We start from the raw sequence: 72,089 nt of genomic DNA on the forward strand, positions 1-72,089 counted from the left end.
CAGAGGTACAGGAAGCCTAAGCACATTGCTTCTGATTACACAGTAGGATTTCTCCCCAGGGAGTGTCCTTCTTTACCAACTCATCTTGTGTGTAGGACCCCTGGCTATACGAAAGGTCTTCAGCGAATATGTGTAAAATTAATATGTAGATCCAGAACTTTTCTGAGTCTTGATAGTCTCATTTATAACATGGAGATAACCCCATCTGCTCTGGTCATTACAAGCATTAAATGAGTTCACGGACCTGAAGATAGCTAGCGGAGGGTCAGACATATAATAGATGGTGTGGTAAGTGTTCACTTCATAGACAAGGCACATTTTCTCTCACGAAAGATACTCATATGTTATGTGGCTCTGAATCTGTCTTTTTAGGTTGTGATTATTATCCCACCAAAGGGTGGCTAGGAGGGGGATTTAGTATTATGGGTTGTGTTTGTTAGTGAAATGCTCCCTAGGGAAATGGAGGAGGGTGTCCCAGAGCTATTGTGGGACCTACACTGGAATATGCAGAGTGCACAGCATAAAGGTTCTAATCTTGGAGCATTCAATTGTGTTGACTGACCCAGCTTGAACCTCTTCATGGAGCTGGGGATAAGGTGGCAGTAAAGAAGGCATCATTAAGGGAACAGATATTTATAGAGTCCCTGCTGTGTTCTGGAATCCCTCTTATGTTCATAACAAATCTGGAATGAGGATTAATAGCCCATTTTACAGATGAGGAAACTGGTTCATAGGAGGCCAGGGGCTCATCCAAGAGCACGTGGCTGTAGGTGGCAAAGGCAGAGTTCTACGGCAGGTTGTGCCTGTGGGTCCCATCTGCCATCTTTGCTCCAGGTGAAGGCAATGGGCTCCTCTGCTCTTTCCTTTGGAAGGGGGCAAGTCACAGTGAAGCTGAAGGAAAGGTCAACACCTTTAATTCATCTTCAAATTTTGTTCTGATTGTTTTCTAATATCTCACTGAAAAAAAAAAAAACAAGCAAAACAAAACAAAAGACAGCACCCCCCAAGTAAAGTCTCCAGATATAGTCTGGGGAGCATTCAGCATTCCTGAAAACAAAAGTGCCCCAATGCTTTGTGGAGAGGTGCCTGAGAAAGGGAGGGGCTTATCAGCTAACTTATTTAGTGGCTATGTATGGTTGCCCTCCTGTGCCAGCCACTGGGGAAGACTGCATAAGGCATTTTAGGAGCTGAGAAGAAAACTAACACCGCCTTGGATTTAGAAACACCTTGTTTTTTTTTAATCATGACTTGTGGCTTGTACTAACTTTGTCAGAATTCCTAACTTCTCTGAGCCTCAGTTTCTTCTCCTATAGATTGAGAATAATAAACTTACCTCATAGCAATATAATGAGGCCTCAATAAAACTGAGAGTAGCTGATAGAATTAATGCTTTTTTCCATCTGTTTTTTTAAACCAACATAAAGGAAGATAGAAAATATGATAATGTTGACTGAGCAAGGCTCATAAATGAACATATTTTCATTTTCAACTCGGTATCCTGAATTAAGTATTATTACTCTATTTGGCATGCATGGAAACTGAGGAATAGAGTCAAATAACAGCTAAAAATGCCCAGGTTGCACTTTGAATTCCGGCTGTAGTCCATGCATATAATTACATGATTTTACTCCTGCTCTTGGGTTGATCAATGAACTTGGGACTAATGAGAAAGTGAAGAGGGAGCAGGAAAAGGTGGTTGAGGCGCCAACACTTGAATTGCTAGTGTGTCTGAGAAATGGTAAAGGGTTCACGGTGTTGCCATTTGGTATTGCTTGTGGAGCAATGTTGTATGCACACTGTTGGCAGCAGGAGAAGGGAAGAGCTATGAGTTAAGCTGGAGCTTTTGGCAGATAATTAAAAAAATCAGAGCCAGTATAGACCTCTAGTGACTCAAACAGCTGATGCCGGGAACTCACACCTGAAGTCCCATGGGGGCCTTCAGGGCCTCCCGCTTGCTCTCACTCTGTCGGCAAATTCACAAGGAACTGAGAATCTGCTTCTTTTTTCTTGAAAGCACTAATATAATGAATATTGCAAACCTAAGTCTTCATGAGGAGAAAATATTTCTTAGTATATTGAACGTGAATCTTCTCAGTTTGTCATCTGTTTTTTTGGGGGGTAAAGTGGAAACATTTCTTTGGATTTTCAGCTATTTCCTCAATACATACATCTACCTTGTATCCAAGTCCAAATGGTTAAATGTTGAAGATTCAAGAAGACAAGTGAGGCAGGATAGTAAAAGTCGTGTTAGTGGGAATGCGAGGACTGGACCCGGAACTGGCTTAGAGGTTGTTAAGGGGGATACCTTCAATTTACATCTGGGAAAACACCATAAGGAGAAGCAAGAACATGCAACAGAATTCAGTTTACTTCCATTTACCGACATTTGTCGGCTGGCTTCTCTGTGGCAGGTGCTATAATAGGCCCTAGGGGCACAGGGAAAATTTGGATAATTTCTGGATTCCTAGGGCACTTTTTGATTTATTCATACAAAGTATTCATACATATAATAATGTAATTTTATAGTCTCTATCCTATGTGCATCAAGGCACAGTGAGAACTCAGAGTAGTTCCCTAAATCAAACTAGATACAGGCCTCTGGATAGTTTCTTGATATTATCTGAGATACATTTTGGAAGATTACAAGTACAGTACAGAATATGGAAGGGTATTATAGGAAGAGGGAACAGAATACATAAGAACCCTATATAATGAAATAGGCTTTTGTGTTCAGGGACCCATAGGTAGTCCAGTATGACTGGAGTGAATTGTACAAAGTCTAGAATTTCGATTCCCTAAATAAATAAAGGGCATTTTTCCAACTTCATCAGTGTGTGGAAGAAATGATAACATGAGAAGAGGAATTTTTCCTTAAGGAAAACTACTCAACATGGGAAGAAAAAAAACATATTTAAAGCAGGCTATGCAAGAGTATCAGTAGCGTATACAAGATAAATTTAGGGGGAATATTTAGAAGATAAATTGGATGAACAGATTTTCATATTACATATATATTTGAATGTATGTTAGAACAATATAAAGCAGGCAATTTTATGGAAATTATTGTTTAGAACAAGACTAAAGCCATGTAAGTACAGAGTTGCTTGAATAAAGTCACTGATGCTATTGGCTGGGTAATTCAAATTGTGTTGACCTTAAGTGTGATTTATTACATTGAAGAAGGCAAAGGAATCAATGTTGGTTTGACATTTATAAAAGGAATTTAGATATTAAGTTTATCGTTCAAAGAGAGCTCAGAAATAATAATAATTAGAAGAAGGGGGAAGAGGAGGAGTAGACACAGAAGAATTAGGGGGAGGGAGTGGAGGAGAGGAAGGAGAGGTGAAGGGAAAAAAAAGGAGACAATTGACTGGTATTTGCATTCTTGCCATCTGGTGCAAGAGCTGAGATGAACATGGTTGGTGTCTCTCCCTGTAGTACTGAGTTCCCAGCAAAAACCAGGCAGAGCTGCACCCCTCCTGGTTTTCCATGCACCAGCCAGCCTCCTGCAACATGCTAATGATATAATGATAAGCTAAACATGCAAGTGGTGGAAATGATAACAGAAGGGAAGCCATTCCTTGTACCTCTGGCACAGAGTGCTTGAGAAGATTTGGAGGTAATTGGGCAGCATTGCATGCAGTCTTGATGGGAAAAAGTCCATGCTATGCTCAAGAGTCAACGGGGACTGCGTGCTTTAGAATTTGAAGTTCTGGCTATGGAGAGCGTTCACTTACTAGTTGCTGTTATTACAAGTCATATCAATTAAAAAGAGCATATATTTACCCTGAGAAAAGGAGCTGCCATGGAGACTTTGTTAATGGGAAATGGGCTCTGGAAATAGAAGGTGTTTGCTGGACCAGACTCCAAGCCTCATCATTCGTGGGCAGACAGCCCCCAGCTCTTTTCTGACTCCAGAAAACAGTTTACCTGAAGTGGTACTAGGGCAAAAAAGTGAGGGTCTGGGTGTTTCAGTCACTGTATTCTCTCAGCTTCCTGAAGCAATCAGCCAAATGAAACCAAGTTATGGTGTGGAAAGCAATGATTTTCTCACATTTTTCCTGGTTGGAGGTGGGGATGGATATTGAAATGGATGAGTTTCCAAGACTTTTTATATACTATTATCAACCTTGCATTTTGCTCTTTTATGTGTCTACTTCCCTAAAAAAACCTATGCTTTAAATTTGTTTTAGCTATTTCAATTTTGTGTTGACTTCTCCTGCCCCTCACCTTCAGAATGTGAACTCTTTGAGACAAAGATTCATCGTTCAATCTAGCACAAATTCTGACATGAAGCATACTTCAGTAAATGAGCATTTAATTAAGGGATTTCTTTAAAAATATTTAGGATCTTTTTTTTTTTTTTTTAAGATTGTATTTATTCAGGAGAGACACACAGAGAGAGGCAGAGACATAGGGTAGAGGGAGAAGCAGGCCCCCTGCAGGAAGCTTGATGCTGGACTTGATCCCAGGACTCTGAACCAAAGGCAGATGCTCAACCACGGAGCCACCCAGGCGTCCCCATTTAGAATCCTCTATGTAAAAAGACCTATTGGAAAGGAATAGGGTGACTCAATAAATGCTTGACATGAGTCTGTGAACTATAAATATTCATAAAGAATGGATGCAAGAAAGAAAAAGATAAGGAGAGAAAGAGAAAGAAAATAGAGCCCTGGGGGATACCATCCCTATTTAAGGAATAGTGTCTTGGAAAAGTACAGCAAAATGGCTAGAGATTTAAAAGAAGAAAATGAAAGACAGGAAAAGAGATTGAAGGGATAGGGGATGATTTATTGTGTTAAAAAGCTGTATTGTGGGGACCCTGGGTGGCTCAGTGGTTTAGCGCCACCTTCAGCCCATGGCATGATCCTGGAGCCCCGGGATCGAGTCCCCCATTGGGCTCCCTGCATGGAGCCTGCTTCTCCCTCTGCCCATGTCTCTGTCTCTGTCTCTCTCTCTCTCTCATAAATAAATAAAATCTTTTTTTTTTTTTTAAGCTGTATTGTGTCTTTTTCATGGGAACGTGAGCTCCCTGAAGCTGTGCAAGCTCCAGAAGATCAGGAACAAACCATGCATTGTCTACTTATCAATGCTTTCCTAGAATCTATCACAATTTCTTACATGCAACAGGCTCTTAGTAAATATTTATCTATTTGTTTGATGACTAGCACCAAGCACAGCGCCTGGCATGTATAAATGCTTTCTCATTGTTGTTCATGAAGTGAGGAAGTAGTCAATTATTTAAGAACGGGAAATTGTGTACTGAAAATTATACATTCATCAGCTCCTTGAGAAATCTCAATTTCAAATTGACTGTGGTTCCCCCCCTTCCTATTTATTTGCCTCTTGGAGAAGCTTCACAGCGCCACCAAGTAAGACAACCCTGGGGATAAAAAAAAGAATAACAACTATGGAAATAATTCATTTTGCAGTAGCATCTTCCAAAAATGTGGTTTTTGGAAAAAGAATCTCATGAGATACTAAAAAACAAAAATCCATAATTCATTATGTTTGGGAAATTATAGCTTCTGGGTATATGATGTGGCATAAAATGAGATATGGTCTTTACTCAGTGCTTAGACTCTAGTAGTAAGACAAAATTAGTCTACTCATAAAGTAAATATTAAATTGTAATCAGTTAATATTATATATTAAATTATAACTATGAGGCTATGAAAAAATATGAGCAGATATGGTCTAGTAATTCTGTGTCTCTCCTGAGCATTTAAAATGTATTGTGTCCTTAACAATATATTAGAGAACTACATTCGGCAATACATTAAAAGGATCATTCGCCACAATCAAATGGGATGTATTCCTGGGATGCAAGGGTTGTTCAATATTCACAAGTCAAAGTGATACACTACATTAACAAAATGAAGGGTAAAAATGATCATCTCAATAGATACAGAAAAACCATTTGACAAAATTCAAAATCTGTTTATGACAAAAAATTTTAAAGAGTGAGTTTAGAGAGAATATATCTTAACATAATAAAGACCATATTTGACAAACCCACAACAAACACCATTCTTATGGTGAAATACTGAGTTTTTCCTCTAAGATCAGGAACACGATAAAGATGTCCACTCTTACTACTCATATTCAATAGAGTAGTGGAAGTCCTAGCCAGAGCAATCAGACAAGAAAAATAAATAAAAGGCATCAAATTGGTAAGGGAGAAATAAAACTGTCACTATTTGCAGATGACATGAAGCTGTACTATACTATATCTCTCAGGCAAGGGAAATAAAGGCAAAATAAACTGTTACGACTACACCAAACTAAAAAAAAAAAAAAACTTTCGCACAGTTAAGGAAACCATTAACAAAATGAAAAGGTAACCTACTAAATGGGGCAAGATGTTTGCAAATGATACAGCTGATAAGGGGTTAATATCCAATATCCAAAATATATAAAGAATCTATACAACTCAACACCTCACATGCAATCTGATTTAAAAATGGGCAGAGGACCAGAATAGACATTTTTCCAAAGCAGACATACAGATGGACAACAAGCTCATGAAAAGCTGCTCAACATTACTAATCATCAGGGAAATGCAAATCAAAACCACAAAGAGATATCACCTTACAACTGTCAGAATGGCCAGTATGAAAAAGACAGAAAATAACAAGTGTTGGCAAGGATGTAGAGAAAAAGGAATCCTTGTGCATTATTGGTAAGAATGCAAAATGGTGTAGCCACTATGGAAGACAAAATGGAGGTGCCTCAAAATATTAAAAGTAGAAATACCATACCCTCTAGTAATTCCACTGTGGATATTTACCCCCAAAAAACAAAAACACTATTTCAAAAACATATATGCACCACCATGTTTATTGCAGCATTATTTATTATAGCTAAGATATGGAAACAGCCTAGGTGTCCATTGATGGACAGATAGATAAAGAAGACATGGTACATATATACAATGTAATATTACTCAGCCATAAAAAGAATGAGATCTTGCCATTTGCAATAACGTGGATGGACCTAGAGGGTATTATGTTAAGTAAAATAAGTCAGAGAAAGACAAATACCTTATGATTTTACTTAAATGTGGAATCTAAAACAAAACAGATCAAAACAAATGAACAAAAAAATCACACAAAAAGCAGAAACAGACCCATAAATACAGAGAACAGACTAGTGGCTGTCCATCTAAGGGGAGGAGTATGGAGGTTGAGCAAAATGGGTTAAGGGGAGTGGGACATACAGTCTTCCAGTTATGGAATGAATAAGTCAAAGGGATAAAAAGTACAATATAGGGAATATAGTCAATAGTCTTATAATAGCATTGAACAAATAATACATAAAAATAAATAAAATGTACTCTGGGCCACTAAGGACTCTGAGAACCCCTGGGATGCAGATACTCCATACACATCTCCACCAGCACAGCATATCCACCAGCAGTGGAGAACTCCGCTCTGACTTCATTTTCTCACACCTGGAGAGCCTGAGGAACATACACATGTGTGAGCCCCTTTGGAGACGAATAAGCCCAAATCTGTGAAATAAGAGCCCAGCTGATTCTCATGTGTGGGGAGGGTGAAAAATTTCTTCTCAACCTTAATTGAGTTTGGCACCAGATTACCCCTGTTTAATTCACACAGAAGTAACACCCTGGACAGCTCTGCTCACAGCGCTGGGTCTAATTATGTCCCTCCTCCCCTTGCTCAGTATTCAGTGTCCTTCAGCACATTTTGTCTGCTATGTCCCTATGGTGGAACTTAGTGAATACTTGCTAAATGAAAAAGTAACATTTTTGTCATTTTTAATAAGGAAACATGTATTTATTCAGACAATTTTTGAAGTTTGGGCCAGTATTTTAAAATATGACACAAAAACATAGTAAAAAGAAAATGATATCTGTTTTACAGATATCATGTCTTATAGATTATTTGCACACAGTCCAAATAATTAAATAGAAACTACTGAATGACATCGGTATTTGGTCTCATTTAAAAAAAATATCTGAAATTGAATGAGTCTTACTATCATGTGTCTATTTAATGTGGTTAGATTTAAGTTCTTATTAAATCAATGGTGTGTATTTTACAATAAAAGCTATTTTAGGTTTTAGTAAAATGTCACTTGCATCAATAAATGTTTATTATACTGGCTGAGTACAAGATAAATATAATCAATTGTTTTTCTGTAAAGAGCAGTAATCTGTTACATGATAAAAACAAAAAGTTAAATCCTACTTTCAATGCTGAAAGCAAAGTAATTTTAAAGTAAACATAACAAAACATCTGTGGCCTATTTTTGCAAGTAAAATACATAATAGGAGTCTTGTGTATAATGTTTCCACATGGGAAGTCTGAACAATATAAAGATTGCTTTTCCAGGTTAATTTTTCAGATATAAATGTGGCTGACTAAAACATACCAGTTCATTTATTCACTCATAAAACATTTTGAGCCCTTAATAGATGCCATACCTTATGCTGAGTGCTGGGGATTCAGTGAGAAAAATCCAGGGGGTCCCCAGAGAGTTTAAAACTTGCAATCTTCAGTAGAAAATTTATGAATAAGTGAGACACATAATTTTAAATACTTGTGTATTTAATTAAATGATAACAAAAATACAAGAGGCTTATTCTTCTGAAATAATCAACAAATGTATTTATCAAATATCATTTTGATTAAGAAATCCCCAGTAGAAATCCGTTGCTGATAGATAGCAATAAAGAATAAGGTTGTGCCTCTTTCTTCAACCACAAGAATCTAGATCAAGGGAGTAAAATAGTTCCAAGGAAAATATCTGATAACATATAAGGAATTTAATATTTGATGGAGTAGGATTTCATGGTAATGGGGAAGAGAGTAAACATTTAATGATGTGGGGAAAACTGGTTACCCACTGAAGAATAAAAGCTAATTTTATTTATTTATTTTTAAAGTGGAGAGTTCTCTTTTTAAAAATGTTTATTTATTTCTTAAGTGTTCTCTATGCTCAGTGTGGGGCTCGAACACAGGACCCGAAATAGAGTCACAAGCTCTACTGACTAAGCCAGCCAAGTGCCCCTAAAAGTCGATTTATATCTTACAGCATACACTAAAACAAGTGATAAACGGATTAAGTATATGTATTCATTAAGTATATGTGTTTACACACATATGCACATTCATAGATAATAAAATGAACTAGTCAGATTTTATGAAGGTAACAACTTCCAAAGCTTTAAATCAATAGGGAAAATCAGAAAGGAAGAGATGAATTTGATAGCACAAATATTAAGCATTCATGTGTGGGAAAGTAATATGATTTAAAAATTAAAAAAAGTACACAGCAAGAGAAAACACTGACACCAGATATAATTGACAATATGATTTCGGATCCGATGAGAAAAATAACTCACGCAACTCGATGAATAAAAAAAAAAAAAAAATCAAATCCCCAACAGGATTAGAAATAGAAAGGAAAGGTAAAACTCACGTGAGAGGAAATACATTTAGATGTAACAGATACACTCCGTCCAAGTAATCATAGAAATGTATAATGAAGACATTAAATGCATAATCTATATATATTAATAGAAACAAGGACAACATTACTGTGAAATATCTATACTTAAAATGTGGTGGTTTCAGTGTAATTGAAAAGCCATTTGACAAGACCCATTAGCTATTAAGCTGGTTCCCCTGCCCTAGGGCTTACATTCTTGAGCCACTGGCACTTCTGCTCCCAGCTCCTATCTTGGATGTGATCAACTCTCTTGCTTCCACTGCCTTAGTTTTAAGCTACACCGACCCTTGTTTGGAAGACTGTTGCAGCATCCTCCCCGGCCACCTCATTGTGACCCCTTTTTTTATTCTGCACCCTAAAGACAGTGGGATCGATATAAAACATAAACTGTGCTAAGTTTTTCTGCATAAACAGCCTTGTTGCTGCATCTAGACCAAACCTCATGCTCTTAATTACGGCCCACAAACCACAGCATAACTTGGCCCTCATGGGTCGTCAAGCCCATGTCCTGACCTCTCGATTTTCTCACAATGCCTTGACTACTACTCTGTCTTCTTTCCATTCTTTTTCCATCCTGGAGACCTCCTCTGGGCATGCTGTCCCCTCTGCCAAGAACGCATTCTCTCTTCCCAGCCTGGCTCCTCCCTCTTCTTCAGGTCCCTAACACTCTGCGCACATCAGACTCCCGACTTCCCACCTGTACCCACCTCCATCCTTCACATCCCTTTTCTTCCTCGCAGTACACACAATTGCGATTACTCATTGGCTTTTTTTGGGGCCCATTTCGTCACTCAATTCCAAGTTTCACGCGTCGAGTCTATCTTGCTCTTTAAGAACAACGCACAGTGTCATGTACATAGCTGATTAGCTATTATATTTATTTATAGGACTGATTTTTTATTTATATATTTACATAACATATTGTCCAAATGATAAGTATTAGGGGAACGCATGCATGAATGAATGAACCCTCTCCGCCCTGAGTACTTTCATCTTTCTACTTCTCTACCGGCTTTTCATCCAGCATTATCTTTTCAATGTGACCACATTCTGTCTTATTTTAGGTATGTCAGAGGCTGCTTGCTGTACTCATGATAAAGTGCAAACCTTTTAAACAGTTTATCGATTTCCTAGAGCTGCCATAATAAATGGCAAGGCTGCAAATATTTATGGCATAGTTTAGTCAAAAAAAATCAAAATTATACCTACATTATGTAGACAACTATGCAAAATGTGCATGGATCTAGGGAAGAGCTCAAGTGAAATACAGGAAGATAGAGACTGTCCACAAGCCAACTGAGGGAAGCAGGAGGGGTAATACTGTGGGCTCTTTTTCCTATGTCTTCTAGTGTTGTCCAAATGTTATTTGTATAATAGAACCATTTGGAGGCAAAACCCTTATAAAATGTGAAACTCGCCAATTTGAAAAAGACCAACAGTACTTCTTAGGTGTTTCCTGGTTAGACATGGAAATGCCTGGCTTTGACCTTGCCTTGTCATGATGATGATGATGATGGTGGTGGTGGTGGTGGTGGTGATTTTCAAGAGAAAAGAGTAGAAATCAAGTGATCCACATGATCTTAATTTTGGAGGACCTCGCACAATTTCATTTACTCTATCATGTCCTCATTTTCATTTTCTATAGAATACAAGAAGTTGGACAAGAATTTTGTTTTTCTTTTTCTCCTCACAGAATCCCATAAACATACTTAGTATTCTATGGATAACTCTTTGCTCACTGATGTGTTTACTGTCTTAAGCATTCCACCCTCTGGTGAACAACTGCAGAAGTGCTTCTCCACCCTCACTGCGTTAGCTTCACCTGAAGAACTTTGAAAAATGCTCATCTCCAGTCCCTCCTCATCAACCAGGTTTTCCCATACAACTGTCTAGGGGAGAGACCAGGTGTCCATATTTTAAAGTGTGCTGGCAGTCAGCGTGGAGAACCACGCTCCTAGAAAGAAGTTTCTGCTTCTGAGCCACAACTCCCCCCAAATACTTCTCAAGGACATATGGGATATGTGGGTGTCTGCATTGGCTTGGCTTAAACATGCAGGTGTTGAAAAGGCATGTTCCTGGAGTGGTTATCAAGAGTTTGCATTCTGGAGGCCGCATCATATTTCAGGTCTCGATTACTCATAGAATAAACTGACCACCTCATCGAAGTCAACCTCTATTTCTCTCTGTCGTAGAATCCTCTTTGTCACGTACCCAACACCATTCTGTAAGGAGGACCAACCACAATGGTGGGGTCAACGGGAAGAGAAAATACAAGGATACTTCCTTTCTGAGAGTGAAACAAGTCAGGTCACTCCCTTAAACTGTCTCAGAGACCCTCAGGGAATCCAGAGACAAAGATATTGGTATGACACTCCATTTCCCACCACTTTGTTAAATTTAATTCCATAAATTAACATTTGTAAGTAGCAGAGGGGTATAAGCTATTCAAGTAACAGAAATAGAAGAGAAACATGTCAGAGAAATGAATGTTGCTTCTAATTAAAGAGGTTTTTATTTTCCCTTTTTCAAAGACCGTAGGGGTTTTCTCTACCGACTACATGTTACTCTAACAAACAGCAAAATAACTGTAATAATAATAATATGTTTTCCTTCAGAAAAAAAAAAAAGTGCTGATGTGAGTCGCAAGTGGGTTTGGCTTTAAAGCAACTATGAGGATTGCTTTGGGTGAGGTGGGGGGGGAAGCGACTGCCCTCCCCCAGGTTCCTTTCAAAATCCAACATCAATAGTCTAACACTCCCAAATATTTGCATTTGCAATTTTATTGCTTTCACCCAATAAACTCTGTTTCTATAATTTCTCAGTTCTGCAGAATTTAAAATGTGTTTCTCTCTTTTAGCTGAAATCAGGTCAATTTTATTGGCTCCTAAAACTGGGTAGTTGGTTGGTTAGCAAGACTATGAAGAGGTATCAAATGACTCCAGGTTTATGGAAATAGCTTTAAATAGATTCCAAGTTTATGGAAAGATTGAACCTCAACCATGCTGACTGCAGCAGAAAGTGGAAATTAAGTCTTCCCTGAGGATGGTCGACTGTTTAATATAATTTTTAATGATGAAACATCTTTAAATTAGGAGGAGTGCAGCTATTTTGACCACAGAGGGAAATATATAATGTAAAACCCTGAAAGAATGAAGAATGAAAGCGAATTGAATAAGAAAAGATGAGAAGCAAAATAGCATCTCAAATCCTAAGATGATAAAAGTCTGTCCTCCGGGGACCGGTTTTCAAAAGTGTCCTCTACAATAACATCCATCCCCAAACAGCAGTGGTGTTTGCAAATAGGTCCCAATTACATGACTTGGTTGCAGATTTAAGCCAGTGTCTTATGCACGGACTAGATTCATGCCCTTTCTTCTACCTCTCTGCCCTTGCAGTGTTGGATGAAGGGCAGCTTCACAGAATTGCAAATAATTTTCTCTTGGGTAGTGCAGGGGAGGGAAATTTTTTTCTTCTACCCTTATAGTTTCGTTTAGCTGGTCTATTAATTAAATTGACATGAGACAGATTAACAGGAGAAAAACAAATCCAATTTTGTACGTGCAGGGGCCCCACAAAGACATGAGAGGCTCCAAGAGAGTCTGTCAATTGAGGCTTATATGCCATCCTGAGCTAAGAAGCGGGTAGGGGTCTGGAGCTCCGAAGGAAAGGAAGACAATTCACAGGAAGATGGGAAGAGTAGGTGTTGGATAAATCACTTTCTATCGTACCATGTGGAGACAATGGGACATAGAGAGCAGTTGGAATAGACACGTCCTGGGGAGTTCCCTCCACTTTACCACACCTAGTCCTCCTCTGTGGCTATCTCTGGTGATCACTCTCTTCCTAGACCAGTCCCCCCATCTAAATTCTTGGAGACTGTCAGTGCAGAGGTGAAGAGCTCTTCCTGAGTCTTTTGGACATTATCTTCAGCTCAAAATAAGCCACATTTTGGACATTATCTTCAGCTCACAATAAGCCAAAGTGTCACATTTGGGGAAGGTGTATTCTGAACCCCGTCAGTTAGAAAATAGAGAACCACATATCCAAGGTGATAAATGTTACAAGACGCATCAGAGGGGATGAAGTCGGCTACTTTCTCATCTCTCTTGCATGACAAAGCTGCTGACCATTAGTGTGTGTGTATTTGGGTTAGTTTTGCAGTTTCATCTAAATTCATTGACATCCACAAAGCATCATATGCACATTATTTGCAATATACAGTTAAAACCCGAGTTTGCTTTTGTTCTTTCCGATCACATCTGACCTTTCCGGCAACAGCAGGTGAAAACATACTTGCTTTAGAGAAAAGAAAAGAAAAGAAAACCATAGTATTTAGAGTTCTTATTTGTTTGTGAGAAAAACAGACTGTAAGGCCAGTCTCCTGACTCCTAAACTAGTGCTCTTTCCAACAGGCAGCACCTCCTAAACGCGAATATGCCTAGGAATCACATGGGGTCTTGTTTAAATGCTGACTCTGGTGACTCTGGTCTAGAATGAAGCCTGAACGTCTGTCATTTCTAGTAAGACCCAGTGCAGCTGGGCCAAGCACCACACTTGGAGAAGCCGAGTATTAAATCACAGTAGCCAGCCAGAGCACATTACTTAATCATACTTTGGCCTGAACATGCTGAAGTGAACTCGTTTTTTCCAGGATAATTTTTCTTTCTTCTTGTGAGACGGTCCCAATTAAGGTAAGGAGAAAGTGAGAGAATGGGGGATAGCTAAAGTTTCCAAAGCCCTTCGTATGTGCTAAGAATTGTGCCAGGTTCTGCTGCTGACATCTGTTCGTCCCCTGTATCAGTCTCTGCTCACCCAAACAATGTGCCGTTTTCTCTTTTATACCCACCATGAAATATCCTCAGACAGATTAGGAGGGGCTCCCCAAGGTAACTGAGAAAAATAACAGAGTAGGGGTCCAGCCCAGTTCTGACCCACAGTCCCACCCGTGGTTCACGGTACAGCCTCTCTGAACTACTTAAAACAGACCTTTGGGCCCTTTGTTTTTTAATGGGTTTTAAGAATTCCAAGACTGAAGGTTGTGATGCTCAGAGCCGCTGCTTTACCGGGGCTGCCGATCCTGACACAGGCGTTCTCAGCTTGGAGGAGGCGCAGGGAGCTTGCAACACTGGCCTAAGATATAATTTTGGATGAACACCAAAATAACTTTTACTTTCATCCCTCCTATGTAGGAGATGAAAATCTTTTTAAAAGCCCAAAGAAATGTAAATACAGCTTATTCAGTCCTGACATTTCAAAAGAGGTCACCCCCACCAGCAGTGGCAGCCCTTGTCTATTATCAGGTTCTCTGTCACTCATGTTGATTGAGGTTGATAAACAGCGCGAAGCACTGGGTGTAGGCTAGAGGGCACCGAGTGAGATGTAGCTGACTTGAAAAAGGGCTGCATTTCCTGAGACTAGAAAAGTCTAGTCTGTACCTTTGCCTCCAAACAGGAAATATTGGAAATATTGTTCTTTTAGAGACGGAGCAGCAGCTCACAGAAGCTAGAAGGCCAGCTGTGGGGACAGTTAACCAAGCTAGGAACCCACCGGCTGCAAAAGTAGCGGCTCTAATCATCTGGCTCCCATTGGGATCCCCATTCCATTCCCTCAGACAGGTCCTAGATGGGCTTTGAAGTCAGTGCGAGGGGTGCCTGGGGTGCCTGAAAGCTCTTGTAGGATGAAGCATGTGTTGTCATCCCTGTCTGTACTGTGTCCTGTCATATTCCAGACAATTCTGATACAAATTCTAAAGTGTGGTGTTTTCTTCCACCAACAAGCTACCGTCTGACATCAGCGTTGTGTCCTACAATGCAACACGATTTTGAGACTATCTGCCTGCAGAAAGCACCAGATCTCACAGGTCAAGGGCTCAGTGTCCCGACCCAGGGATAACATTCTCTCACCTCCAATCCCCAAACACACACGCCCACCTCAGACACAATTTAGGTTATCACCTGTGCTTCGGACTGACTGGCTGTGGAACAGAGGTTCCAAAGTTCCCCTCCTGGGGTTCAGTTAATTTGCTCAAGAGGCTCACAGAACTCAGAGAAACATCTCACCACTAGATTACTGCTTTATTATAAAAGGATATAGCTCAGGAACAGCCAGTCAGAAGAGACGTACAAGGCAAGGTGTAAAGAAAGGGTCGGAGCTACTAAGCCCTCTTTGAACATGTCACTCTCTCTCCACGTCCATGGGTTCACCCACCTGGAAGCTCTCTGAACCCAGGTCCTTGGGGTTTAATCGAGGTCTCATTACACATCACATCACAACGGATTGAATCATTGACCACTGATGATTGATTCAACCTCCCGCCCCTCTCCCCTCCCCAGAGGTCAAGAGGTGATACTGAAAATTCCAACTCTCTAATCACAGGGTTGGTTCTCCTGAGAACCAGCCCCATCCTTAGGTGGGCTCCATAATCACCCATGAACATGACAAAAGACACCTCTGTTGTTCTCATCACTTAGGAAATTTGAAGAGTTTTAGGAACTTTGAGCTAGAAAAGGGGACGAGGACGAAGTGTTTCCTGTTATGAATCACAGCATCACACCCAGCGTTGGAGATAATCCATGTGCTGTCCTATCTATCGCAGCATCTTTCCTCCAACTGAGAGGATGGTACACTTGCTTTCAGGTGCGGCTCCTGCTGCTTCTTTATCCACCGGGAAGCAGGAGTATCCCACACAAGCCTAGTACCCTACGTATCCAGGCCAGTCCTGCCTCCTGATTTGGGGTAATCCCCACTCTTTCCTCCTCACTTTCCCTTTAAAACACATAGCATTTTCTCTTCGATATTTAGGAATAGACTTTGGCCTCAAGCTACTGTTTTCTGTTTTACAAAGTCTCCAAGGCAAGGGGAAGAAAAGGGAAAAGGAACTACAGGGAGAGCATACTCAAATCTGTACCTCAGTAAATTAAATCAGTAATTAGTTTTCTATTAGTTTGCTTGTTTTCCCCTCAGAAACACACTGAGGAAATATGATAAAGGCATTGGACAGTAGTCTGAGGTTTGATGCCCAAAAATGTTTCAGAAGACTCTCTGAACTTCGGTAAACCTAGGTTTCATCTATTGCAAATGGGTCTAATAATATCCCATCAGATTGGGATAAGAATATGTCAAAAGTTTTAACGCTGAACTATCTTACGCTGCCCAAAAGTCAGCTCCCTGTTGCCTAGGATGTGTTTCATCAAACCAGAGGATATATCCTGGAGAAATAACACTATGTATACCTATCACATTCAGAAAGTTTTAAAAGGAAACTTTATACTAATTTGAAATAATCCTGAAGCTATAACACTCTGCAGTGAGATTAACCCTCAGACTGACTTCTATCTTCTAAATATAAAAGTTTGGCTTTATCATATAAACTAGAGAAAATATTTCCCAGTCATTTTTATATCATGATAAACAGAGAATAGGATCATTTTTGTACAATACTCTGAATTGAAGAGATGAGGTTGCTTGCTGTGGAAAGCAATGGCTATGGAGGCCCAGCCAGCCCCACGTCCCATCGGGCAGACTCTAGGGCTGATGGGATCAATCTTTTGGCCTATTTGCAATTCATTCAGGAATACTGGAGTCAGAAGTTGGGAAGCTCTGAGCTAGAACACAGAAAAAGACTCAATTCCCGCTTCTGAGGAGCTACAGTTTAGAACAGGTTAATAGAAATAAGATGCAAGCTTGAAATGAGAGCTATATATATGATTTACAAATTCAGGAAAATAAAAAATAGGTCATTTTAATTATAATATACAATTTAACCCAATATATCCAATACAGTATCATTTCAACATGCAATTAATATGAGTCATTACGTATTTTGTATCCCCCTCCCCCTTTTTTTTGGTACCAAATCTTTGAAATCCAGTATCCACATCTCAATTCGGACTAGCCATAGTTCTGGTAATGCTCAGTTGCAGCATGTAGTAAATTGCTATCTTTTAAAACAGTTCAGGTCTAGAAAGATAAGACAAATGTGTGGACAGATATGAGTACTAGAAGGGTGGATAGAAGTGAGTGAGAAAATAAAGGGGAAAAAGGGTCAAACCTACCTTTCAAGAGCATTCAGCATCAAAATATGCAGATTTCTCTCTCCTGTGATAATCAAGAATAGGCCCACTTTCCTTATTCATTTATGTAAGAAGATAGCGAGCCAAAATGTTCTTTTAATTGCCCTAGAAGTTATAAAGAAAAAAAATCATTTTAAGTATGCTTATTTGCTCTTTATGCTTTCCGTTTTGCTTTTATAGCTTGCCAAGTACATTTTAATAATTCCACTGGAATTAAAGGTACAGTATTCTTCCTCAAAGAAGTCTGTGCCCATCACTTTCCCTACCCCCTACCCAGCCATGGTGCAGTGGTAGTTGCCCAGGGTATATCCTTGATGCAGTGTGTAAAATCAGGCAACAAAAATGTGGGTCTTCATGAGCAGGAGATCTCTCTGTGGGGAAAAGAGGGTGGAGGAGAGGACATAGGGAGGGAAGGAGGAACGGAGAGAGAACTTTAAAATCATTAAGCTCCAAATCTCACAGTCATTTGACTTTGAAATGATTTGGGGATGATGCCTAGTCTGGGAAAAAAGTGACTTACTTACGGTCTTTAAGAAGAGACAGCCTCTAGAACCAGAGTAGGCTATAAAATAAAGCATAATTGACTAAGTGGCTCAAAGGAAGGGAAGAAATGTAATTCAATAAGTAAAAGTACTAAAGAGATATGCAAAATTCGTGGGTTTCTTATGCCTGGCATTTTAGGATAAGACTGTTCCTTATTTCAAAATTGGACTCTTTGGCAGGATTACTCAATATCAGCAGCACTGAAGTTGGCTTTAGAGCCATAATTTAAGGTGTAAATTAAGGTGACCTCAACTAGGATGAAATACCTTTAAAGAAGCTGAGTTATAAAATATGAGCCATTTTCAGGAAATGGAAGACAATTGGGAGCTGTTGAAAATGGACCAACAAAAGTGAAAAGAGGAAATAAAGAAACAGATTACAGGACAAAAGCCTGAGCACCTAATTTAAAACAAAAATGGTTTTCTATGGTTTATGATGAGTGATAAACAGAGTCCACTGTGTGACCATAAAAATATATCTTTAGCTCAGAAAATATGAGTCTCACTGTCAGCTTAATGTAGTGATTTAAGTTCATAGCCTTTCTCCTTGAAAGAGTTACAAGGCTGAGGTTACTATTCTAAATGATGTGCATTTGGAAATTATGAACTATGACTGAGAGGCATTAGTTTTTAGTGCAACTTAATCATGAATTTACCTATTTCCAGATATTGTTTAGTTACATATTTCTTAGAGCAGCTAGAGTGGTGGAGTATTAATAGCTATAAAACTTCATTAAACTGGCATTAGACTTCTGAGAAAAACCCATAAAACTAGAAAGAAAGCCCAGCACTGGAGTTCGGCCTCCTCTGGCTCCAAGTCAACTTTGTTATAATAAAGTCGTTCAAAAGACTCAACAAGGAGCCAAGAGGGTTTATTGAGAAACCTTGTGGTGTTATAGCAGGAAATCTCGGATTCACCTAGAAGACTAATGAGCATAAAAACCATAGGAAATCTGAGATAAAGCTTCCTAAGAAACAGTATAATGCCAAATAAGGATGTTGACTCTATTGGCACATAAAGACAAAGCAAAAATAAAGGAAAGACAGACAGACAGAAGGAAAGAGAAGAAAGAAAGAAAGAAAGAAAGAAAGAAAGAAAGAAAGAAAGAAAGAAAGAAAGAAAGAAAAGAGAGAAAGAAAAAAGAAAGAAAGAGAGAAAGAAAAAAGAAAGAAAAGAAAAAAAGGAAAAGAAAAGAAAAAAAGAAAAGAAAAGAAAAGAAAAAAAAAGAAAAGAGGGAAAAATAGAATATAACCTTGAGGATAATTAAATGTCCACTCACAGATCTCCCATGGAAAGGGAACTTCCTGTGTCTGGGCAACAGAATCTCTAATCCCAAGGTCATCATCTTATAAACACACTTAGGAAATAGAAGAATCACAAATCACCAATTGTGAAGCAGAATTAAACAAAGTGCAAGAGCCATAATATTTTAAATGAGGAACACAACTGAGAAACCATCAACCGCAGATTCAGAACAATTAAAAAAATCCATTCCTGTCTTCTGGAAATTTCTAAGAGGAAGCTGGAGGGAGTGGAGACCAGGAGCCAGCCATGCCACATTTCTGAGTGTGTACTGTTATTAGATGCTCTGCAGACTTGTTATTCAAGCTGTGGCCCATGGGCCTCTGACATCTATCTCATCTAGGAGCTTATTAAAAATGCAAAATCACAGGCCCTCTTCCTTTGTACAAGATTCCAGGTGATTTTTAAGAACATGAGGTCTTAATCAGGAAGTAAAGTTTCATGTAACTTTTGTCACTAAAGCCTGATAATAATTTCATCAGTTGTTACTGTAGGGGACAGAGGCAGGCTATCCCATGATAGGCCACTTTGGCATGAACATTATTTTGATTTAACAGCAATCCAGGGACACCTGGGTGGCTCAGCGGTTGAGCGTCTGCCTTTGGCTCAGGACATGATCCCAGGGTCCTGGATCAGCCCTGCCTTGGGCTCCTTGTGGGGAGCCTGCTTCTCCCTCTGCCTATGTCTCTGCCTCTCTCTGTGTCTCTCATGAATAAATAAATAAAATCGTTAAAAATAAATAAATAAAAGCAATCCAAACCCATGAGATTCAGAAAAAGCTCTTTACCTTCCCTTAAACTGACTGCTTTCCTAGGAAGAGAGCTATTAACAGAGATTCCTCTCGAAGAAAGTTGTCTACATAACGGGGCGATCTTTATTTTCCAAACATCTCTCACCTTCCTGGTAATAGTGTTTCTCTCCTTTATGTCCTAAGATTCCTACCCTGCTCCTTAGCTCAAACGAGCATTATGTTGCCTGTCTTTGGAATTTCCATATCTGTGTGAATTCCTTTTACTTATGCTATTAAATTTGATTTTCTCCAGCTACTCTAACTTGTGTCAATTTGATTCTAAGTCCACCGAGAAGTACCTTGAATGGCAGAGAAAATTCTTCCTCCCCAACATCACTTTCATTTCAGAGACAGGAAAACAGAAACTCTAAGAACTAGCCAAAGCTGCTCTGCTAGCCAGCTGTAGAAATGCAATTCCAACTTAATTCATTCAAATTCCTCTAAAAACAAAAAAATAAATCTTTTTTTTTTTGTTTGGCAATTTACTTATATCTATATTAAATAATATATTTTATAGTTATCAGTAAACTAAAACAGAAAAAGACTCATCAGATTGTATTTCATTTGTTCTCATTTGCTTTTCTCATTTGCATGGAGTGCCTACTAATTGCTTAATAAAGTGGTGTTGGGTTTTGAATTTATTTGTGGAATTCTATGTCCAGTGCTTCCTAAAATATATCCAGTCTCCCAGGGTGATGGACAGACAGATGGTTTGAAATCTAAAATCAAAGTGAGACTAACACTTTGAAGGAAAAGACTGAAAAAAACCCAAAAGATTTAAAGTCATCAAAAATCACCAAAACAATTTTCTCTTTACAGAGCCATGGGGGGAAAAACAGTCACTGTCCAAAGCAATTTGTCAGTCTAAAACAGAGGTGGGGATACCAAAGAGAAACAAACTAACAAACAAATGAACAAGACTATGATAAATTTCCTCCCCCCAAATTTCAAATCTTTTTTCAGACATCGACTTGTTGATTTTCCTAAAGCAGCATGATTGCTGACAGTTAAGGAAATGTGCAAGTTCCCATTGTAGACTATCTGGATAATACCAAGCTAACCAATCATCTCCCCTCTCCCCACCACAGTCTTGGCTGGAAATTCTAGTACAAAGCTGAGGTGATGACAGTAAAATGGTTTGTTACTGGAGCTTGTGAAGAACCAGATTGTGTGGGTGTGCTAGATCCACGGCAGATGGAGACCCTTGTTTCTCCTCTCTTCATAAGGTAGAGTCTTGTTTGCCTCACCCTGGGTCTCAGGTGACCTTAGCTGTTGGACCAGCAACAAGTGATGTTCTGGGACTTTGACACTGGGTTAGAGAACTGTTGGGGCTTGAAACAGGGGCCTTTGAACTCTCAGAGCGCCTTGAGTGCCCGAGGAAGAGGGCACACTGCCTAATCCTGCCTTCTGGGGAGGCCACATGTGGGGGTGCTTTGACTGACAGTTCCAGCTAAGCTTTGGATTTCCATCACCTTCCCCTCCAGGCCCCAAAGCACCAGATACCCGGATGAAGGTGTATTGAACCCTAGAGTCTGCGAGCAAAATACCAGTAAATGGCCTTTACAATTGCCCCTCAATTTCAATTCCCGATCCATAAATTTATGAAATACAATCCATGGCTATTGTTTTAAACCAGTTATGTAGTTTGGGAATCACTTTTGTTTTTGTTTGTTTGTTTTTATGCAGCAATAGATAACTAGAACAGTTGGAATAACCAAATCTGTTTATACAGAAGCTTTTACTCCAGATCCACATTCATCATTAGGTTCAGAGCAAAAGAAATCAAATAAATTTGCTAAGGAATAGATTTACTTTGCAAACATGTCAGGAAATTTCAGAAATGTGTGAATTGATTACGCAGTAAACAACTAGACAGGAATCCCCACCTTTGTTCATTGCCAAGTGTGCATTTAAAATGAGAGATGATGGCCCTCCCTCCCCAAAAATGGAGCAACACAAGACCCAACGCAAGAGGCTAGTAGTCTACGCAGATGATTTAAAGCTTCCAACACTTCCTTTATGCACAGTGCACCTTGAGTGTTCCAAAGCAATTACTGCAAAGATAACTGCAGATGAAATGAACCGGAATGTTGGATTTATCTTCATGTACAGTTTTCCATGTAGTAAAGTCTATTCCATTTGTCTCTGCTCCTTTGACATTAGATTGATCAGTTAACTAGCTTTAGAAGCAAAAGATCAACTGGTTGACAAATTGTTCCCCTTGATTCAAAGCACACCGAGGCCTACATTTTAGGCCTAATGATTTTAAATCATCCTTCTCGTTACAACAAAATGCACGACGTGACTTAATCAAATCTTTAAGCAGTTTGTAAAACATGGTTTGTTTGTGTATGTCGGAGGCATTAGGGTAATAAATGCACATGGAGTGGATGCAGGTCGTACTGTCTTCCATGTGCACCAGGCCCACGCAGGATTCTATTGAGTTAAGCAGACATCCCTGCTAACCAAGAGACCACGTAAATGGACCCAGCTCTAAAGTAAGCAGTGCTCATTAGCCTGCCTTTCTGGGGTAAATGCCTTCCTTTTTGTGGAACAGAGTGAAATAAGATCTCAAGGGCTCACAAAATAATAAAATGGGAGAGAGTCTACTTGGTAAAAGCAAAGCACCCAATGACTTAGATATGACTCATCCACCAATTTTGGCTCATATTCAAGGAATTGAATATTAATAATCGTAATCATATCATTTGTTTATAGTGAAATATTAGTAATGATATCATGGGTATAATTATTATTATTAACACCACCAATTACAGTTCTCTTTAATCAGTTTTCTTAAAATCATAGGGAATGCAGACAACTTATAGAATCTAACAAAAGTAAGGGACTTTTAACCAAAGAAAAGAATGTTTACACACAGAAAAACACTCACGCTGTCAAAGGGTTTACACATGCCTGAACTTCATCCAACACTTCCTGGGAGGGGTTTTTGGTTTCCAGGTTAAGAATGTCAGGATATGCGCATAAATGGAGCCAGGCTTTTAATATAATGTTTCTTTCATTAATTAACGCCACATGTTAGATGTTACTATACTCATTTTAGTGCTGGTTTAGTGCTGGGAGAACTGAGTCTCTAGGGGTAAATAGGTGAAGGAATTGGGTTTGAATGTCATGTTTGTCTGCTTTCAAAGCCCCTCGGTCTGTGGAATAACGTTAATTAAATCAGGGCATGCTTCTTCCTTTGAATAACTTTTATGGGAAATTCTAACCCTTCATCTTTGTTGAGATTAAGGAAAGAATGGAGATGGGTAATGCACCCTCTCCTGATTCCCAGATGCTGGAAAATCACCACATGTTTCAGTAGGTGAAAAAAAAAATGAGAAAACGCATACTCATTCCTATCTTAGTACATGTATGAGTCATCAATAGTCGGTAGATGATTATAACCTATCAATTATTTGTTTGTACTCATTTTTTTTCTTTTTTTCTAAAATTTTTTTCCATCTGTAAAAAAAGAAAATGCTAAGTATTTTAAGCTCTATGCAGTTATAAAAATGCCAAGAGTTTTGAAATATAAATTGGGGCACAAGAGTAGGGAGAAAGGAAGAAAGGAGGAGGTGGAGAGAGAAGATGGAGTGGGGGCGATGAAAGGGAGAGAGAGAGGGAAAGAAAGAAAGAAAGAAAGAGAGAGAGAGAGAGAGAGAGAGAGAGAATGCAAAAGAAAAAGAGACTTACCAGGGAATACAGTGAGATCTCTCCCAGGTTTGTGCTGTGGGCTTTCCTTCACACAAACCCCCTGGTCCCAGGCAATTCCAGCACCATTGCAAACATCTGTTTTTGTTGACAAGGCTGTATCCACTCTGAATAACAGAAATATAGTTGTTGTTGGTGGTTTTTTTTAAAGAAAAATGTTTTCTCCCTTATGCTACTGTAACTTATACCTGAACCAAGATGAACACTTTCTCCTACATTTTGCAATGACATTATTAGCGCACATAAATCTATGTGGTGGGGAATCTGATAATTAAACAGCCCTTTTTACCCTCGGCCTTGTTTAAGAAGTGATAGGTAGTTCCCTTGGGTGCTTTAGATGACATTTACTTTTTATAAGCTCTTTTCTAAAACTAGGTTGTTGGGTTCTTTTTGTAATTACTATAATAGTTATAGATATTCATGAAAAAAATGAAATGCTTCGGAATGAAAATCAATCAAATAATAAAAGTCACTCTGTCAATGCCTCATACCAGGTCCAGTTTCTAGAAGCACTCACTGTTAAAAATATCTTGCATATATAGGCCCATCTATCATAATTTATATATAACTGCAAACAATGGTTTATTATAAGCAAATATATCAAAAAGTAAACACATCTTGTACATTTAAAATTTTATACTTTAAGCAAATTCCCGTATTTATAAACAAAGGTTTGCTCCATTCTTTTTACCTACTGCATACAATTCCATTGTATGTATTGCATATATATTTGCTCCACTATCGAGAATCCTTTAAAATATTTTTCCTAGAACTCTACTATTATAACAAATACTTCAATAAACATCCTCGTGTGATGGCTTTGTACACTTGAGTAAGTGAATGTAGCATACAGATTTCTATAATAGGGGCTGGGTCAAAATGTATCCTATCTTCAAAAAAAATACATATATACATTCAAAATGTTGACAGATATTGCTAAATTGCCTTGCAAATTGTTGTACCAATTTTCATTTCAACTAACCAGGTAAAGCAGTGACTGCTTTCCCACTTGGTCAAAAAAGCATTATCGACTTTTCTCTTGCATAGCCAGTGATATTAGTAAATTATTGTATCTTAATGATTTCTACTATTTCTTCATATAAATTATTAATTCATTCCCCATTCCCCTCACCTCTTAATAATTGCCAAATATCTCTGTTTCTATTTTCAAATCATTGTTTTAGAACAATGCATTACTTCTGGAGCACCGTTTCTATTTGCTGATTGTAATTTACACAGGAAGAATTATCCTTTTGGATCTTACAATTTCCATATTACTCTCTCCCGCCTCCCATTTATTTAGGCTGTTGCTCGCTAATATATTCATTTATATTCCATCCATTCCCAAGGCTGATTTGAAGTGGCATATGATAAAATAGCAGGCATAAAGAAAAATAGCATTGAAATGGAAGGGAAAAATAACCTTAAAAAATTAATATTGTGACTTTAGCAGTAAATCTAGTTTTGGGCTTCCTAGATATCGAGGCCAAAGGAGCAGTGGATGTTTCGATGAATTCATAGCCTATAGAAACAGAAAGCATATTAGCTCATATGGAGATAAACCTTTTTTTCCGATGCTCGATTATTTAATGAATGTTTCAGGTAGACATTAACAATAGAACACACTGTGTCCTCAAAACTTATTGGCCACATAAAGCAGAGATTTTCTTTATAGGACTGCTTTAAAAAAGAGAGAAATATAACCTGAAAATACCATTCAGAAGGCATTTCTTGTAAGACAGAAGAAGCTTAGCTAATACTATAAGATATTAACTTGAATATAAATCATTTTTATTATATTTAATGTATTCCCTAAATGCATAGGCTCACTGCTATTGTTATATTGAATTTTAGATCTAAAGAGAAAAAGGAATGTGAAATATGTTTAATTGCCTGAGCAAAGGAATGCTGATGATAATTATGATAAAGATAATTATGATTTATCCTCATAAAAATTGCTGCTGCCCCTTTTTGCCATTTGTATCTAATATCATTTTTTTTTTCTCACAGTAACACAAGAACTTCAGGTAAACCAACTGAGAGAAATTAGGGAACATAAATAACATTTCCCAGTATTAATTCAGTCTAATCCCATCTACCGACTCAATGACATCACCATACCAACTCATCCATCCCTGTGTTGGTATTACCTTCATGAGACAGAGCCCATGTCCCCTGACCACATGGTCTCAGTGTTCTCTGATGAATGCCCTGCTCCTTTTCTTTCCCGAAGTCTTTATCTTCTGATACTTTTCCATGTGCTGGTTGAAGAAAATGTTGACTTTATACTCAATGGCAACTGTAGGAAAAAGTAGGCAGAGAATCCAAATAAATGGAATTCTTTAAAAAATAACTTTTTTTAAAGCCACATTTGCCTGCATCCATTGTACCCACTGGGGAGATTCCAAACTCTAATCCACCCCTTTGCTTTTATTTATTGTCACGCTGCCCTCCCCACCCTACCCCTGCACTGCCAATCATCCTGGACTACTTGTCTTCTGAAAATGAAAATACATGGTGCTCCTGCCTTCTAGATTTTCCTCCTGCTAGAATTTCTGTTGAATGAATTATTTTTGCCTAAAGCTCTTCTATGCTAAATCAACAATTTATATTTTATATAGTTTGAATTATGGCTTATAAAAATCTATTGACTTGATCACCTCTTTCAATTGATGAATACATGTTTATGAATATGTGTATGAATATATATATTTATGAATATATCTAGTATTAGATACTATGAGTTTAGCAAACACTAAATAATTATTCCCTAAACAAACAAATTAATCTTTCTTTTTCTGAAAAAGATGTATTTATTTGAGAGAGAGAGAGGGTGCAGGGGCAGAGGGAGAGGGAGAGAGAGAGACTTTCAAGCAGACTTCTCACTGAGTGCTGAGCCCAACACAGGGCTCAGTCTCATGACCCGAAAGATCATGACCAGAGCCAAAACCAAGAGTCAGGCACTTAACTGAATGAGCCACCCAAGCACCCTTAAATTAATCTTAAACAGATAAATAATAGAACCTTTTCAGTCACTCATCAGGCATTTGTGCCACGGATGGTGGGAGGTTCTATAGATCCAATGAGGGCTCCACACAACCCCTGCCTCACGAGTCCTGAGTGGGGAGCTTTGTCCACACCCCCAGAGCATACTGATGGAAGGTAGAGATGCTCGAATAGAACATGCATAAGCCTCTCCAAGGTCGCCCAGGAGGGGACATGTGCATCTTCATGTGTGTTCAGGAGGAGTTTCACAGAGGAGGTGACAATGAAAGATGAACAGGAATCTGAAGGTTGAACACAGAGGTTTACACTGGCCACTCACACTGAGGCCTTAAATCTGTATTAAGGGGAGCATAAGCTCACGGATTTTCACACGTGGAAAGGAGATAAATAATCCACCTAAGCTATTAGTGGTAGAGTCATTGTTACCACTCCTAGGGTTACCTGCGTACACACAGGAAACACATAATCTGAAGATAGACATAGGTCGGACATAAAGCTGACTTGTCAATCAGAGGCTAATGTACTAACTTAAGAACTTATACTTGGATTGTGTACTCAGAGAATAATAGAGGGGAGAACGGATTAGAGAGAAGGCCACTGGGCAAGTAAATTTGAGAGACTCAATTCTATGGAGTTAAATGCATTTCTCACAGGATAATGGATAATTTAAAAAAATCTACTGATTTCCCACTTTTACTCTTGTACATTTAGCTCAGCTTCTGCCTTGTAACAGCTGGGTACGTATGGTGACTTTGGAACTGACCTCCTGCCTCCCAGCCAGACGCAAGCCACACTGACTGGTCCTTCTGAAATGCCAGCCAGGTTATGTCACTTTTCTTCTCAAAGCCCACCAACCGCTCCCTGTCTCACACAGAAGGAAGCCCAGCAGTCATTACCCTGGCCTTGAAAACAGGAGATCCTCGGCCTCTTGCTAGGTCTCCCGCTCCCCCACTACTTTTCCTACCTCCCACTAGCCACAGAGCCCTTCATTCATTTGGGAACCTACAAACTGCATTTCCACCTCAGGACTACTGCATTCCTCCTTCAGGACACAGCCATCTATTGCTCCCTACTTCACTTTGGTCTTTATTCAAGTGTATGTTCTTCAGAGCTATTTTCTCTGACTGCCCTTTATGGAATAGTATGTTCTCCAACGCAGTGGCTCCTTACCTCTTTTATTAATCTTGATGGCACTTACTACTTACTTGTTTACTTTCTGTTTTCCCCCAATTAAAGTGCAAGCTCCACGAGAGCGGGGAATATTTCATGCCTAACTATCTGTCCTGTGCTTAGAACAGTGGCTCACATCTAGTCTGGCGCTCGGCAGATACTCCCCAAGGAAGTGCACAAATGCCTTTTAGAGCCCTCACACCGTTACTACGCGTCACAGAAAATAAAATAAGTCATAAAGATCCAAGAGAAGGGTGTGATATTTGATGCTTCTCGACAACCTGTACACAGAGCAATCTTGCAGATTCTTTCACATTTACCCATCTTCACATTTACCCAATAGCAGCTATTTACCTATCATGTCCCTACCAACTTAGCATGGAACCTATCAAGGTCTGAACATACCTTAAGAATTACTCTTATAACAGATACTGAGGGAGGAGAACTAGTCCTACCTTGAGATTTTAATGAGTCAGATCAGAAGGAAATCCAGCAATAGAGTAGAATTGGGGTTTCAGGTGACTCTGGACTATGTAATAGATAAAATAGAAAATCTAGCTGAAGCCAATGAACACACTCTCCGAAGACAGGAGATAAGATTTTTGTAGGAAAGTTTGGTTAAACTGCTAAAATGCAAGCTGTGATGGATAGATAGATATACATCCTGTTATTTATATTTGTATCATTTATCTATCTACTTACCTACCTACCTACCTACCTACTTATCCTATTGGTTTTGTTCCCCTGGAGAATCTAGTCTAATAGATAAGTTCAGCATTACAATATAGTACAAAGAAACCCAGATAACGAACTGGATTTACAATTCTAAGGGGAAACTGTATTTAAATCTATAATCTAAAAGTTTCCATGAAAACTCTGAAGCCCATTGCTTCTCCAACCAGTTGTAAGTGATTTCTGAGAGCTGTGGTTTCAATAATATGCTCTGGATTCGTGGTCAGAGGAAAAACACTTATGAGAGAGTGGAGGGCCCACATAGTAGGAAAAAAGAAGAAAGAAATGAGAGCAATGAAGGAGACACTAAGGAGGGTGGGAAGATCCAGCAAATGCCATTGGGTTTTCTCTTCACTTTTCTCCTGGCAACTTCTGAGCTTATGTTTCAACAAGAACTGGCTATTCTCAAAATTCTCTATTTTTCTCTTCCTCGGGAAACCCAAATAAAATTGCAGGGTTGGCGAGAGGGGGTTCTATTTAGTTTCCATGGAAACAGATCTGATTCTATAGTGGCACCTCTATCATATCTTAATCAGCATGTTGTTAATAAGATAATTGGATGCTGAATTATAAAAATGAGCAATGAGAGAAAAGGAAGACTTGGTGGTAGGAGATTAGTGGAGAAGTCACTCAGCCTCAGAAGAGAGGAGGGGCCAGATGGGCCTGGATGGATTACACCCCAGGCTCATCACTGTCCCGCCGCTGTGTGGAGCGCCATGCCCAGAGCAGGGATGCTGTATTGCAACAAATCAGGGTTTCGATCTGGACTCCACCAGGTAGCCCTGTGACCTTGGGACATTCCTCACACTCTCTGGGCCTCATATTTTATTTAAACTTTAAGATGAAGATAATCATGCCCACCATTGACAATGCTCCATGACTATTAAGCAGCATATGAACATGAGGTGCCTGGCGTGGGGATGGAGCATATTTGGTATTCAATAAATGTTAATTTATCCTTCTTTTCCCGAGAGATTATTTTCTTTCACTTGTTCAATTATTAATTTATTTGACAAATATTGACTGACCAACTCTTGGAAGTGCTGAGCACTGAGGATAAAGTGTTGAGGTAGAAAAAAAAGATGGGGGGACAAAATCCAGTCATTTATGACAGAATTATTTAGTTTTTAAAAATTATGATTATTGGGGATCCCTGGGTGGCGCAGCGGTTTGGCGCCTGCCTTTGGCCCAGGGCGGGATCCTGGAGACCCCGGATCGAATCCCACATCGGGCTCCCGGTTCATGGAGCCTGCTTCTCCCTCTGCCTGTGTCTCTTCCTCATTCTCTCTCTCTCTCTCTCTCTCTCTCTGTGACTATCATAAATAAATAAAAATTAAAAAAAAAGATTTAAAAAAATTATGATTATTTTTATTGCCATTATTGAAGTTGCACTTAGTATTTCTGGAGTTGTTGAGGTTCTTATGCCCTGGAGTGAGAAGATAGTCATTTCACTCCGATGATAAGAAATAGCGGAGCTATTTACAACCTTCATAGTGTTGCTTGTTTCATCTAAAATATTTTTCCCACCCTTGCTTTCCCTAAAAGTTCTCCAGAGTTATTTAAAAGACCCATTATGTGTCCTGGTGTTTGGCACTGAGATCATAGCATAGAGCTAGAGAAGTTGTGATCTCTGCTCCCAGGGGCTTGCAATCTATTGTTATAAGCCTGGTCTGGCACCTAGAACCTAATACAGACTCATCCACATCATTGTGTTTAGCTGGAGACCATCCTTTTTGTTGCTCTATACTATTTCATTGTTGCGAATGCATCATCACTTACTTATCCTTTCTACTGCTGAGATTTTGGATTGCTTCCAATCTTGAACTATTACCAATAATGCTACTATGATAAATTTAATATAGTGCATGTATTTTGGTGAGCATATGTATTAATGTTTTCGATTATATGTCTAGGTGTAGAAGTGTAGACTTCTACATTTGCATGTTTAGCTATGGTAAGCAACTGCAATAAAGTGGTGGTATCACATTTTTACTCTTCTCTTTTTTTAAGATCTTATTTATTTATTCATGAGAGACACACAGAGAGAGGCAGAGACACAGGCAGAGGAGCAGCAGGCTCCTTACAGGGAGCCCGGTGTGGGACTCGATCCCAGGACCCCGGGATCACACCCTGAGCAGAACATAGACGCTCAACCACTGAGCCACCCAGGGGTCCCACTTTTTTACTTTTCTATTAACAAGGTGTGAGGTTTCTACCAGCTTCCCATCCCAAAAGTACTTGGCATCATCAGTCTGAGGTGACTGGCTTGTATTGGTAGGTCATTTTGGTTCAAATTTGTATTTCCATGAAATATGCTGATTATCTATCTGCATAGTTTCTTTCATAAAGCACTTGTTTAAGTCCTTTGCCCCCTAGTGAGTTGTTTTTTTTTCCTTATTGACTTGTTGGAGTTCTTTATGTATTCAGTATTCACAAATTACGCATTGGATACATGCACTAGAAAGATTTTTCCCACTCTGTGGCTGCCCTTTGCGTAATTTTAATGGCCTCTTTAAATTTAAATTAATTGTTGCTTATTCCAAGCTCAGGACACATCTGACAATGAAAAATTATGTCATAATATTATAGGACAAAAGACATAAACTGAATCATCTTGAGCATACCAAGAAGTGTGTTCACTCTAAGTACATCCAGACCAATAGGTCTCAATCCTGGTGGCATATTAAATTACCTAAGAAGCTTTTAAAAACTGTTGCTGTCAGGGGAACCACTTCGGACTGGTGAATCAGGATTTCTAAGGGTGTGGCAAAAGGTGAATGATTGATTGATTGACTGATTGATTGATTGACTTTTTTGGTGGGGGGTTATTGTAGAACTGCCCAGGTGACTCTATGACCTATGACATCTGAAAAACCACCACTCTGGCCTAGTGCTTCTCAAACTATGAGCATATGAATCCTTTGAGTCTTGCCTCGGTGTCCATCGAAAGATGATGGATAAAGAAGCTGTGGTCTCTATATAATGGAGTATTCCTCAGCCATTAGAAATGGCAAATACCCACCATGTGTTTCGACATGGGTGGAACTGGAGGGTATTATGCTGAATGAGGTAAGTCAATCGGAGAAGGACAAACATTATATGGTCTAATTCATTTGGGGAATATAAATAATAGTGAAAGGGAATAAAGGGGAAAGGAGAAGAAATGAGTGGGAAATATCAGAGAGGGAGACAGAACATGAAGACTCCTAACTCTGGGAAATGAACTAGGGGTGGTGGAAAGGGAGGTGGGTGGGGGGATGGGGTGACTGGATGATGGGCACTGAGGGGGGCACTTGACGGGAGGAGCCGTGGGTGTTATGCCGTATGTTGGCAAATTGAACTCCAATTAAAAAAAAAATATGTAAAAAAATAAAAAAAAATAATTAAAAAAATAGAGTCTTGTCTAAATAAAGATTTTGATTCAGTCTTAGGGGCCAAATGAGACACTGAACTTCTATTTAACTTCCAGGTGATGCTCCTGCTTCTGGTCCATAGAACACGGTCTGAGTAGAAGGATTCTAGACCGGATTTTTCTACCTGGACGCTACTGACCTTTTGGGTCATATAACTCTTTGTTGTGAGGGCTGCCTTATGCCTTGTGAGTTGTTTCCCAGCATTTCTGGAACTGTCCATTAGATAATAATTGCATACCCCCTGATTTGACAATCAGAAATGTATTGATAAAAAAAAAATCACTTGGGGGGAGGAATATCAATCTTAGTTAAGAATTACTTGCCTAAACCTTTTAGACACAGCTTCAAATGGCTGGGAAACACCAAAGAGTACGATGGTGGATCCCAGGTTATATTATTAACTAGTTGATTAGATCTAACATTATATAAATGTTGTTTAATATTTTATTGTTATGACTATATCACAATCCTGGTTCAAAAAATCAAGTCACGTGTGCCACATCTGGATTGGTGGAGCTGCTTAGGTATTGGCTTATTTCCTCTGAGTAAGACGACAGAGCATGGCACTTGATCTGTAGGCACTACTCCATTTGGTCCTCATGCCCCTGATATATGGGGGAGGCAGAGAGGCAAGGATGAGGATGACCATTCCTTCACAAAGATTTCAGAACAAGCATATACCCCCCCACCCCCACCCCCCCACACACGGAATCTCTCAATGTTTATTCCAAAAATGCAAAATGCCTCTCTTATGGGCCTACCTCAACACATAATCACTGAAAGTTATCCGTGCATAAGATCCCAGAAAGAATTTTTTGTTGTATTTAGTAAAGTCCCAGAGATTAAAAAACCCAAATAAGCGACTGTTCCGTTTTGTGGGCTGGGGAAGACTTAACACGGGTACATTTTTCTTACCATTGAAATCGTACATTTTGTGGATCATATTGTGGCTGTTGCCGTAGCCATTCTTCTTTGTCTACCTCCCCGTGACGTCAAAGCTGGCTTCTCTCACCTTCCACCTGCTTTTGGAAAAGGGATGCTCTGGAGCACAGAGGAATAATAACCTTCCTCGCCTCCTTGTACTTTAATTTCCTAGGGATCAAAATTCAAGAAGTTCCAACTGATATAGCACAATGGACATCTTAACGGCCACAATGATTATCATTAGACAGGCACTATCTTTTTTTTTTCTTTATAAGAATGCTTCTTGCTACATTTATTTTACATTTTTTTAAAAGAAAAAGTGTGCCAGATAGAATAGAAGTAATCAGAATTCTGAATGCCAAATGGGATTCAAAATACCTATGAATAATCTCAGCTTAATATGCTCTTAGCTTTGGTTTAGATAAGAGATCCCGGCCATAAAATAGTGGAAGAAAATTGATGTAAAGAAACTGTTCAAAATGTAAAGACTATATCTTTTGCATTTGCAAGCCTTCAATTACCCTTACCCTGGTAGTTTCCAAAGATACGATCTATCTTTGAAAGATGGAGAAAAGGTCTAAAGAAAAGTCATTGAAATGAAAACAACTCTGAAGTTTCAAACACCAAATATACCAAGAACATCAAATGCTTTGAATTTTCTCTATGCATTAGTCAATCTAATCCAAGCAAAATTATCAGGCTCCCATTATGCGTCACGCAACACACTCACCATTATTATCATCAACAGTACCATCCTCCTCCTCCTCTCACCATGGTAATATATTAGCAGGTGTGCTATAAGAAATGAACAAATCCAGAACTTTATTCAGTTTTTTTTTTTAATATTTAGTATTTTGTGGGCTGTCAAATTCAGGGAAAATCATTTGAAGTAGGTGCCGTTTTAGAATGACGTTGGTGTATTACAAAGTAAAAAATGAAGAGTGGATATAGATATCTGAGCCCTTCGAGAATTTTTTTTTTAAAGACACAAAACAAACAAACAGAAAAAAATAAATGAAAAGCCCACAAGAATTTATTTGAGCAGGTGGTGATGCGTAGGGGGAGGGAGCCAAGGGAATTAGGTACGGCCAGAACACAACCTTGTCCAGCAACTGGGAGCTGGAGGTAGGGTGGCACGACGAGGCACCAAAATGACTGTGGGCACAGTGACTTGGGTCCTTGAATGTCGGGATACACAGAGGCCTTTATATGACTGTTCCTGTGAACACTGCACAGTCTGCAGTACAGATGCTCTGGAACGCGGGTGCCAAGCGTCTAGCTTGAATCCCACTCCGTCAGTCGCTGTGGTTCTCTGAACTGCATGGTGTCACCAGGGGACCCCCTAACAAGGCCTTGTCAAGGAAACCCTTCTTGCCACCTTCCAGAGGGCAGTGGACTAGACTCTCACATCTGGCAGGACAGGATTCTGGGGCATAGAAGGGCGGCGGGGGGGAGAGCGGAACCTGGGCGGAAGCCAGGCGACCCGCCAGCACGTGCAGATCTCAGCAGAGCCCAGTGATGTGGTCAGGGGAGGCTCACCGGACGCCTGGGTTTCCCTTGGAGAAGGTCTGCGGTATAGTGGGTGGAAGGGAGAGCTGTCACCATTTCTGTTCTCTCTCTCCCTGTTTTGTTTTTCTTTTCCAAACAAGCAATTTAAGCCAGAGGCTACTTTCAGTCCCCTGGCTGAGGGTGAGTGACGGAGTACATTAGTGCACTGGTGGGGCTGGAGGTAAACTTAAGTGGGAGCCTTGATGGCACAGCCCCACAGAGCTGGCTGGGGGCAGGAGATTGGCAGCGACATTATAGTGACAAACAAGATCTGACCCAAACCCTCCCGGACCGTGATTTCAAGTGCTGCAGCTAGTAGACTCTCCAGATGCAAGGGAAGGAGCAGAGGGGGAGAACCAAGCTGTAGGCCGATTCCATTTCTGCTTTGGATGCACAGTTTCAAGGGACCGCATGGACTGTCCATTTCAGAGGCACAAAGGATCCCAGGGGTGGGCCCAGGCGGCCTGGGAGAGGAGGGGCATGTACGGCTGCGGCTCTGCGTACACTATGTGGGTAGCAGTCTCGAGAATTTAAAAAATTAGGTTCATCTATTTTTTTTAACATCAGCTGATGGATCTGCCTTACACCTAAGGTCACCTTACCCTGTGGCCCTAGGAAATCTCACCTTTTCCCTCTCCACACTGGAGAATAATGACAGTAGCTATTCTTTTCATCAAGCACTTACTGGGGATCAGAATCCACATACACACAATACAATCTAATAACATATACTTATATAGTGCACATATATATGATATGCTTTAATATTTGAAATACTATTAATATTTGAATTAATGAGGGGATCCCTGGGTAGCTCAGCAGTTCAGTGCCTGCCTTTGGCCCAGGGCCTGATCCTGGAGTCCTGGGATCAAGTCCCGCATCCGGCTCCTGGCGTGGAGCCTGCTTCTCCCTCTGCCTGTGTCTCTGCCTCTCTCTTTCTGTGTCTCTCATGAATAAATAAATAAAATCTTTTAAAAAACTTAAAAATTAAAAAAATTAAAAAATAAAAGTGAATGTAGGGCAGTCTGGGTGGCTCAGCAGTTTAGTGCCACCTTCAGCCCAGGGCCTCATCCTGGAGACCTGGGATCAAGTCCCACGTCAAGCTCCCTGCATGGAGCTTGCTTCTCCCTCTGCCTGGGTCTCTGCCTCTCTCTCTCTCTCTCTCTCTCTCTCTCTATCATGAATAAATAAATAAAATCTTTAAAAAATATTTGAATTAATGAAACTCTGCAATGTAGACAATAACCCTAAATTTGTGGATGAATAATGTGAGACTGCCAGAAACTATGAAACTTGTCTCGGTTCCCACTACCTACAAGGGGCTGACCTAGAATTTGAACCCAGATCTCTGTCTGCCTGCACAGCCCATGTGTTTTGCACGGCCCGGCCTGCCTGCTGCGTGTGGCGGGGCAGGCCAAAGCCAAGGTTGTTGGTATATCAAGGTTCAAAGACATGATATAGAGGATGATACAGGGGAGTCGTGCTCTGGTAATGAAAACTGAAAACAGTTCTTTGTAAATGGTTTGCACAACAGCTGTTAAATGATAATCACTTCGCATTTCAAAAAATGCATCAACCCTGAATAAAAGTGGGTTATGGAAAATGAAAATTGGTGAAATCTGATCAATTAACTGTTGAGTCACTAACTAAACTCAGCTAACAGCATTCTGGGCATGAGCTCCAGAGGAGGCTAGTGCCAGTGGGCCAGTAATCATGGAATAATATGATTCCTCTAGTTAGAGACCCAAATTGGTCTTAGAGGACACCGGAGGAAGGATGAAGAAGGAGGAGCCAGGCCTTTCCGCTGTCCGGTGGAGGATTTTCAGGCACACAGACCTAGAAACACCGCACAGTGGTCCCTGACTGGCAATCAATTGTGTGAAGAGAAAACAGCCGGGAAAGGAGAGTGGGGCCGGGGTGAGCTCTGGCGCGTCCGGAGCAGCATTTGAAGCCAAGCTCAGGAACGGGCCGTCAGTCCAAATCTCAGGACGACGCCGGTCGGTGTGGCAGGAGTGAAGGCCACGGAGCAGGCCGGGCCGCCCGTCACCAGGCCCTGAGCCGGCCTGGGGGGGTGGGGGGAGGCAGGGGCAGTGAAGTGGCAGCCAGGGTTTGGGCATGATTAGAGAGGGCGCGTTTGGGGAAGTGGCTGTTTGCAGACAGCTCCTGCTGCAGGCCTGAGCTTCTGCCCTGGGGGCAAACTTTCAAAGGCCTCCACTCACTTACCTCTGCTTTACAGCAGTTCCCCCCACTGGAAAATAAACAGAAATTAGATCCCTTGAACCCCCTCCCTGCTGCCCCACGCCCCCCCCCCCGCCCCCACAGTGTGTCCAAGACACAGAGAAGTCTTCTTCCTGTAGACTCCAGCCCACACCCTCCGAAACACCGTGCACAACTGTTCTATGCAAACCAGCCTTCGGGGAATGAATACGTAATACATGCATGAATGGGGGAGGACAGGGCCCAGGCTTTGCAGCAACGGGTGTGAAGGTGTGCACTTGCACCTGTGGAGGCCATGCCCTAACGTCCTAGAACCTGCAGAAGCAGGAGGACTGACCTAGAAGGGTCTCCTTTCGTTGTGCGAATATCTGAAGTTTGGGATAAGCAAACCTACATTTCTTGAAGAAAAAATGGGAAGACATAAATATTAAAGGGCATCCCCCAGTTTAAATGAAGTCACAGTTACAGTGAACCTGTCCCTATTCTGGAAGGAGAAGATGCTAGCAACGATGACGATGTCACCACCACAATGAAAGCCAGGGTGATCACAGCAGATCCCGAATCCTCGTCTTGTACCAAGTACTTGCTGAAGAGTGTGGCAGCTGATGCAGCAGTGGTTCAAGCCAGGCCCTGTTTCAACCCCTCTCCACCCCTGGAGGGGAGCAAACTGCGGAATTAAGTAAATGCGTGTCCCTTCAGGGCACTACCCTGTCATTTGTGATCCATAGGCTTCCTCCCTCCTTGCCTCTTTCTCTGAGTGAGCTTTATAGGCATAACCAAAGGTGGAATTTCCACACGTTTCCCTGGAAATGAAATTTGCCTCTGCTTGGCTAAGCGCCTCGTAGGCTATTGAGGAGGCCATACACCGGCAGCGGGACGTCAGGACCAGACCCTCCATTCACAGTCGTGATGTGCTTTTCGGACCAAAGAGCCCAAGACACCTGCAACTGAACAGGAGTCCACAACCTAAAAGACCGTACGACGTACGATCTATTTAAAAATGTACAATTAAATGAATCCTGTAAGAAAGACAAGGAGGCTTCTGTCCTTGCTGACTTTACTCTGGCATTTTCAACACCTCCAACTATTAGTGGAGGAGGATTTGAAACCAATGGGGATGAATTCTAAATTTAGGCTTAAGTGGTCACTTTCCAGCCCTTTTTAGAATAGAGGAGTTAATATCCCAGAACTTTTTGAGTATGTGTTCAAATTAAAGTATGTCCTCTGGATGAATTTTAGTTCTAGAAATTTGGACTAATGCTTTCTTCGGTTGAATGGGAACAGTGACAAATGCTCCCCAGAAGCAGCCACAAAAAAATTGCTCTATTTTGACCCTGAAAATTACAATGAATTGTTTTGCATTTTATCTTAATAAGAAAGAAAAATACCCTAAAGTTTATATTTCTTCATATCCACCCGCCGCAGGGACTCATAAATGCCTTCTAATGAAATTAAGGAGAACTATGTGCTCAGGCACTATTAGCCCCAAGCACGGAAAAATAATTAAATTAAATACTTAATGAGAGGCATTCTTTTTTTCTTTTTTTTTTTTTTTAAGTTGGCTCTGAAATGTTTAAATCATGAAAACATTCTGACCTTACTGTATCGGCTTAACTTGGGCTGAACCTTTATGAGTTATATCTACTCAATAAATGTTGGATCATAAAGAAAGCCAAACATTTTTGAATATTTTAAGAACAGCAGCAACGACAAAACACTTGTGGAGCATTTGCCATTTTTTGTTGTCAATACCCTTGGACCATTATTATCTCACAAAAATTCTTTGCCTAATAGACAAAGGAAACGATGGCTGCTTGGAAAATTTAAAAAGCCAGGGTCAAAATTTAATTTAACTCAACTTTTACATAAGTTTTCAAGTTGCATCAATATATATATATTTTTAACATCTCTTTGAACTTCAGAGGAGAATATTTTAGGCTTTCCGGTTGAAGTCCTCCACAACCAGATTTCAACCTTCAGGTCTGGTGTTGTCATTGTACCCCACAGGCAACCACTACTCCCTAAAAATCACTTATAATAAGAATGACGTAGTTACACGTCAGATAGCCCATAGTCTAAATCCAATGAGTCAAAGTGTTGTGTTTGACCTACTTGGTATTTGAAAACTAGGATATTTTACTTAAAAAGCTGGAACTTTGACAGCACTCTAAAAAATGGGGAAGTTTCTAGAAACAGTAGTTCAATATCCTACGTGGTAATAATTAGGTAGAGTTCAGTAGAACCAAGCAACGTCTGTAGATGAAGAAGGAATTCTCCTGTTTGTCACAGTCCCTACCCTCCATACTATCTTATCTCTGGGCCTTTAGTTCATTTACAACACGTAGTTGGTCATTATGTAAATTTGAATTTGCTCATCACGTACTTTATATGTCATTGTCTTTATGGAACCCCTGGGACCCTCTGTTTCTCTCTCTCTCTTTCTCTCTGACAGATGCTTTCTCAGCCTTCTTCAAAGGTTACCTGGGGAGGGGGGGCGGTATTTTTTTCTGATACTTATACCCTTTGCCCAGAATGGATTATACCCTCAGCTGTCTTCATTCATTCAACAAACGCTCAGGGAGCGTGGACCTTATGTCAGGCACTCTGCCAAGCACTGGAATTTAAGTGGTAAGTCATTGCAATTGACCCACACGTATCTGAGATGTGTTCTCGGTGTCATTTGACACATTGCTGCTGAGGCTCCGAGGAGGCTTATACATGTGAAAATTAATTGATGTGATGTGAGAACTAATTGAAGAGTCAGTGTGGTTCACCTAATAACTGCTGTTTTCTACCAGGCATAGGGTAGTAGCATAGGTCCCTCCCTTACTGGTTGTTGGGTTGTGTCCATTTGATTTGTTTTGGGAAATGAAATGTGAGAGGTACTGATGGGTATCACCTGTTCAGGGGAAAGCATTAAAAAGTGACAAATGATTTGCCATTGTTCCTCTTTCCCTCTGCCAAAGTGACCGACAACACCGGTGGCTCCTCCAATGACCTAAGTCCTAGAATAGAGTGTGTGTCGAGCAGAGTCACCTGAGGACACATGATGGACATGAGCTCTGAACAAGAAATAACAATTCTTTTAACTGTTTTTAGTTTTGCACAGTATATCCTCGCCTGCCTCATTTAGTGTTTCTTGAACTGGAGACCAAAAGATTCATAAGATAGATAGATATCTTGATCTATGTCTATCATATATATTTATCTTATATGTATTCTAGTAATATATTCTAATAAATCAATATCTATAAATTAATAGTTATAAATATATAATTATAAATTAATAACTTATAGGTTAATATCTATAAATTGATAAAAATAAATTGTTTTGAAGGCCTCTAAAAACAACATTTATTATCTTATTAGGGATTCAATGAAGAGACAAGTTCCCAGGCTGACCCTACAGCTTCCTAAGGCCATATGGTCATGGCTCATGTTTCAAAAGTAGCATGTATCTGGGGTGGGGTAGAGGAGGACAGCACCGTTCTGGAAGTCTCGACTACTATAGAGCTCTGTCTCTGGGGTTGTGTCCAGAGCTGGATGGATCTGGCTAAGAGGCAGCCATGGCAGGTAGCTGTCCAGTGTTCTGCAGCTGTTCTCCTGTGGCTGACTGACTCTTGGCTCGTGGGTGATGGCTCCTAGGCAGACGGGTCTAAGTCTGGTTCCAAAATATTCCGGGCTCTAGATGAGTGTCTATATTGAGGGTAGGTAGGGTTAGTAGCCCACAGAGACCAGAAAGCAGTTCCCGTTGGAATATATACGATCCCACCAGGGCGCCCCTCGGCTTAGGGTAGAAAGTGAGTGGCCATGGCCCCAAATCTTTTGAGTTCAGAGAAAAAGGCAGCTGGGGCTCTACACACACACACACACACACACACACACACACACACACAACTAAAAAATATGTTTAATAACTTCCGATAATAAAATTCTCATTTGCCATGATTATAGCAATTGAAAACAGGTTTATTTTGCTAAGGTTTTATTTTCTTAAATTAAATATTATTCACATCGTTTTCTCTGAACAAATTGAGTCCTTAGAACTTTATTTAAATAGAAATATTTTTCCTTTTGTAAAATGATCCATGTAATATCTAAATTCAGGAAATATTCTTTTAGGTAAAAGTCCTCTTTAAAAATTTTTAACTAGGGACGCCTGGGTGGCTCAGCGGTTGAGCATCTGCCTTTGGCTCAGGGTGTGATCCCAGATCCTGGGATCGAGTCCCACATCGGGCTCCCTGCAGGGACCCTGCTTCTCCCTCTGCCTGTGTCTCTGTCTCTCTCTGTGCGTCTCTCATGAATAAATAAATAAGATCTTTTAAAAAAATAAAAATTTTTAACTATTTTTGAGGTAAATGTCAATGAAGTAAAATACAAGATATTCAGAAAATCACATAAATTATAAGGTTAATAAATTTTTACGAAACGAGCCTGAGTCATTATCTTTAAGGCCAGCATGGCCCTCCCCTCAAAATCTCTCTTTTACCCCATTTCAATTAATACTCCCCCTGCTTCTGGTCAAGATTAACCCCTATAGGGACTTCTAACATCATAGATTAACTTTCCTCATTTTTAAACTTCATTTAAATGGGATCATACTGTATCTAGTCTTTGATGTTGAACTGCTTTTCCTTAATCTTCATAAGATTCATTCATTTTGTGTGGCGCATCCGGAGTTCCTTTATCCTCATTGTCATACTATAATCCATTATGTAAATACACCCTAATTCATCTACTGTATTGCCCGTAAACATTTACGTTGCTTTCAGCTTCTTACTACTAAAAATAGTGTTGCTGTGAACATTTTTGTAAATGTACATTTTTGTATGTCTTTGAGTTGAACACGTGAACGTTCTTATGAGCACACACTTCTGAGCTTGGGGCACAATTGCTGGATAATCCAATTTGAGAAAATACGGCCAAGCAGTTTTTTAAAGTGGTTATACCACATTACATTTCTACCAGAAATGTGTAAGATTTCTGATTCCTCTGAATCCTTGTCGGTACAAGGATGTCGAGACCTCCTCCCTTTCCTCTTTTCCTTCCTCTCTCTCCCTCTCTCTCTCTGACTGTTTTGGGTGCGTTGTGGTATCACGCTGCTATTTGACTTTGTCTTTCCCTGATTACTAGTGAATCTATCTATTCATATGTTTTGCCATTTGAGAAATATTCTTTGCTTTTTTCTTTCTGATTTGCTGGAGCCCTTTAGATGAGTCCTTTATATATTATAAATAAGAGTTATTTGTGAGATATACTTTGCAAAGCACTGAAGATCTTACTGATTAACTCTTATTCAGATTCCTCAAATATTAATGCTTATTACTACAAATGCTTCTTCTCTCCCTCTCTCATCCAAACAGATATTGTTAAAATAAATTTCTATGAACAAGATGGGGCCTCTTGTGTCGGGGATGCCATGCCAGTGAACTGAAACTTAGATAATTTTAGAGTTCCTGTAAATACTTCACTTGACCAAAAACACAGTATATTCAAATCAGCAGATTTAATCCAAATCTGGGATCTCTCACCCCAAACAAAGGTGACTATATGACCCCAGATAACAAAATATTTTTTGTCTCTTCTTTATTCTTTTTTTAAAGATTTATTTGTTTGAGAGAGAGACAGAGAGATTGAGAAAGAGAAAGCAGGGGTAGGGGCAGAGGGAGAGAGAATCCTCAAGCAGAGCCTCTGCTGAGCACAGAGCCTGACCCTAGGACCCTGAGATCACGACCTGAGCCACAATCAAGAGTCAGACACTCAACCTGCCGAGCCCACCAAGGCTCCCCTCTCTCGAGACCTTATTCTTTATCCCTTAAAATATTCTTGCCTTCTGATCCATTTTGTAGTTCTCCAAAAGGAAGAACTACATGCTCTACATGTAGTTCTACATGAAGCTCCACAGCTTCATGAAGTGTTCAATAAAGTTCATTTACATACTCTTAAGTTGTCTTCTTTAATAATTGTGTAACAATAGGCAAAGTTTTTTTTTTTTTTATGAATGTGCACTTATAAATTTTGTTGTGGTACATTTTATCTTTTGTCGTCTATATGGTTAGAGCGTTTGGTGTCCTGGTTAAGAAAACTCTGCCCTCAGAGCAAGGATATAATTCTGCTTATCTTTTATTTTTGCTTCAATTTAAAGGATGAAGTATACTGACCTTCTTGTTTATATTCCTGGACATTTATTAGGTGGCAATGGGGACATTAGGTAAACATGTTCATAGAATTATGGGCATCTTCATTATTCCCTTAAGGATTTAACATCTCTCTTTCATTCTATTCTTTGACTTTATGCTTTAGTTTTGTTTTGCATAATCGTGTTGGTTCTTGTTGTAGCTCAATACTGTTATTTTAGACTTGCTAGAGTAGTAAGTTCCAAGAAGCAAGTCTGGGTTTAAAGAAAGGTATCATTTAAATTTTAAACCACAGCAAAAGAGTTCTCCATATAGCTCAGCTCAGCCTGCTAAGTTTAAGGAAGGCCAACACCAGCCTTGTGTACAGTAACCCTTTGCCTGTCTTTTGCTTTCTCTGTGTCTATATCTTCCTTTATACAATGGAGAGGAGTTATGAACAGATGACTACAGCATCTAGGTATTTTAGACCCAATGCCCCCAGAGTCCCTCCCACCTCAGGTCCCCACAGAGTTTTGTCTCACTGATCTAGTGAACTTTCTGACAAATGAAAAAAAAAATTAGCAAGGAAAAAGAAAATCACGATTGGTTTGATTCACTTGGGGCTGAACTTTATGGGAAAAATCGATAGGATTGAACGACGAAGAGTAGGAGCAAAAACATTACCTTTGGGGCACAGTTGTTTATTAATAAAACATATGGAAATTAAACGAGCTAGACTAAACAGTCTTCTCTTTATAACATATCCCAAGAACTGTATTATCTTACACTGGGATGAAACCTTCCTACACTATGCCCAAATATTTACTTTCACATTATGAACATTTGAACTCTTTTGACATTTTCTACAAACCTCAGAGCATCCATTTAAACCCAACTGCTCGCTTCTGCCTTTTAATTTCTTCATGCTGTAATTTAACACTAGAGTTACTTTTCTGATGTATTTGGTATGAATAAATTACATTCTACAAATGTTTCAAATGTTCAATAGGCTCTAACCAGTCATCATTTATCTATGAGTACCCTTTAGAAAAGAACAAAATGATCTTCATTTTTTTTGATTTGTACAATTTAAATCTAAAAACTGTGCAGTTATGTAAGTGCAAGATTAAGGACTTCTCTCATTGCAAATTTCTAATCCTCCTGCTGGGGGATTATAAACTCCCATGCTGTTATAAAGTTTCTCTGTACACCAGGGTCTTATAACTGACTGGAAGATTGAAAGCTTTTTTTTTTTTTTCAATTTAAATATGTTTGAATCATAGGAGTCCATTAGAAATATACGGCTTCATTGGAATTAGAGGAAAATATACCCTTTGTTCAACATTTAATATTGCATTTCCAATTCATATATAATTGTTTATATGGGTTTCAGTCTCCCACAACCCAAATAAAAAAGGTTTTATATTCTACAGCTGTAAATTTCAAAAGACAACGTCAAAACATTCAGTAGAACAGAACTTTCTTATCGCTCCCGGCAGACTCTCAGCTCCGCCATGGCATGGGGAGAAAAGGGCTTAATTATAGCAGTTTCCTATTACAGTAACCTACTTGGTTACCACATGTTGCAAAGTTAACAGACATGAAAAATGTGGATCTTGTTTCTGTTTATTTTTCCAAGATGTTTGGCGGGGAGTGGTTTGCATCAAGGGAGCAGAGTCATTGCCTTTGGGGCACCCTTTAGTGATCACTAAATTTACATTAAAATGAACCATAATAAGATTTAAACAGTCTCCATCCTGTGTGTGCCTGCATTTAGGGGGTTATTCAGTAGAGCTCAGGTCTTAGTCTAAATCAAGACGTGTGTGTGCATGTGTGTGTGTGTTGGGGGATATTCGCCTGAGCCTGAGCTTAAACATGGTGGTGTAAAGAGGATGCACAGAGGAGCAGCCTCTTCCCTTTCTTGTAGACTTAGTGGCAGTGGGAAGGGTCTGAGGATATAGAATGAAGGCCTAGATATTGTTGGTCATGGAAAGAGCCCAGCTACTTGGGCTTGCCCTAGTACCTATAATGCATGAAAACAACCAAGCAGGCAAGAGAGAAAGAAAGAAAGGTCTCTTCCTACAGTGGTCCTTAAGGTCCAGGTCAAGTATCCCTGCTGTAGCTCTGCCACAATGTGTCATCAAGTGAAACCTTAGTGGAGTCACTTGTTTTCTCCAGGTCTCAGTTCAATGATTATCAGGAAATGGGGAAGAAAGATGATGATTTCGCCTCTAAGATTCTTTGCATCAGTGTCCTGGGTACTAATATAAGTGTCTAGAAGAAGCAGGACCCCTGATAATCAGGGATGATGGCTGAACCAGGATGACAGTAACATGACCATGAGAAAATGTTGGCTATAAAAAGATGTCACTTGAGCAGGACCCCTTCCTAGAAGTAATTTTATTTTCAATTGTATGGGATGATGTGCTTAGTCCAGAAACCAAAAATTAGAAAATTGACACCTACACCTAGGGGAGGGTCAAAACCACCCGTGGCCGAAGCAGATACACGGGCAAAGAGTGTTGTCAGTTAAAGGTTGATGTTCACATACGTGAAGCAGTGCTGTAGACCTGCTAACCTTGTCAAGGGGACTGACATCAGGTGTTGGCAAGCTAATCACCTTGGACCCCCAGCTGTGCCTTATGCAGACTCTGCTAGGTGAGCTGGTGCCTACAGTAGCCAAGGTCAGCAACTCGACTGCCTGTGCTTAATGTTGTTAGAAAAAGCATCAAGCCCACAGTGAGAAAATCTTCCCCTAGAATTTTTGAAATGGGAGTCCAGCATCCAACCACATAATAATCTGAATTGTGTTCCTTTTTTGAATTGTATTTTTAAATAAAGTGAAAAATATGGAGGGAAAGGGGAGGAAGGAAGGAGTCAAGTGCAATAAAGGGAAAAGCTCAAGTTGGCTTTCGAAGATTTGCCTCAAATTCCAGGATCCTTTCTTTCTCCCACATTCTTCTTTAAAATGATTTACTTATTTATTTGAGAGAGAGAGCGAGCAGGGGGAGGGGCAGACGGAGAGAGAGAATCTCAAGCAGACTCTCTGCTGAGCATGGAGCCTGACATGGGGCTCCATCTCATGAGCCTGATGTCATGACCTAAGCTGAAACTGAGAGTCGGATGCTTAACAGAATGAGGACCCAGGTGCCCCGTTCTCCCACATTTCTGCCTCTTCCCTCCTTCCTTTCGTTCCCTTCATTCACATGCTCATATTTATCCTACTATTTTATCTGCCACGTGTGCCAGGTACCATCACAGGCAAAGCGAGGGCAGTTGGTAAACAAGAACAACATGCAATTGGTCCCCCTGGACTTATTTTAGTGGTGGAGACAGAAAATAAAGAGACCGTTAGGAATGATCTTATAATAACTAAGATGATAGATGATCTGAGAAGGAAGTGCCAGCTCTTAGAAAACCAACGATACGAAGGAGAACTATGGGATCTTAGAATTCCATATAACAAGAGGACTAATCTTTTCAAGGAGGTTAGGAAGGCTTCTCTGAAGAAGTAGCATTTAAAAGGAGAATCGCTATATTAGTAAAAGTTAGTACCAGGTATGCAAGTTAATCAGGATCAGAGAGACAAAATTCAAACCATTGTTCCCTTTTATTTTTCTGTTTCCAGTTCACCCACGTATGTTTAGTTGCGTAGCCAGCATGCATGGAACTGGTTATTATTCCTGAATCATCTTAAATTCCTTGTTTTCTTCTCTCACAGGTAATGGTCAAGGCCTTTACTTCTAAAAAAACAAAAATCTTAGATGCTCATCCTATCTTAAATCCATGGACAAAGGGAAGCTAATAGCATTCTTATTATAAAAGGAAATGTTCATTTGTGTAAAAACATCAAAAGATCTGCAATGGTCAATTTTCGACTCTCCAATGTTAGGCACTATATTGAACATTTTAAAAACATGATCTTTGACATTTGCATAATTGTGTAAAATGTTTATCATTTTCTCTTTTTTTTTTCCATTTTTCCATTTTACAGATGATAAAACTAAGTTACAGAGAGATGAAGCAGCTAGTCCATGAACCAGTGATATATAGAACCTGCAAATTTGCAGCCAGGAAGTTCTGAAGCTGTCATCTGCATATTTAATTTTATTCATGACATGCCTCTTCAGTCTAATCAGCTTTTGCTTTTCCTGAAGCTCAAGGAAGGGAAATTGTCTTGCCTAATAAGGCAGAGCTTTGTGAGTTCAGTGTCCTTATATCACCAGTATCCCATATGGGGAAGAAAAAGATACGTGGCTTACGATGCAAATTCTCTCTCTCTCCATTTCACCTGGCTGGAAAGACATACAGATAATAGATATTTAGTTTAGAAGTAATCATGTTTATAATTTAGAGAGATCTATATATAGATTCAGTGATGTCTTTTATGGATATGCATTTTTAATTTTATTACAGCACAGTTGATCTCCCCCCACCCCACCTTTTATGACTAGAGTTTTGGTTTCAGGATGGAAATCCAGAAAAGCGGTGACTTTTGGCAAAGCCTCTCAGTGTCTCTACACTGCCTCTCCCCGTCTCACAATGGAGTTATCTACACCACCTGTCTATTACGTAGGCTATGATTGATAGAAGGCACATTGGTAGCATCCTCCATGGTCATCAGATGGTAAGAAAATAAGAAATCATTGGTGAGCATGGAGGCTGGTATGAAAGAAGAGATCATTCCAGAGCAGGCTGGGTAGCTGTGTGGATGGAGGGAGATAGAGGAGAGAAAGTACAGCAGCTTTCTTTTAATTTTAACTAGCTGTCCTGTAGGCATTCTTAAGGCTTCCTAAGCTGGAGACGTTGTATGAGCTCTAACAATGTGAGACTCCAAAATTATAAGCAAATTTCCTTCAAGATAAGTAAACTGAAGATAATTGATCACCTTTGAGATCTACTGAGAGGACTCTCAATACCATATATCTGCGCTTCTCTTCCAAAAGGTGTCTCTGCCGATCTTTGTGACTAAGGTTACGCTCTCATAATAGAATGTGAGTCCTTTAGAGAAAGGGTCAGTGTAACTGTTTTCACCCTCTGCCCTTAGCACTGCGGTTTACATGGAGGAGGGAACTAATAAATGCCGGCTTCATGAATATGGAACAGCTGCTTCTTTACCTACTTTTCTTTCTCTTGTCTGCTCATTAGCTTAGAGTCACCATCACGGTTTTTTTCTGCTGTCTAGCTTCTTTTTTTTTTTTTTTTTTTTGCCTCCAGGTCATCATGACTTTGATTCTAGGTTATACCTTCAAGTTTTCAGGCATTTGGCTAACTATGATATGAGATTCATAATAACCTGCCTTTTGGTTTGGACTTTGTTACGAACCTCGTTGCGTGGCCTTTGACAAGCCACTGCCCTCTCTGAGCCACAGCTTTCCTATCTGCAAAAGGAGGCAGCGGGCTTGCTGATTTTCTAAGAGCCTTAATTATCTAAATTCTGTGACTTCTGGGAACCTATCCTCATTCCAGAAGTAAGTAAGCTCTGACATAAATTTCAAATGGAAAATTTTCCTATGAGCAGAGGAGGCTTGTAGACACCTATGAAGTTTATCATTAGGCATAAGGGTAAGGGTATCTTCTCAAATCTGTCCCTGTATCTGGATCTTGCTTGGCTCTTGTGGCTAATAGTCCTCTTTCTACAGATGATGACAGAGTGTCAGCTCAGTGCCATTATATGCCAAAGCATCTTTTCTCTTTCTTTCTAAAAAAAATGAAATAGTGTCCTCAGATACATTTTAAGGCATGATGTATATGCTATGCAGATACTTCACTTTCTGTGGAAAACAAAGGTTTGGAAAGACAATAAAATGTTTTTTTGGACTATACTTGTTCCATTTTTAGCTTCATATGACATTTACTTCAATACAGAAAACAAAGGTTGAGCTAGAAAAAAAATAATCTCTGATCATTAAGGCTTTTGGTATAGTTGGTTCCAATTCCAACATCAATCCAATGTGGTATTTTAAATAACTTGTTTAACATCCCTTTGCTATATTTGTCTTTATATAAAATGGAGATAATCATACTGTGTTCCTCAGAACACTGTTAGAGAGGGGCATTAGACAGGAAGGGCTGACGTGAAATCCTGTCTTTTCTACTTACTATCACTTACTCTGTCAACCTGTGGTGATAACTCACTTAACTTTTCTGAAGCATTTTGAGATGATCATATCTTCTAATGGGACTGTTGTGAGAATTACAGACAGTTTCTGGCACCTAGTAGGTGTTCAACACATAGTGGTAGCCGTGGTTAATGCCTTGAGATTATGTCTAGCCTAAAGGTTTATATGGTTTTTTGTTGTTGTTGTTAAGTCCTAGATGCAGATCAAGGTTAACTTTTTTTTTTTTTTAAGATTTTATTTATTTATTATGAGAGACACACAGAGAGAGAGGCAGAGACACAGGTAGAGGGAGAAGCAGGCTCCCTGTGGGGAACCCGATGTGGGACTGGATCCCAGGACCCCGGGATCATACCCTGGGCTGAAGGGAGATGCTCAACCGCCGAGCACCCCAGGCGCCCCAGACCAGGAGGACTATTGCTGATGGAAACATGTTCAAGGACACAGGGTGGCCCAGTTCCTCCTTCTGAGCCTGGAAGAAGCCACATGATACACATAGAAACACATTTGGCTAGGCCCTAAATTGCTTTGTTACATTTTTAAAAATCATTTTTCATTCTCTCTTTCTCTTCTCACCAATAATTTAAGGGGTTTCAATTAGGTAATTGCCAATGTTTTCTCAAGCTTTACAATGTCAGAGGTGAGAGATCGAGCTTTTCTCTTTTTCCCAGGAGCAGTCAGTAAGGATTTGATGGTTTCAACTTTCAAATAAGTGGTAGCTGTGCTTGGAGGTACAAAGGGGGGACTTCAGGTGTGTTAAATCCATTGCACAGTGGGGAAACCTCCGTTTCAAGGATGCCAGCAGTGATGCCCTATTTGTAATTTTAGTACATCATGTATTTCTTGGCCACTATATTCACCAAGCCTCAGAAATATTTATGAAATTCTTTGTTCTACTCAAAGACCAAAAGACTTAGCCTCTCAGAGCTATATGTGCATTTTTTTGGTACCAAGGCTTGATAAACAACAGGGGATGCTAATAATAATCATTATGAGGATTTTTTTTATGATAAAACTATATCTATGCCAAATTCTCTAGGCACCTAAGAACGCCAAACTGAATATATTGCCTAATAAAAGGGCAGCCCAGCTCTATAAATCTCAAGCATAGTGAAGAAAAATTCTCCATAACCACCATCAACTGCATAATAAATAAAGCAACTATTCACCCATGTAAAACAAAGGGAAAAAGGGAGCTTTAAAAAGCACCAGCACTTTGTATCCAAGGACTTTAAAGCTGAAGCTGAAAACCTAGAAAGGTGTTATATGCAGGAACAGTCTACCAGCTACTCAAAGTTAAGCCAAAACTCTTCTTAGGTACTGAGTAAGCCAACTAGCCATTGACAACTATAAAGCAGCTGAGTTAGCTAGGTGAGGATATGTGGGTCGCAGTAACACACATTCCCCAAATTTTTGTGGCTTAATCCATGAGATTCACATTCCAACCCATGTGAAATCCCATGCAGGTTCCAGTTTTGAGAGCTTCTCATCAACTTAGAGATCCAGGCTGGACCTTGGCTGCTTTCCTCTGGTGACAACTTGGTGCCATTCACTTCCATGAAAATAAGGAAAAGAAATAGGGGACCATAAAAGACTTACATCCTTTCCTAACTACCTTGGACTAAGAATAACACAAGCCAATTCTGACCCCCACTCCATTACCCAAAACTAGCCACAGGGCCCTAAATTTACTGTAAGAGAGACTAAAATAAAGGTGGTTCTTTTTTTATCCACAAGGGCGGATCTTGCCTATGTCTCTTATTTTGCTGCATGACCTTGTAAAGCTTGCTTGCCCTCTTGGACTACAGTGAATTCAAGAGTGAACACATAAAACTGTATTTTCAAATGATAGGATTATGTCAAAGATCAAGTAGCATAATGACCACAAAAATATGAAGCCTGCTATAAAGTAGCATCCAAAGGTGAGCCTATATTCACCATGAAGAGCATGGGTCCTGGTGCTGTAACATCTTTGTTCAAATTCTGACAGCAACACATACTTAAACTACTTTTTGTTGTTATAATTAATTTTTTTAAGTTTCAGAGTTCCTGTTATTTAAATGGAATAATGATATTTGCCCTAAAACCAATAGAGGTGAGTTATATGTTATCTTTTTAGATTACAGGTTTGGAAGGGTGGTAACAATTATATATACTTAATAAGGGTAACATATTGATAGATGGACTGAGCTGAGGGTCTTAGGTCCCTGTAGATCCATTTGAAGTCAGATAGAATGCTTTAGTTGCAAACAACAGATAGCTTAACTTAAAATAGAATTAAACAATGGGGATGCTCATTATCTTCCATAATGGCAAGTCCAGAGGAAGGTTAATAGGGAAGATCATTAATAACCCAAGTCTGTGTTGTCCCTCCACATTCAAATCCTATATGCTAACTTTGTCCTCAGTCTATTAACAAAGAGACTGTGGCAGTTCCAGGTGTCCATACCCAACACAACAGTTAAGAGTACAAAGAAGGATCATTATTCACTGTTTTTCTTTCTTCAGCCTGAAAAAACATATGAATTCCACTCTCCCTTCCACTCCTTTCTAGCAGAAATTTCCTCAAAATTTATATGCCACAATTGGGTCAAATGCCTATTCATAAGTTAATCACTGGCAAAAGGAATAGGATTGCCCTAATTGGCCTCAACTAAACATGTTGCATAGACTTTAGGATGTTAAAGAGTCAACCAGAATAACGTGTGGGCCTCTCTTTATTTTTACTTCCTGGAGCAGTATTTCCTTCTAGAGGAAGGTTTACCTCTGCTAGCATCTGCACTGTGTTCTCTTGGAATCCGACAAAGATTCTTACCTTGGTGATTGCTGCCAACGGATCCTACTGGACACTAATGCGAGAACCTCAGATAGACCAAGACTAGGTTGGCCATCTGCTCTTGTGGGGAAAAAAAAAAAGACGTTGCAAACAATCAGATTTAGATTAAAATGCTGGCTCAACCACTAGCATATACATTTTGAGGAAATTCCTGCTAGAAAGGAGTTTTGGTTTAACTTTAGAATGGGAGACATAGGTGATTCATTTAAACATCAAAAAATTAAAGATATATTGGGATCCCTGGGTGGCGCAGTGGTTTAGCGCCTGCCTTTGGCCCAGGGCGTGATCCTGGAGACCCAGGATCGAATCCCACGTCGGGCTCCCAGTGCATGGAGCCTGCTTCTCCCTCTGCCTATGTCTCTGCCTCTCTCTCTCTCTCTCTCTGTGTGATTATCATAAGTAAATAAAAATAAAAAAAAAAAGACTTGCAGTTGTCTTTAAAAAAAAACAAAAAAAACAAAAAATTAAAGATATAAATTAAGCTGCAGCAAACATGAGACTTAAAATTCACCAGTGCTAGTTATGTTAAGACACATTTGTACCAGCATCTTTAGTACCCTGGTGACTCTAGTGAGGAAGCTCTAGTGAGCTACGTAGAGGGAAGTTGCTTAAATTAAATTTGTATCGCCAGAGTTAAGTCTGATCTTCCACAATTCTGCGATTCTTTCCTTTCCTTTTTTTTTTTTTTTTTTATGTGCACCAATATGATGGTTTGACTTTGCAAATTTCTGTTGGAGAAAGAACACGTCTACAACAAAACCCTAGGCCATTGCTGCTTGTTTTTGTCATGTTGAAGAAAAACAAATATAAAAACTATATTTTCATGTAGTGTATCTACACTTGGATGACATAAAATGGACCAAACTCAGTGTCTATAATATACATTGTGCAACATGTTGTTTTTAAATGTCAATCTCAAACCATGGATCCTGCCTAAACTGAAATGTGTTGTGGATGTGAAGTCGAATATGACCTTGACACACTGAAATATATCAGATAATGATATGATGACAGCAGAAACTTGAGGACACTTGGGACATGGTCACTGGAGATATCCTTGGGAAGCATATAGTTAATATTAAAAAAGAATATTTATTGTTTCTAACTTTTCAGTATTTAACCTTTCTTTTTTTCTCCCAGTAAGAACACTCAGATTCAGGAGACCATCTTCAGTCTTTCTGGGTATATAAGACTGACTGGTTTTTAGTGCCAAGACTTGAGCACGTAACCAGGTTTGGCCAACTAGCATCTCATAGATCTCAGGCCTTAAAGCTTGATTCAGAGATAGTGAGAGATAGCCTGGACTGGGCTAATCTTAGTCAACACTCCTAACGCAATTTTATTTATTTATATTTTAATTTCAAGGGTAAACATAATTTTTTATTTAACTTAAAGATCAGATCATGTCTTCAGCTTCTGAGGGGTGGGGAGGCAGAGAATATGTAAAGGTAACTTATTAGGGTGAAAACAGCCCAGAAGGGCACACAGAGAGTAAAATGGTGAAGAAAAGTCTTATTCCAGATACATGGAATGAGCCCTGAAATCCTGCCAAGTCTGAAATCATACTCACATCTGGATTCCTTAATTACATGAGTCAATAAAACCCCTTTTTTGTTTATTCCAGTTTGAGTTGGGTTCACTTCATCCAAACATAAGAATCTATATTAGTATTGAGTTTATATTTATATATATATATATAAATTATATAATGTATAATATATATATATATATTATTCCTTAAAAGTATAATTGAGAGTTAGCTCATTTAGCTCCTAAGTGGTCAGACACTGGCTTTATGCATGGTGCTAAGCGAAAAAAGATGTGTGACGTGAGGGAGTATATATAAGTACACACACACACACACACACACACACACGCAAACACACTGCATTAGTAAATACATAAATATATATCATATAAAAATAGGTTTTATATAACATAGGTTATAGGTTTTATATAACATATAATAAGTAAATAGTAAATATTATAATTTACAATATTTTATTATATAAATTTATAATAATTTATAGGTAATATAAATGTATTACATAAATAATATATAATAAATAATAATAGGGCATATATATTTATGTAGAGAGAGGAGGGAGAGGAGTAGTATATGAGGGACGGTTTTACGCTAGTCGAAAAATTACCTATGTAAATGGCAAAATGGTCTAATTTGTACAAACAAAAGAAAGTCTCACTCTTCCATGGTCAAGTGGAATGGCTTGTTTAAGAGTTAATAAAGGCAGCCGGGGTCTCCTGTAACAAGCTATAGAAGAAACGAGGATTTGTCTCTTAAAGGAGGGTGTTCAACCTGAGGAGTCAACCGCAGCTGATGAGTGCATTCAGCTGTCCGTGTTGGTGGAGTCCGTAAAAGGGAAAGCGATCACAGACCAAGGCTTGTGTTATGAACCATCGCATTTAAAAAGAAAAGACAATGATGTGCTCAAGCTTATCAGACACTTCTGTTAGAAGCATAACACGCTGCCACATGTGGATTCATCTACACCAGTGATGCCCCGCTAAGCTTGGGTAAATTCCAGAATTGTTCCTTGAGAAAGGAGTACCTCATGGCTTCATTACAGATTTTATGTTGCATAATCATGAAAAGGCTGCGAAACCCATTCATCATAATCAAAGGATGCTTTGCTTACCGCGGTGAACACAGTCAACTTCAAGGGAAGATGTGCTCTCAATTATCATTGATTCTATTTCTTTTGTTAATAAATTGATAGAGAGCACCGCTTTTCTTTTCCTTGAAGAAGCGAGGTGACTTTCTTGTAGCTAGATAATTACTTGTATCTATTTTTCCAAATGTGCAAAATGAAAATGCGTCTCTTTACAACTGAAACAACAGTTTAGTTGACTTAGAAATAATTGTGTATAGCAGATACACTCAAATACTTAACTATACTAAATACATATTAGTCAAAACCAGGATAAACATAACAATGGCTAGGGTGAGGCGGCCTCCTTTTATTAGGAAAGTCTATGTGGCGCAAAGGACTTGGACAAACACAATGATTTCACTACCAATTTTTTTAAAGAAGTTGATCTGAAAAAAGAAAGAATAATTTCCACGTAGAAGGTAACTATGCATTTACAACATGCAAAACCTTTGCGTGGATCTCCTCACGCTGGAGGTATTAGTGGGAGAAAATAAAAGTGAACAGGGGATCCCTGGCTCAGTGGTTGACCCTCTGCCTTTGGCTCAGGGCATGACCCCAGAGCTCTGGAATCGAGTCCCCCGTCGGGCTCCCGGCATGGAGCCTGCTTCTCCCTCTGCATGTGTCTCTGCCCCTTTCTCTCTCTCCGTGTCTCTCATGAATAAATAAATAAAATCTTTTGAAAAAAAGTGAACGCTGTGCCCTTTTCTACGATTGATGTTGTCGAAGCAGCACATTAAGTGTTAAGTGCTTACAGTGTTGTGTCCCAAGTGTTAGCATCTGGAATAGTGCCTGGCATGTAGATGTAGTAGGGGTTCAACAATATTTTGTGATAGAAAGGATGAACCAAAAGCCAGTTGTTGCAAATGAAAGGAATGATATTGAAGTTTAAGAAACTGATGTGCTCAAGTATCATCTTTTCCCACAACTTCCCACAACTAAAGACCATGCTGCAGACCCGCGTGCCGGACAGAATTATCGTCACTGTGCACATTCAAGCAAGGACCTGCAACCACTTAAATGTGAGTGACGATGTGCATGTGTCTACTTCAACAAGGTTCCTCATTTTCACCAAAGTCATAGACGAAGGTTTCAACAGAGGAGTGACTGACCTAGCAAAAACAAATAAATGAAAAAAAAAAAAAAAGAAAGAAAAAGAAAAAGAAAAAGAAAAAGAAAGAAGGTATAGTAGGTTTATCAATGTGTTCTTAGGATTCTTTTTTATTTTAAGATTTTATTTATTTATTTGGGAGAGAGAGAGAGAGAGAGGCAGAGAGAGAAGCACACTCCCCACTGAGCAGGGAGCCCAATGAGGGGCTCAATCCCAGGACCCTGAGATCATGACCAGAGCTACAGGCAGATGCTTCACCAAATGAGCCACATAAGAGCCCTCCCTCCCCCCGTGTTTTCTTAGGATTCTTTTGAAAATAAAATAAAGATAAAATAAACCTTTCACTGCTTACTTATGATATAGCTAAAATTTTAGGAGCTCCTCAAGTGGTTTTTAATAAGAGACATAAGAACATATTTAAGAATGAAAGACAGGGGTATGGGAAAGGCCGCAATGAGGTTAAGTACCGCTGTTGGAAACCAAGGGAGCACAGTGGTCAAAAATGCACAGAAGCTGTCAGAAAGTAGACAGACCACTCATAGGCTCTGTGTGTGCATCCTTTTGTACAACCTCTGACCTTGCAGAGCTGAAGTGAAGGTTCCAGGAGAGTCTACATTTAGCCTCTGCTCTGTTCATTGCCCTCTTCTTCTTGTACCATGACCCTAGTTAACCCTGGACTCTCATTCTCAGGATTCCTGTGGGCAAGTCATAGGGTTCCTAATCCACCTGCAGCTGCTGTGGGCTGGGTATCTACATTTGAGAGTGAAGTTCTCAACGAGAACAGAAGGGCTCACATCAGGATGAAGGAAACATGCACTTGCAGGGAAAAAAAAATCAGGTATATTTGTACTCTAACCTCACAGTCCTGTCTTAGCCCTAGAGATGGATGACTATAACCCCAGTGCCAGAGCTCACAAAAATAAAAATAAACAATCACTCTTAGAGTGACCTTGATCTAATCTCCACAGCTAAGTGTAGCTGGAGGACAAATCCTATGGGTATCTAAGCTATTTCTTCATCCTTTTCATGAGCAACACAAATGCTGGAACCCTAACACACAGGGTATGGCCTCAGTTTGCCCACGAAAACATCATGCTGGTGTATGGACAAGGGCGCATCAGTGCCTTCTCATCTCTGCTCCTTCCCTGTGAGGTTCTAGGATCTGCTCCTTTAGTCTCAATGCACTAGGATTTAATTTAATCCTCTTTCCTAAGACTGCGTGGCAAAAAACATACATCTTTCCGTTGTAATATTCATTTGACATGACATTTCTCTTCTTACCTTCTAAATCTCTCTTTTCAAATTATTCCCTCAAAGTATAATTGAGAGTTAGCTCATTTAGCTCTTAAGTGGTCAGACACTGGCTTTATGCATGGTGCTAAGGGAAAAAAGATGTGTGACGTGAGGGGGCAGAGGTTTCTACTCTGTGACAGTGGCCATCCCACGCCCTGAGTGTTGGTTTTCATCCCAGGTACCACACTAAATGAACTTTGACCAATGGATGCATGGTGTTCAGAGGGAATTGGCAAGAATGAGAAAGGAACTAAAAATATACTCACGGAAAAATTGAGGAACTGGAGCTCAGAGAAGAAAATGAATAGCAGTAGAGAGGGCAGAACTGAGGTATGTGAAGGAGCATCCTGTCAAAGTAGGACCTTTTGATTTTTTCTTCACTAATTCCAAAAGTTTGAAAATCTATTTCTTTCAATAGATTAAGATTACTTTATAAAGGTCAGATTCATCTTCAACTTACAGGGAAAAGAATAGGGTATGGTGAGATCCCAGCCACTAGAGGATCCAAAGAGATCCTGGAGAAAGATATGAATGGAATATTGCAGGATATTGTAAACCAAGGGCCATGGGCTAAACTGCTGGGAGTTTCTTAGAGACTCACCCCATCCATTCATCCACACATTCTCTTGTCTATGCCTGCTTTGACTCTACAAAGCAGAGCTGAGTAGTTGCAACAGAGACTCTATGACCCAAACAACCTATAATAGCTGTTATCTGTCTCTTTAAAGAAAAATGTGGTAATCTCTGCTGTAGAAGAAACTCAAGTGTGCAAATTGAAACCCTGACAGGTTAAATTTTCTGACTTAGTCTTGCCGACTTTTAAAAGAGAGAAATCTCCATTTGGAAGCAATGGAGAAGAAAATGATTTAATTTCCAAAAATATTTTTGTAGAAACACACCCTTCTAAATAAGTACTATAAAGGGAATTACAGTTTGATAGAGGATTTATGGATTATCTCATTAAAATAATCATGAGTGGGAGGCATTAATATTCCAAGTTTAACAGTTCATAATAGCTACTGCAGAGTCATTTTCATGATCATCAACAAAATATTATTACCTAGTTCTTTTTGAAATACATGGAAGAATTTCAGATTTCATCTCTGTAATGTGTGCATACAAAGCACGTTGACGGAAGAAGCAAGTCACTGAAAGAATACAATTTTTAAGAAATAAATGATAAATCTCCGTATAATAAAGCGTACTCCAATTTTTATGGGGCCTTTTTCATAGTCTTGGAATACATTTGAAAGGTTCAGGCATGTTTTTACTGTACCTGAAGTGAAGTAAGTCTTTTAATTGCAAACATTATGTTCATTTCCATATGCTCATAACTTCGAAGATGGTGAATAGCAGACATTTTGCAAGATTTATTGGAGTGTTATTTCCTGTAGGCATTCGTTTGGTGAGTTTTTATGTGATGAATGCATTTCTAATTGGGATTATTTACATAGGCATCTGGGACCTGGTTAGGGATGGAAGAGGGGCACAGGGAGACTCAGGTTTAGTTGATTTCATATTTGATTTAACATTCTCTAGAGTGGAGCATGGTTCACGTTGTGTCATTTCTGCCACACTTTTGGTGTGACACAGGCAGCTTTTATAGTTCCTTCCAGCTCTTAGTGTCTATAATTCCATGCCCCAGCAAAATTTATCTTTATAGCCCTCTGGATATATGATAAAGGGCAAAAGAAGAGAAGATAAAGAGGTCAGAAACCAAACCAGCTTAGACTGGAGATTTGTTGATTTTGTCAGTTGGGTAAGAATGGGAAAGAAAGTACAAGTCTACTCTAAAGAAATGAGAATTATTTCAGATGCTGGCTGGGTGCCCATCCTGGTGAGGCCTAGAGATAGAATGAAGATTATTTTTAAAAGTTCATAAATAGATTTTTCTGGAAACTATTTTTGTACATTCATGATTTGGGCATCCTCCCCATCTAAGGCGGCTATTGAAACAAATTATTTTTCAAAATACACTGTCAGCCTGGATATCTATCTTGCCTAAAATAGTTCAGCATTTCAGACTTAACAGCAAAATCAAGAATAACAATAACAAAAGTGTGTTCTGGGTGTCTAAGTCTGCAATGGGGTGAATAGTCCTCACTTTGGGTTCTTTAAAAAAAAAAGGTTTGTTTATTTATTTACTTTAGAGAGAGAATGAGAGAGCACACAAGCAGGGGGAGGACAGAAAATCTCAAGCAGACTCCCTGCTGAGCACAGAGCCTGACGCAGGGCTTGAATCTCATGACCCCGAGATCATGACCTGAGCTACAATCAAGAGTTGGCCACTTAACCAAATGAGCTTCGCAGGCACTCCTCACTTTGGGTTCATTACTGACAGCTCATAGGATGATAATGGAAATGTCCAATAGGAGGGATGGGAGATTAGCTGGGAAGAGGCAAGGGAGCAAGGAAATAAGGGTAGAGTTTACAAAAGCTGGAGGAATCCATTCTGGTGAGTGTGTTCTTAGGAAGAGGATGTCTACGTTTAAGACATGACATTGTTTAACCACAGCAGAAAAGTAAACATGTACCATATGTTGTGTGTGTCAGCTCAGGGGAAGGAGGCATCTCCGCTCATGATTGTGCAATTGTTTTAAAAAAAAGATGTTATTTATTTATTCATGAAAGACACACAGAGAGAGAGGCAGAGGGAGAAGCAGGCTCCATGCAGGGAGCCCGATGTGGGACCGGATCCTGAGACTCCAGGATCACGCCCTGGCCCGAAGGCAGGTGCTCAACAGCTGAGCCACCCAGGTGTCCCTAATTGTGCAATTTCTGACCCTCATTGCCATCCACTCTTCCGATGTCCATGCATGATCTAAACTGAAAAGGAGTAAAAGTTACAAATATAGGCTTGCTCATGGATTCTTCCCTTATGTGTGAGATTCTGTGTGTTTTACTTTTTTTTTTTTTTTGCTACAAAACAACTTCAAAATGCAGTGGCTTAAAAAATGATTCATTATTGCTTATAATGCTAAGGTTGAGCAGTGGTTCTTCTCATTGGCTCAGGTTACTTGTGTGGTTCATTCAGCTGGGAGCCTGTAGGCTGGAACATTCTGGACAGTCTCTTTCTAGGTCTGTGCCCTTGGTTCTGGCTATTGGCTGGAGAGCTTCAGCTCTTCTCCATGTGGCTATTTTCCTGATCCAAGGAAATATTCAGTTATCTGGATCCAAGTTGTTTTGCGTGAAAGCAATGGTTGGCACTGTCCAGACATCTTAAGGGCTAGTCCCAGGTCTGGAGCAGTGCGATGACTGCCACTTCCTATTTGTTAGTTAGAGCCTCGGTGAATAGACCCAATCATTTGATGGGAGGAGCTACAGGCACCTACAGCCTCTGTAATGTCTGCAGTTTTCTTTGGAGAGAATCTACCTTATTCTGATTAATGAAAGTGTTCAGAAAATACCAGATTGCAATCACGGCAAACTATTTTCAATGTCTGTGTCTTATTTAAGGAGTGAGTGAAAGATAATTAGAAATTACCCCAAAAAAACCCAACCTTATTGCAGTCATAAAAGTTCCAAGAATGCTGTGGTGAAAGTATGCAAACAACTTTCCTTACTTGCAGGATCTCTGCAGGACTTCTTTTTTTTTTTTTCGATTTTATTTATTCATTCATTCAAGAGAGAGAGAGAGAGAGAGAGATGGAGACAAACACAGGCAGAGGGAGAAGCAGGCCTCATGGAGGGAGCCCGACATGGGACTCAATCCCTGGTCTCCAGGATCATGCCCTGGGCTGAAGGTGGTGCTAAACCGCTGAGCCACCCCGGCTGCCCTGCAGGACTTCTTAAAGTGTTTTTAGTATGCTCATGTACAATGTTACCAAAATACATTTATTATGAAGCATTCCTAAATGAATTTGATTACAGATTTCTCTTTTCATGGAACATTTTAATTTTTTTTCTATTTTTTTAAATTTTCTGAGAAGGAGTGGAGGTAGCAGAGGGAGAGGGATAGAGTGAATCTTACCTTGAGATCACGATCTGACCCCAAATCAAGAGTCTGATGTTCAACTGACTGAGCTACCCAGGTGTCCCTTTCAAACAGGAACACGTTTAAAGAAGTAACGCTCTGTGGAAGACACTTTGGGAAATGTTGAATCCATATGAGACAGCTAGATGAATGTCCTCTGAGACCTTAGAGAGTTCATGATAGTAAAGGAAAAGCCTACGAAGTATAATGGGGCATGAAGGAACATGCCCAAGATTTGGTGTCAGAACACCTGACTTCGTTTCCAGTCCTTCTGAGTGTGCCTGAGTAAGTGATTTCATCTCTCCAGTCATCAGATCTGTAAGATGGAAATAATCGGGCTACTTTTTTACACAGAGTGGTTCAAGGATTCACCTGGGATATGAATCATTTTGTGTGAGGTAGTTTCCAAGTTTTTCATGATCAATGCACTGGCTTTATTACTTTTCTATTAACACCATGACGCCAGTTTGCTTGCCAAACAATGGTCAAGGGAAGATATAAGGGTAAATGTGGTCCGTTGTAAGTATTTGTGCATGTACTGGTTCATTTAGTTTTTATTAGTAACTACCAAGGCAAATTCCATTCTGGTCTCTCTGGTGGCAGCGTGATCACAGGATTTACTATGTGGATGTTGAGGAGGGTATTTAGATCTCCCGCTGGCCATCTCTTTAATCTCTTACTTTTGAGACCCACAGTTCTCTTCACTCCCACCACTGCTTTCTACAAAAGAGCTAGAGGAGGAAGAGGAGATAATAGTCACCTCACACTACAATGATCTTGAGCCATGCTTTAGAAATGGTGTTGCAAAGAAAACGTTTTAGAATCATGAATTACTGGCACTCAGACAACTGTACTCATGATAGTAATCTCGCCTTCCATAATTCCACCAGGACACATGGATATTCTCCCTGCCATCCATCCATCCATCCATCCATCCTTCCTTCCATCCACCTTTCCATCCATCCACCAACCCATCTTTCCATCCACCACCCACCCATCCATCCTTCCACCAATCCATCCATCCATTCTTCCATCCATCCTTCCATCCATCCATCCATCCTTCCATCCATCCTTCCATCCATCTATCCATCCATCCATCCTTCCACCAGTCCATCCATCCTTCCATCCATCTATCCATCCATCCATCCTTCCACCAGTCCATCCATCCATCCATCATCCATCCATCCATCCTTCCATCCATCCATCCTTCCATCCATCCATTCATCCATCCATCCATTCATCCATCCATCCATCCTTCCTTCTCCCTCCCAACCTTCCTTCCATCACACCTTTGTTAATCCTGAAGAATATAATCATCCTATTCTGCTCTGTAAGATCGAATGCCTTAATGTCCTGAATTAACCTGCTTCAAGACTTTGAATAGTCATGTTGCATCATCTGCTATAATGGGACCTATCGATTTGCAGTTATTGAACATTCCCTTCTGTTGTGAATTCTAAAAGTCAAAGTCACATTTAAGCTGGATTCAGGTTATGAGATATTTCAGATCCAGCCTTAAGCACATAGTAGGCACTGGATATATTTTGTGGGTCTGTGGATATCACTGCTGCTTACAGGACAATGTGGGGATCTACAGTTATTTGTCCTACAATGTGTAGGAAAAGAATCCTATGTTGTCATATATTTGGGAAACATTGTATTTTTCTTGGAGAGTTGTATCTTATCATCTTAAAGTCCTAGAGCCAAGAAGCAGTTATCTTTCTTTAACTCAGAATTTTCCAATGTATTTGAACATGGAATTAAAAGAAAACCCCAAAAACAAAACAAAACAAAACAAAACAAAACAAAACAAAACACAACCTAATTATATCCAGGGGTGAGGGTGAATGGCAATAAAGAGGGATATTGTGAAACCTGCTCTAAAGTTGCTCAGAGGGACGCCGGGGTGGCTCAGTGGTGGAGCATCTGCCTTTGGCTCAGGGCGTGGTCCTGGGGTCCTGGGATCGAGTCCTGCATCGGGCTCCCTGCATGGAGCCTGCTTCTCCCTCTGCCTGTGTCTCTGCCTTTCTCTGTGTCTCTCATGAAAAGGAAAGGAAAGAAAAAAGAAAGAAAGAAAGAAAGAAAGAAAGAAAGAAAGAAAGAAAGAAAGAAGAAAGAAAGAAAGAAAGAAAGAAAGAAAGAAAGAAAGAAAGAAAGAAAGAAAGAAAGAAAAGGAAGGAAGGAAGGAAGGAAGGAAGGAAGGAAGGAAGGAAGGAAGGAAAGTTAGTTGCTTGGACTTCTTCAGTTTATCAAATCTATAATTAGAAATTCACAAAGTCTCTCCATGAATTTGTTTTATTTTTATTTAATATTTTCTGCAAATTCTCTAACCGAGAATAATCCCTAGGCTGCTTGGATCTGTTAATTGGAAAACGAATTATAATTTCGTATGAGGTCGTTTCCAAGTTTTTCATTATCAAACTACTATTTATATTATTTTTCTATCAACCTCATGATCTGAGTTTGCTTACTGAACAAACTGCATTTAATAGCCCATTTGTTTTTTACGGTTATTAATCAGACATACCTTTTAATCGAGTGGCTTGCCAACATGAGCTAAAAAGGAAGTAACCTGAGACTATACTTAAATCATGCAGTCAAATCAGGAATAGTTTTTTGTTTTTGTTTCAACATGGAAAATAGCTCAGAAAACTCAATACTGCTGTTGAAATATTTAAGGATCTAGAACAGTGTCCTCAACTTTGAATATTACAATCACCTGGCTAGACTTGAAAATGATAATGCCAATGCCTAAGACCCATTCCGCGATACGAAGGTCTGAATCTCTGAAATAGACTGAGACTCGATTATTTTTTTTAAATTAAGGCCTTACAGACTATTCTCACTTGCAACAGACATTGAAACTCTCAACCCCTGGTACGACTAATTTGGTTAAATCATACAGGTAAGATAAAGATTTTCATAAAGATGGAGTTACCTGTTTTGTTTTTCCCCCTGAGATAGATTGATTGATTGATTTGAGAGAGAGCATGCATGGGGGAAGGAAAATGGGGCTCCGTCTCACAAACCTGAGATTATAACCTGAGCCAAAATTAAGAGTTGGCTGTTTAACCAGCTGACCCCCCAGGTGCCCCAGGAGTTACCTGTTTTAGGACAGAAAGTGAAGGTATTGCCTGATTATGAATCAGCCCATTCAGGGTCAGCTTCCTTTGAAAAGAAAGGCCCTTTGGTTTTATCTATCTCCTACATTGTTATAGAATCTTTGTCACAGATTTAATCTTTCTGGGCACCTGGGTGGCTCAGTGGTTGAGAATCTGCCTTCAGCTCAGGTTGGGACTCTGAGGCCCTGGGATGGAGTCCCACGTTGGGCTCCCTGCAGGGAACCTGCTGCTTCCTCTGCCTGTGTCTCTGCCTCTCTCTCTGTGTCTGTCATGAATAAATAAATAAAATCTTAAAAACAAAACAAAACAAAACAAATTAAATCTTCCCAAAGCAATCATGTGGGAAGTTAGTAGATGTTAGATTTGAGAATTTGAGTAAGAATCCGGGAACTAATCCCTCTCAACTACGTTGCATATTTAATTCTACTTTCAGTTTATTCACTTTCATTCTGATGTAAATATCTGTGTTGTACGCTTCTGTAAGGATTAAACAATAAAATACAAGTCAAAGGATCCAGCATAGTTTAGGTGCAGTCAATGCTCAATAAATGGTAGTTGATTCTGAATCATTAATTCTAATTCACCTCTCTTATTTTTAGGATCAGAGCCAGTAATGAGGTTCAAAATTAACCAAGGAAGACAGAAGTAGAAAACTTTGTTTTCATTAGGACCCTAAAATATTGGCAATATATGTTGATAAATATGTAACATCTCATTCTACCTACCAAATATTATCAGAGAAATTCATTGATTACTTATTTCTGTGCTTTTTTTTCATGAAACTATTTCCATCATTCAGTCTCAAAAACTAACATTTGTTCACATGGCACCTCATAATCTTGGATTAAGAGAAATGACATTAATGGTTTTCTTTTTTCACATTTAGTATGAATTTGAAAAAGGATACAATGCTGGCTGAGTATGTGCATAGTCTAGAAAGACTAATAAAATAGTTCCTTAGTGATGTATTGATACATGTAGATCTGTAATTTTTCAACTCAGTTTGTTGTTAATTTTTACTTCTTCAGTGTTTGAAAATTTTTCAAGTTTTGAGTCAAATCACCCTATTCTTTCTCATGTTGCTTTATTTGCTTAGTACTCCTGCTTCTCCACAATTAGTTACCTATATTTACTCCTTATTTTAAAAATATCTTTTTGAATCTCACATTCAATAATTCAATCTAATTGGGATTAGTTTTAATATATGTTCTTACACAAGACATCATATGGACTTTTAATATTACTGTTTAGAAAATATTTGATATATAAAAGTAATTTTAAATCTTTCCATGATGTTTATGTCATCTTATTACCATATTTAAAGTAGATTAACATACATAATATAAAAACTCAGCATAGCTACAGCATAGCTACAATCAAAATTCAGCCCTAACTCCTTTGTCTGGTCTGCACCCCATTCCCTACTTTGGCTGTTGACTCATAGAAAGCATGCTTGTCCACTGCAGGGAACATGCAGCTGATCCTTGATCCTGCCTCATCTTTCATTCATGCTTTGATGCATTTCCATCCATGGATGCATCTTTAGCTAAATTTATAAAGAGGAGGGAGGGAGAATGAATAAAGTCTGTCAGACATTTCATGTATACCTGGAAATATTCATAATTATTCCTGTACCTCTTTATCGTCATAAAATTTTTGAGTGGAACATTCTCCCTATTTTCATATCAGACACGTGCAAAGTTGTGAGACGTTAGGAATCTGCTCTAAGTTATGCAACTGGCAACTAGCCAAAATTTGGATATTATAATATAGATCTGTCATAACCCAAAGCCCACTTCCTTATATTCAGAACTATTTTGCTTTTCATTTTAGCAACTCAGAGCAGTCTGCTTGCCAGTTTAGACTTCTCTAGCTACCTGTACTTCAAAGACATATATTACTGGGCTTCACTTATCTATCATGTATTATACTGTGGATGTCAACATTTGTGCCCACTCATTTATGATTTTATGAGCTCCTTAAGAAATCATGTAGAATCAGTGTTTATGTATTCAGCACAGAGCTGGACACAGAGTAGATGTAATAACAGTGTATGTTGGTTGAATGAATGAATGGGTATGGATGGGTGTTTGGATGCATGGGTGCAATGTGATCGATCACGCAGAACTGCCGATTTTCTTATTTTGCTTTCTATTTTAGTTATATGACACTTTTCAGAATAAAATTCTATTGTAATGTATGTATCATCCAAAATGGTTTAGAGAGGCTTTTATTTTAATTGAAGATATAGTATTACAGTTGTGTGAGTGATATCACACCTCTGCAAGAACAAACTCTGTTCTTTTTAAAATATATACTGAAGAGTTTGCATAGAAATTGTTTCTAAGCTATAAAATTATTTACTACTGCAGTGAAGAGAAAACAAAATCAATTTTCTTCTAAAAATTTATGAGTGGTCTAGATAGAGCGTTAGCTAATACATCTCAAGGAGATCTTTCAATAGACCCGTCCTGCTGCTGTATTTCTTTTGAACTACATTCTGCATTTCCTAATCAGCTATATCCAGACATTAAAGTAAAATTTATGATAAAAATAGGAAAGTCTAAAGTCCTTGAATTCCATTGGTTTGAATAAAAGCCTTGATGACAAAATTGTTCAACAGTGATTTTTCCCATTAATTGTCTTATTTCAATTTTTTGTAAGTCAGAGAAATAGAATTGGATTTTCCACATTTCATTCTGCAAAGTCTAAGGCAAGGGAAATATCCTGCATATACCAGCATCAGAATCAAATCTTAAAAATCTCATTATCAGCCTCCTGCATTTTCAGCACACTCATTTTAGTACATTTGAAATTAGGAAAGAAAAAAAAAGAAATTAGGAAAGAAATAAGAATTTATTTTATCATCAGCAAGCCTCTAATATTAGAAATTTGTTCTGGATTACTTTTTGACACTAACAGGTTAAATAATGTTAGAACAAATTGTGAATATGGAGAATTCACCAAAAGGAAACAAGCTGTAAGAGTTGAATCAGAATTAATATATCTTGCAATTGAAAATGTTCAGTGATTTGGCCATTTTGTCCTAGATAAAATTAGCATTTGAATTGATGGATTCCAGAAAGCAACCTCCCTCCCAGTGTGGGTGGGCATCATATAATCCCTTGAAGGCCTGACTAGTTGGAGGAGGGAAGAATTCTCCATTACCTGCCTGACTGCTTGAGCTGGAACATAGATCTTGCCTGCCCTTGGTCCTCCTGGTTCTCAGGCCTTCAAACTTGGACTGAACTATACCACTGGCTTTCCTGGGTCTCCAGTTCAAACACAGGCAGATGGTGGGGGACTCCTTGGCCTCCACACGGATGTGCTCCAGTTACTTACAATGTATCTCTTCATATCTATTACCTACCTATCATCTATCTATTACCTATCTATAATCTATCTATCTATCTATATATCTATCTATCTATCTATCTATCATCAATCAATCATCTTTCTATACCCCCCATTGTTTCTGTTTCTCTGGAGAACTCTGATTAAAACAGAACCCATTGTCAAGGAGAAGACCACCATGTAAGACAGATGAATGCTAAATTGCTCTGTTTCAAGCAAAGGTGAGAAATGAAGATCCGCCCAATCATCTCTATCCCAAATTGAACCCTAAAAGTCCCTCAACTCCACAGACCACAATTTAAAACCATCTATTAACTCCTAACACTCCTTCTAAAGTTGTGAAGTCATGAACTGAGAGAAATTGATGGACCAGCCTGAAATAAGGGACTTACTTATGCAACAGCTAAGTCAAGCTTCTATAGTTTAGGTTCTAATTTGACAACTTTTTAAAGAAAAATTAGGTATTGTTTTTAACAGGAGAAAAAGTAGAAGTATGGGAATTCTACAACTGTGCTATAAGGTAAGAATTTTAGGAAGGGAAGAGAGGTCACATTTGTTCCAACCTTCTAATTCTCAATACAGAGAACTTCCCTTAGTATGGAGAATTGAGACAGCCTCATTTTCCATTCTCTGCCACGAAACATAGAATAATTTAGTATGATCTACGTAATTCGTAAAGATGGTTAAGGGTATAAGAAGTATATTTTAAAACCGCATGAGCGAGGCACCGTCTATCCCTGCCCATTGCCGGCCTCAGTGCAAACATACACATGGTAAATAAAGTCCATTTGCTTGGGCAGGCTACTTTACAAAGAGAAGGCCTCTTCTTCCTCTCACAAATAGGATATTATTCTATTTTCTTCATTCCTTCATATGTGTGCAGATGCCCCAGAATGGTGCTTTTTGTTTGTTTGTTTGTTTGTTTTTATTTGACTTGTTTTTCTTTTTGGTACTCAACCAAAAACCAAGTATGCAGATTTATTTTGGCATCGTTGTTCACTTAAGTACTGTCAGCCTCTGTTTCAAAGTCCATGGGACCCTTCCCAATGCAGGGTTCAATATTGCTGTATAAAAAGCGACCTGGTCCTCTCATACTTGGAATAGTTGGAGAGGATGAAAACTTATAACTGGATGAACTGCGGTAAGAAATCTTTATTGCCAAGGCCCTTGCACAACTTTTTTTGCTTATTATAAGTTGTTTCTATCTCCAGAAGAGCAACTGCCCACCATTCTCTTTTACTTCTTGCCAGTTGTCTTCTTGGAGTTTCACACTCTCTTTGATGTTAAAAAGGAAAACTTCTCTGGAGGAGGAAGATTTAAAGTAGCAGCAGTTGGGAAGCCACACACGTATACACAATCAGATGATAACAAATTGGCATCCAATGTTGGGAGTTAGGTGGGTAACAGCTTGTCCAATATGCAACATATTACAGAATGCGAACTTGTGAAATAGGACCAAGGAGTGGAGGAAACACTTAGGGATCTTCCTCCTAACTTTCTAGGGAAACAGGCATACTCTAGTCCTATGGTTTCCTCTCTCTCTCTCTCTCTCTCTCTCACTCTTTTTCCTCTAGACTTCAGGTGAATAGAAATTCCTCACAAATTCTGGTAGCGAAATTGACAGTCGTGTCTAATTTTCAGAAATGTGATTTCTCACCTCTGTTGTTGTCTTCATAGGTATTTTGGCCGAGAGGTGGGAAAGATGCCATCAAGAGCTGCTTTCCAAATGCCATTTTAAACCATCATCACGACTCTCTTTTGATAACGGATGGGCAGAAGAGGAATGTTCTATGCTCAGCTCCAGAGGATTTTATTTCCCTCTTATGTAAACCACTTCATGTCAGAATAAGAGTTTATATAAAATTAATGTGTTATATATACCAAGCCTAAATGACTTAATTTTGGATATATAGACATTTTCAATGATTAAATATTAGTATGTGGAAATTGAAGGGCCTCTCAGGAATGACAGAGCTCCCAACCCTCCTTTATGTTTTGTCTAAAGCAGGATTTAAAGGTTTTTAATAGACTTTAGAAGGGCTAGAAATCTCCATATATACAGCTTTGCCTGCCCTGATTTATTGGTGGATTTCCTGTGGAATTTTTATGCGACACTTGATTTTCCCTGTGGGGCTTGTTAACTCCTGATTGGGTAATGTAAATTTCCAGCCAAGATTAAGCACAAACAAAGCCAAAATTCATTTATTTTAATAAGGAAAATTGGGGTTCTGAAGGTCTGGTGTCTCCTTTTTCAAATAAACCAGTCTGTCAGGTGATCCTTTTAAAAATATTTGGTGGGAATTAAAAAAAAAAAAAGACAACAAATTTTGTGTTCTGATTTCTGGGTTATTCACTAAAGTTTTCAGATAAAAACTGGTCTTATGTGTAAGTATTCTCTTTGAGTTTCCTCTTTCCCCCTCCCCTTTTCTTAGCTGATAGGATAAACTGCTATGAAAAGTATTTCTATTTTTCCTCGGGCCTCAGTAGTTGCTATCTCAAATGCCTGGCTGTACTCATTCACAGCATAGAGATGGCATTTCTTCTGTCCTTTAGCAGATGAATATGAATTTTCTAGCCAGAGAGAAATCAACGATATACTTTTATTGGAAATTGTATAGGCTTCTTCCATATTTTCTCCATCATTTACGTCTTACAGAAAATGACTGTTCTAGAGAGTCTGAGACTTTGTATTCAGAGTGGTGAGGACATGTGAGAGAAAAGACCCTTGCCAGCAGAGATAACTAGGAGGGAGACTTGATCGTCGTACAAGATTCATGGGAATAGAGAGAAAAAGAAGAAAGAAATGAACATTCCAGATTTCCTGGCTTGAGTGAATTGATGACAGATTTACAGATTGGGAAATACATGAAGAGGAGTAGACTGTTGGTTGAAAAGTGAGAAGGTTAATAAACTAGTATTTGTATATGTTGAATTTAAGATACCTCTGGGACATCTCCGAGGTCATGTTGACAGTTTGAAATACGTATCGGGGGTATGGCAGACAGTCTGAGGATATAGTTACACATTTTAGAAGAGTTTGCAGAAAAGTTCATTAAAAACTCTGGATACCAAAGCTATAATGTCCATTTCACCTTGTGTTCTGCTATAATCCTTGCACATAAATGCCTGTATTACTCAATATGTATTTTTGAATAAATACGTGAATCAGTGAATGAATTGAACTAAAATTATTAAATAGAGAAAGAGTTATGTTGGGGTGAATGAAGACACAATAAATATTTTAAGTGAAGAAATCTTTCAGGACTCAATCGTTACTTATCTTACAATTTTCTAGTCATTCATTCAGCAAGTTCAATTCTCTTAACACTTTTAACTCCTTAACTTTCCTGACTACTCTGTATCAGTCAGAAATTGTCATAATGCAGCATAACATACGACTTTGTTGCTCAGTGTCTCAAAACTAATATCTTATTTTTGCTCCCATGACTTCACTTTGGTTGGGGTTCAGTTGGCCTAGACTGGACTCATCTGGTCTTGGCTTCAGGCTGTAGGCTGAATCTAGTTTTTCTCATGTGTCTCTCATCCTTCTTCAGAGCAGCAGTGAAGCTCCTCACAGCAGAAGCATGAAGGCAAAGCACATTCCAAAACTGCCTGCGTAATGTCTCATATTATCTTAAAAAGCCACATGACTGAATTCAAAACTAAGGGGCAGAGAAGTCCCATACCCCACAAAGAATCATGGGAAGGGTTGAATATTTTTTCAGCAAGAGTGCTATCTACCACATTGCCAACATTGCCTGAAGTTTTACAGTCTTCCTAACATGTTAGGTCATTGCCTACTGGGTATCTTTCCTTGGATGTATGATGTCATTCCTAAGGGGCACCACTTCCCATATACTCCTGCCAAAGGATTCTCATTACCTTCTAGTTTCTATATTTTACATGAGGTCTCTGGCTAGGAACCAAAAAGGTTTATATACTTCAATTCTTACATAGCAAGCAATCACCAAACATTTTCAAATTCCCCTTATTTCTCTTCGGTTTCTCCTTTTCTGTTTCATTGCAGCTGTCCCCAGTGAACTGACTCCCTCACTCCCTCTTCCTGATATAGCCACCCAAACGATATCTAGATTCAAGTCATCCTCTATTCAAATAAGCCTACACATCACTTCCACTTGCCCACTGAAGTGTTCTATCCTCGTGTCAAATATCTATCTAAACATCAGTTGACTCTCTTATTAACACACCAAATATCTACTGAGCTATCCCAAGTACAGCATACATGGCCACGTGAGGGGATAGAATGATAAACAAGGAGGAAAAGTCAGTCTCCTGGTGTTCATGCAGTTTGATGCTAGTGGGATTAGAAGGAAAAGAAGCATAAAAATAATCTGAGAAATACCTAAAAAAAATCTTAGATAATGGTAAGTACAATGCAGCAAACTGAAAGGGATGGTGACAGACCACAAATGGTGTCCCTTTTAGAATGGATGCTGGGAAGACTCCTGTGCAGAGGGGATATTTGAATTAATACCTGAGTGGCAAGAAAATGTCAAAACTTCAAAGATCAGTGGGGAGAACATTCTGTGCAGTGTGACAGAGGGAAAAGAAATGGGTTGATAAATGA

This window comes from Vulpes vulpes, chromosome 12 (assembly GCF_048418805.1).
Source record: "Vulpes vulpes isolate BD-2025 chromosome 12, VulVul3, whole genome shotgun sequence".
NCBI classification, from domain to species: domain Eukaryota; kingdom Metazoa; phylum Chordata; class Mammalia; order Carnivora; family Canidae; genus Vulpes; species Vulpes vulpes.